Source organism: Oncorhynchus gorbuscha, linkage group LG23 (genome assembly GCF_021184085.1).
Source record: "Oncorhynchus gorbuscha isolate QuinsamMale2020 ecotype Even-year linkage group LG23, OgorEven_v1.0, whole genome shotgun sequence".
Lineage (NCBI taxonomy): Eukaryota > Metazoa > Chordata > Actinopteri > Salmoniformes > Salmonidae > Oncorhynchus > Oncorhynchus gorbuscha.
The window spans coordinates 37,287,138-37,350,753 of NC_060195.1; the positions used below are offsets into that span (position 1 = coordinate 37,287,138).

The following is a 63,616-nucleotide window of genomic DNA, read 5'->3' on the forward strand; positions in this document are numbered from 1 at the left end:
GACACATCACACGTTAAGACTGCCCTGACTTTAGCAGGGCCTGGACACAGCACACGTTAAGACTGCCCTGACTTTAGCAGGGCCTGGACACATCACACGTTAAGACTGCCCTGGCTTTAGCAGGGCCTGGGCACATCACACGTTAAGACTGCCCTGACTTTAGCAGGGCCTGGGCACATCACACGTTAAGACTGCCCTGGCTTTAGCAGGGCCTGGACACATCACACATTAAGACTGCCCTGGCTTTAGCAGGGCCTGGACACATCACACATTAAGACTGCCCTGACTTTAGCAGGGCATGGGTACATCACACGTTAAGACTGCCCTGGTTTTAGCAGGGCCTGGGCACATCACACGTTAAGACTGCCCTGACTTTAGCAGGGCCTGGACACATCACTCATAACCTAATGTTGTGATGGAATGGGGTCAGGTGAGTTTTGATGTTTGTGTCTGAGGCTTATGAGGTGTCTGGGAAAGGTTGGACCTCTCGCAAACACTTCGGAGTCAGAGAGAAAAAGTCAAGAGATACACAGGGAGGAGAGGAAGAAAGGAGGGGAAGAACAAAGAGCTCAATGTGATATTGTATACAATGTCAGTATAGCATTAGACCTGGGAGGAAACGGTTCCACACACTTTGGTAGCTGAATTGAAGGGAGTACAGTACAGCTTCTCAAAGACACATATACAGTTCCTAAAAAGAAGCATCCTTCAGAAATCATTTTTTCCCCCCTTTATGTCATTGTGTTTGTCTCGCATGCACTCTGGCAAGGTGTCTACTTTTCGATATGGTGGCTGTGCATGTGCGTGTCTGCATGTGTGGCGACGTGCGTTTGTGTGCATGAGAACACGTGCAAGAGTGTGTGTCAGTGTGTGAGAGATCACATGTAAATCTACATATAGTGAAGAATCAGGACCAAAGGATTGTTATAAATAATCACCTCCAATAGGCCTACAGACTGCTGACGTGTAGGAGAGAGACCGCTGACAATAGTCTTACCAAGGTTGCCATCTAGTGGAATAAAATGCTACACGCACAACTCTCTTGCACAATTTGACTATGTAAACAGAGTTCCAAGCGAATCCAAATGAAGGGATATAGACATTCAAAACCACATGACAAAATACAAACTTGCCGTATTCAAAATCTCTTTATGATGATTTGATGTACATCAGGACATCAGAACGATGGTTTGTAGAGTCTGCTTCACTGTGTTACCCATCATACTCCATAACAGTAATCACAAAAGTGGCTGGACATCGACAGAGGATTTTTTTTGGACTATAGTCAATGTACCTGAACAATAATTTATTTAAATGAACTAGTTGATGGAGTGCCCAAACAAGTGTGAAATAAAAGTCAAAGGTCACAACAGCCAGAACAAAAAACAGAACTCAAACAATTCCTAGCTAATGAGGACACCTCCAAAATGTATTTTTATTTAATTAGGCAAGTCAATTATGAACAACTTCCTATTTCAATTATGGCCTAGGAACAGTGGGTTAACTGCCTTGTTCAGGGGCAGAACGACAGATTTTTACCTTGTCAGCTCGGGGATTTGCTCTAACCACTCGTCTACCTGCCGCCCCGAATCACCACAAATAGAACACTGATCGTCCAATCAGAGCGGCCTGGATGCCGCTACCATTCCACTCACAGACAAACTTACACTAACTAAGATCACAATATATGGGTCTGACAATAACGGTTTTGAGGAGTATAATGTGAAGAACTAAGTATGTTGTTGGTATCTACAGTAACCACAGAGAATATACTGCACATTTTACACTAATTCAAAATATTTCAGTCAATGTTTGTGCTTCAGAACGCTACATTACTGTACATACTATCGTGGCTTTGATACAAATTGGGGGTCAGACTGGGGGTCAGGGTTGAGTTGTTGGTCGGGTGTCCAGGCCTCAGTTTGGGGAATTCAGGAGGGGTAGAGGGCCTGGACTGGGTGCCGAGTTGGAGGGGGATGCTAGGTCTGGACTGGGGGGGTGGGGTGATGTGTTAATGGGGGTTGCTGGGTCCTGACTGGGGAGGGGTACTAAGGAATATCTGCAGGGCAGGGGTGAAGATCAGGATGGTCCCTAGGACCGACACAGTGAGGAAGGCCCACAGGAAGATCCTGTCCAGAACCTGAGCCACAAACTTCCAGTCCTGGACCACCTGAAAACAGGAAGAACAGGAAAAAAATCAAGGAAAGAGGAACAAATTCAGTATCTTAGTATTACATTATATAAATGTCATTACACTACATATCACGTTGATTAAAACATATAGCATGGTGACCCACCTCTCTGATAAAGTGTTCCTTGCGTATATGGCAGCTGATGTAACGCACGGAGTACGTAGCTCTCTCCAGCATGGTGACCCAGGCTTGACTCTCATCTTCCTTCCCCTCCCGAGGACTCTGTCCATGGGCCCCGCTGCTCCTCTGACCCCCGGACCGGGGATTCAGCTCAGGACTCTCCGGCGCCAGCTCGGGGTAGTGGTACCGGTCAGTGTGGCCCCGCATGCACAGCATCCGAGGTAGCCTCTGAAGGAAGAGGGAGCGAACCCAGGGGGACATGGGGTGGTAGGTGGCTGAGGACCGGTGGTGCACGTTGATGACAAACACCGTGACGATGATGGAGAGGGTGACGAAGATCATGATGAAGAGGAGGTACTCCCCCGATGAGAGGGATGACCTTGGAGGAAGACGGGATGATCTCTTCTATGACCAGGAGGAACACAGTGAGAGACACAAGGACGGAGGTGGAGAGTGAGAGCTTTTCCCCTTCGTCCGACGGCAGATAGAATACCAGCACGGTCAGGAACGACAGACCGAGGCACGGGATAATTAGAAACAGGGTATAGAACAGCGGGAGACGTTTCAGAATGAACGAGTACGCTATGAAGGGGAAGGAATACAGCCCGTCTCGCCGGTTTCCTCTGGCCCCCGTGGCGTTCAGGATCTCCCACTCGCCGTTGTCGAAGAAGTCCTTCCTGTCCACGTAGTCGTCTAACAGGATCATGTCCACCATGTTACCGTCGTAGGTCCAGGAGCCAAACTTCATGGAGCAGTTCTGTCTGTCGAAGGGGAAGTAGGTGACGTCCATGGTGCAGGCCGACTTGTAGCTGGCCGGAGGGGTCCACGTGATCCTACCGTTGGACTTAACGATGGCTTTGGTCATCAGGGAGCCCTCGAACCGCCCGTCAGCACTGGGAGAGGAGAGAGGGGCAGGGTGTAAGATTAGGGTTAATATTATGGTTAGGGTGTGTATAAGTCCAAAACTTATTTTTCTAGCACCTTGCACTTTCACTTTTTGTATTCTTTTGAGCATGGATTAATATAATTATATGATCTTTGCATCTCGGCCTCCTTGGGTTATTCGTCATGGTTTTGAGGACAAGTACTTTTTGAACTCATATATTTTTTTCCCCCCGACACACTGGCCGCCTTTCATTGTAGCCTGAGAGCTAACCTCCATACTGGCTTTCTAGGGTGTGTATAAAACATATATTTCTTAGGAATACATCAAACAAACAAAAAAGGATATGGAGTATCAATGTGGGCTATTAGTGTGAATATAGGTGGAAGTTACACTGTCTTTATGTAGACTTTATGCTAAATAAACCCTTCATAACACGTGACATCATCATTGAGCTTACTTCTCATAGAGCACAATGTCGGGCAACCAGATGGTCTCAGATGGAACTCTGATCGATGTGATCCCACCATAGTCCTCAGGGTTCCATCGCAGTTTATAATCTATCCACTCCTGTTGAGGGGAAAAAAAACAGATTGTTATCCATCTATCCTCTTCTGTGGACAACAGTTTCTATGCCTTTTACAAGCTACAGTTACACACACACACACACACACACACACACACACACACACACACACACACACACACACACACACACACACACACACACACACACACACACACACACACACACACACACACACACACACACACACACACACACACACACACAACCTCCTCACCTGCCACAGCCATACATTAGTGGTCATCAGCTGGTTCTTCTCATCCTGTGTGTGTATGTGAGAGCGAGAGAGAAAGAGAGGTCATGTCGAGTGGAGCAGAGGAGACATCCAGGTTAGAAATGTGTATCGGATGTCATTTCAAATGGAATCAAATTTTGCTGTCTGTTCCATTTCCTTTTTACACTATGTCATGATTACACCTGAAACCATTTCTAAATGTATCACTCTTGTGCAATTTATACTGATAGGCTACATGAAGGTTCTGCCTTTTTTATTTTAGTCTGGTATTAGAGTATAAGACTAAGCGTTTAGGGCCAAGCCGTACGGTCGTCAAATAGCCAACACGCCAATCGCCAAATGCTTTTGGGAACGGGCATAAAACGTTAACATCAATCCACAGATTCAAAAAGGACAAGAGTCAGAGTTGAAATCATTAGGAGAAAAATCTGCGTAATGGAGAGTTGAAAATAAAGGGCCTGAAAAGTAATGTTTTAGAAAGATCTGGTGACGTGGTAAAAGAGAGAGGATAGCAGTGCCTGTTATGTGACGATTGTGAGGCGCTACACAAAATGCCAGTCACAAGATGGGGACTTCACATACTGTAGGCCTATGGCACGTCAAGGGAACTGTAGCCTACTGTTCAGATGGGCTAAATTGGAACTGAAATCTGGACACTGACTGTATATCCATAACCTCTCCACCAAACTGGAATTCTTCTGACTAGCTTGGAAAGACAGTACCGTGCAATATTGAAGGGCCCTCACAGCTGCTCGATCAGCCTATTTTTCCAGCCTAATGAGAATAAGAAGCCGACATATTTTTGATACTGTCCCAAAGCTAACTAAAAAGCAGCATTCCAAGAGAGGATGGCTTTTTACTTCAGCAGTGATGAATTCATGAAATTCTTAGATGAAAAGATTATGATCATTAGAAAGCAAAATTACAGACTCCTCTTTGAATCTGAGAATTACGCTAAAACTCAGTTGTCCTGAAGCTGCACAGAACTGCCAGGGCCTAGAATCAATGGAGACACTCAAGTTTTTTAATCCTATGTCTCTTGATACAGTCACAAAAATAGTCAGCTGCATACTGGACCCGAATCCAACTAAACTACTGAAAGAGCTACTTCCTGTGCTTGGCCCTCCTATGTTGAACATAAATGGCTCCCTATCCTTCGGATGTGTACCAAACTCACTAAAAAAAGTGGCAGTATTAAAGCTTCTCTTGAAAAAGACAATATCTTGACCCGGAAAATATGTATTTTTTTAACTATTGGCCTATAACGAATCCCCCACTTCACGCAATTTCTTTAAAAAGTTGTTGCGCAGCTTACGGGCAGTTGCGACCTGTCGTTCAGGGCAGGAGAGGCAGAGCCCCACCGGTTTTGAGCCCCACATTTTTTGCAAATGTTTTTGTCGTTGCCTGTTATTTTGGCATTAACACGTCACATATCAGTTTGTAAAATAATTTTTTTTTTTTTACTATTAGCCTGTATCAAATCACCCATTCCATTTTGAAAAAGCTGTTGTGCAGCAACTCACTGCCTCCTGAAGACAAATAATGTATATGAACAGCTTCATTCTGGTTTGAGACCCCATCATAAAACTGAACTCATGAAGAGGGTAAATGACCTTAATGCATCTGTCCTCGTGCTCCTAGACCTTCGTACCATTTGACACCATCAATCACCACATTCTTTGGAGAGACAAATTATTGCCTGGTTTAGATCTTCTGTCGGAAAGATATGTTTGTCTCTGGATGTAAGTGTCGGGTGTTCCTCACGTTTCCGTTTCAGGACCGTTTTCACTATATATATTCAATTCACTTCAATTCAAGGGCTTTATTGGCATGGAAAACATGTGTTAACATTGCCAAAGCAAGTGAGGTAGACAACATACAAAGTGAATATATAAAGTGAAAAACAACAAAAAATAACAGTAAACATTACACATACAGAAGTTTAAAAAAACAGTAAAGACATTACAAATATCATATTTTATATATATATATATACAATGTACAAATAGTTAAATGACACAAGATAAAATGAATAAGCATAAATATGAGTTGTATTTACAATGGTGTTTGTTCTTCTCTGGTTGCCCTTTTCTCGTGGCAACAGGTCACAAATCTTGCTGCTGTGATGGCACACTGTGGAATTTCACCCAAAAGATATGGGAGTTTTTCAAAATTGGATTTGTTTTTGAATTCTTTGTGGATCTGTGTAATCTGGGGGAAATATGTCTCTCTAATATGGTCATACATTGGGCAGGAGGTTAGGAAGTGCAGCTCAGTTTCCACCTCATTTTGTGGGCAGTGAGCACATAGCCTGTCTTCTCTTGAGAGTCATGTCTGCCTACGGCGGCCTTTCTCAATAGCAAGACTATGCTCACTGAGTCTGTACATAGTCAAAGCTTTCCTTAATTTTGGGTCAGTCACAGTGGTCAGGTATTCTGCCGCTGTGTACTCTCTGTGTAGGGCCAAATAGCATTCTAGTTTGCTCTGTTTTTTTGTTAATTCTTTCCAATGTGTTAAGTAATTATCTTTTTGTTTTCTCATGATTTGGTTGGGTCTGATTGTGCTGTTGTCCTGGGGCTCTGTAGGGTGTGTTTGTGTTTGTGAACAGAGCCCCAGGACCAGCTTGCTTAGGGGACTCTTCTCCAGGTTCATCTCTCTGTAGGTGATGGCTTTGTTATGGAAGGTTTGTGAATCGCTTCCTTTTAGGTGGTTGTAGAATTTAACGGCTCTTTTCTGGATTTTGATAATTAGTGGGTATCGGCCTAATTCTGCTCTGCATGCATTATTTGGTGTTTTACGTTGTACACAGAGGATATTTTTGCAGAATTCTGCGTGCAGAGTCTCAATTTGGTGTTTGTCCCATTTTGTGAAGTCTTGGTTGGTGAGCGGACCCCAAACCTCACAACCATAAAGGGCAATGGGCTCTATGACTGATTCAAGTATTTTTAGCCAAATCCTAATTGGTATGTTGAAATTTATGTTTCTTTTGATGGCATAGAATGCCCTTCTTGCCTTGTCTCTCAGATCGTTCACAGCTTTGTGGAAGTTACCTGTGGCGCTGATGTTTAGGCCAAGGTATGTATAGTTTTTTGTGTGCTCTAGGGCAACAGTGTCTAGATGGAATTTGTATTTGTGGTCCTGGTGACTGGACCTTTTTGGAACACCATTATTTTGGTCTTACTGAGATTTACTGTCAGGGCCCAGGTCTGACAGAATCTGTGCATAAGATCTAGGTGCTGCTGTAGGCCCTCCTTGGTTGGTGACAGAAGCACCAGATCATCAGCAAACAGCAGACATTTGACTTCGGATTCTAGCAGGGGGAGGCCGGGTGCTGCAGACTTTTCTAGTGCCCGCGCCAATTCGTTGATATATATGTTGAAGAGGGTGGGGCTTAAGCTGCATCCCTGTCTAACCCCACGACCCTGTGTGAAGAAATGTGTGTGTTTTTTGCCAATTTTAACCGCACACTTGTTGTTTGTGTACATGGATTTTATAATGTCGTATGTTTTACCCCCAACACCACTTTCCATCAGTTTGTATAGCAGACCCTCATGCCAGATTGAGTCGAAGGCTTTTTTGAAATCAACAAAGCATGAGAAGACTTTGCCTTTGTTTTGGTATGTTTGGTTGTCAATTAGGGTGTGCAGGGTGAATACATGGTCTGTTGTACGGTAATTTGGTAAAAAGCCAATTTGACATTTGCTCAGTACATTGTTTTCATTGAGGAAATGTACGAGTCTGCTGTTAATAATAATGCAGAGGATTTTCCCAAGGTTACTGTTGACACATATTCCACGGTAGTTATTGGGGTCAAATTTGTCTCCACTTTTGTGGATTATATTCATATTCTACCTCTTGATGTCATTCGGGGAAAAAAAAGTCAACTTTCACTGCTTTGTGAATGACACACATGTACATTTTGATGAGACATGGTGAAGCCTCAAAATTGCTTGCCCTGGAAGCCTGTTTCAGATAAAGGAAGTGAATGGCAGAAACTTGTTTACTTTTAAACTCAGAGAAAACAAAGATGCTATGTCTAGGTCAAGAAGCAAAGAGATCTGTTTGATCTGTTTGATCTGACAATTAATCTTGATGGTTGTACAGTCGTCTCAAATTAAACTGTGAAAGACCTCGGTGGTACTCTGGACCTTGACTTCGCTTTTGACAAACATATCAAGAATATTTCAAAGGCAGCTTTCTTCCATCTTCGTAACAATGCAACAAAAAAAATCTGAAACATTGTCTAAAAATGATGCAGAAAAGCTAATCCATGCTTTTGTCACTTCTAGATTAGAATACTACAATTCTTTGCTTGCCGGCTGCCCGGATAAAGCACTAAATCAATTTCAGTTAGTGCTAAATACGGCTGCTAGGATGTTGCCTCGAAACCCAAAATTTGATCATATTACTCCAGTGCTAGCCACTCTACACTGGCTTCCTGTTAAGACTAGGGCTGATTAAGGTTTTACTGCCTAACCTACAAGGCATTACATTGACTTGCTCTTATCCATCTCTCTGATTTGATCCTGTCGTACACACTTACACGTACACTATGGTCCACCAAATGTTGGGCTTTATCCTATAGAGATACATTTTTATGGAGTGGTCTGCCTATACATGTGAGAGACGCAGACTCGGTATCGACTTTAAGTCTTTACTGAAGACTCATCTCTTCAGTAGGTTAAATGATTGAGTGCAGTCTGGTCCAGGGGTGCGAAGGTGAACGACAAGGCAGTGCTGCTTGCTGTCTCTTCCTGGCCGGCTCCACTTTCTCCACTGGGATTCTCTGCCTCTGGCCCTATTGCGGGCAGTGGCGACCCGTCGTTCAGGGCAGGAGGGGCAGAGTGACACCTATTTTGAGACCCAAATTTTTTTTTTGTTATTAAGATTTGTCACATATCAGTTTGCAAACAACTCAGTTTTTCACAATTCCTGACATTTAATCAGACTAAAAATTCAGTGTTTTAGGTCAGTTAGGATCACCACTTTATTTTAAGAATGTGAAATGTCAGAATAATAGAGAATTATTTATTTCAGCTTTTATTTCTTTCATCACATTCCCAGTGGGTCAAACGTTTACATACACTCAAGTAGTACTTGGTAGCATTGCCTTTCAAATTGTTTAACTTGGGTCAAACGTTTCAGGTAGCCTTCCACAAGCTTCCCACAATAAGTTGGGTGAATTTTGTCCCATTCCTCCTGACAGAGCTGGTGTAACTGAGTCAGGTTTTTAGGCCTCCTTGCTTGCACACGCTATTTCAGTTCTGCCCACACATTTTCTATAGGATTGAGGTCAGGGCTTTGTGATGGCCACTCCAATACCTTTACTTTGTTGTCCTCAAGCCATTTTGCCACAACTTTGGAAGTATGCTTGGGGTCATTGTCCATTTGGAATACCCATTTGCGACCAAGCTTTAACTTCCTGACTGATGTCTTGAGATGTTGCCTCCCCCTTTTTCCTCCAAACATAACGATGGTCATTATGGACAAACAGTTATATTTTTGTTTCATCAGACCAGAAGACATTTCTCCAAAAAGTACGATCTTTGTCCCCATGTGCAGTTGCAAACCGTAGTCTGGCTTTTTTAATGGCGGTTTTGGAGCAGTGTCTTCTTCCTTGCTGAGAGGCCTTTCAGGTTATGTCGATATAGGACTTGTTTTACTGTGAATATAAATACTATTGTACCAGTTTCCTCCAGCAACTTTTCACACCAAAGTATGTTCATCTTTTGGAGACAGAACGCGTCTCCTTCGTGAGCGGTATGACGGCTGCGTGGTCCCATGTTGTTTATACTTGCGTACTATTGTTTGTACAGATGAACGTGGTACAGTCAGGCGTTTGGAAATTGCTCCCAATGATGAACCAGACTTGTGGAGGTCTACAATTGTTTCTGAGGTCTTGGCTGATTTCTTTTGATTTTCCCATGATGTCAAGCAAAGAGGCACTGAGTTTGAAGGTAGGCCTTGAAATACATCTACAGGTACACCTCCAATTGACTCAAATTATGTAATTTAGCGTATCAGAAGCTTCTAAAGCCATGACATTATTTTCTGGAATTTTCCAAGCTGTTCAAAGGCACAGTCCACTTAGTGTATGTAAACTTCTGACCTACTGGAATTGTGATAATGAATTATAAGTGAAATAATCATTCTGTAAACAATTGTTGGAAAAATGACTTGTCATGCACAAAAGGGATGTCCTAACCGATTTGCCAAAACTATAGTTTGTTAACAAGAAATTTGTGGAGTGGTTGAAAAACTAGTTAATGACTCCAACCTAAGTGTATGGAAACTTCTGACTTCAACTGTATGTACTTATGGAAAACATAGGGACAACAATGGTAGGAAGTCCCTGAGACAAAAAACCCTCAACCTCCAGATGAGTATGAGGGGGGAGTTTAAGTTTAATTCTTACAAGGTTGGCTTATTCTTTAGATGTTTGAGGATGCTAGTGAACCATAATCAAAGTGACACTGGACTAACGCATTTGCGTGTCTATAGCTACAGTGGGGCAAAAAAGTATTTAGTCAGCCACCAATTGTGCAAGTTCTCCCACTTAAAAAGATGAGTGAGGCCTGTAATTTTCATCATAGGTACACTTCAACTATGACAGACAAAATGAGGTGGGAAAAAAAATCCAGAAAACCACAACGTTTTCTGTAAGTCTTCACAAGGTTTTCACACACTGTTGCTGGTACTTTTGGCCCATTCCTCCATGCAGATCTCCTCTAGAGCAGTGATGTTTTGGGGCTGTTGCTGGGCAACACAGACTTTCAACTCTCTCCAAAGATTTTCTGTGGGGTTGAGATCTGGAGACAGGCTGGGCCACTCCAGGACCTTGAAATGCTTCTTACGAAGCAACTCCTTCGTTGCCCGGGCGGTGTGTTTGGGATCATTGTCATGCTGAAAGACCCAGCCACATTTCATCTTCAATGCCCTTGCTGATGGAAGGAGGTTTTCACTCAAAATCTCACGATACATGGCCCCATTCATTATTTCCTTCATTCGTCCTGGTCCCTTTGCAGAAAAACAGCCCCAAGCATGATGTTTCCACCCCCATGCTTCACAGTAGGTATGGTGTTTTTGGATGCAACTACGCATCCTTTGTCCTCCAAACACGACGAGTTGAGTTTTTACCAAAAAGTTATATTTTGGTTTCATCTGACCACATGACATTCTCCCAATCTTCTTCTGGATCATCCAAATGCTCTCTAGCAAACTTCAGACGGGCCTGGACATGTACTGGCTTAAGCAGGGGGACACGTCTGGCACTGCAGGATTTGAGTCCCTGGCGGCGTAATGTGTTACTGATGGTAGGCTTTGTTACTTTGGTCCCAGCTCTCTGCAGGTCATTCACTAGGTCCCCCCGTGTGGTTCTGGGATTTTTGCTCACCGTTCTTGTGATCATTTTGACCCCACCGGGGGAGATCTTGCGTGGAGCCCAAGATCGAGGGAGATCATCAGTGGTCTTGTATGTCTTCCATTTCCTAATAATTGCTCCCACAGTTGATTTCTTCAAACCAAGCTGCTTACCTATTGCAGATTCAGTCTTCCCAGCCTGGTGCAGGTCTACAATTTTGTTTCTGTTGTCCTTTGAGAGCTCTTTGGTCTTGGCCATAGTGGAGTTTGGAATGTGACTGTTTGAGGTTGTGTCTTTTATACTGTTCAAACAGGTGCCATTAATACAGGTAACGAGTGGAGGACAGAGGAGCCTCTTAAAAGAAGAAGTTACAAGTCTGTGAGAGCTTGCTTTTTTGTAGTTGACCAAATACTTATTTTCCACCATAATTTGCAAATAAATTCATTAAAAATCCAACAATGTGATTTTATGGATTTTTTTTTCTCTCATTTTGTCTGTCATAGTTGAAGTGTACCTATGATGAAAAGAGGGCTAGCAACACTGGCACCACTTATCAGCCTGAAGCAGAGCACTTCTCTCTATTGCTTTCTCCTGTGATTCACCTCTCTCTTCCTATCCCTCCTACTCCCGTGCTTCAGCTCACCCCCCCCCCAATCTCTTTTCCTATATTCTTTCATTCTCATTATTTGGTATGATATCAGTTAGTATTTACAACCTCTCTTTTTGAGTTTAAACAATTACATACATGCCACAGGCATCTCCCCTCAGAGAGCAAGAGATATGTACCCTGCTGTTTGTTTAAGCAAGGTTCATATTTAAGACCATGAATGGGACTGTTCTATTGGCTGCTTGTGTTCTTTGACAGAAGAGCTAAACCAGCTCACCTTATCAAATCAGGCCCTGAAAAGTGTAAAGCTCTGTTGGAAAAGAGCGTGTTCCCGAGAGTTTCATAAAAGGAGAGAAAAAGCTAGATAGAAGTCCCACTGAGGCCACCAGCTTTATTTCAGGACCTTGGTCAGCTCAGGAGTGGAGTTGTTCCCCTGTGGTTTATAAGATTATTTTCTTTCACCATTACTTGTTTGAGCAACATGGACAGGGTCAGAATTACAAGAACTACGTGGCTCAAGCAATTCAGACAAGATATTTTGAGACGTCCATGTCTTTTACCGTTTCTTTATATGGCAAGGTCTTTTGCCGCGGTGCGCGTTTAGCGTGTGTGCGTTCGTGCCTGTGCATGCATACGGCATCCTCACCACGTCCACCAGCTGTGAGATCTTGAGTCCAAAGCGTACTGTGACCGTGTCGTTGGCGTGCTGGATGGGCCGGACCCAGCGCTGGTACCCCTGGAACAGGTTCCTTAACAGGAGGTCCTCCATCTCAGCCAGAGAGCCAAACTCACCTGGGGATGGGAGAGGAAGGGGGGGGGGAAAGAGAGAGTTTAAATGGGCTGAGAGAAGAGAGAAAGCTCAATGTCAATTAAACAGCTATTTTGAATATAAAATGTTTAAGCGTCACAGACCAAAAGTTGTCTCATTTTAGATGGTGTTTACTGGGGTTGCATGAGAAGGGGTTGAGTAATACGAATCAGAGTATGAACAATGACACAGGAGTTGGGGTGGAGCAGAGAGCCAGACAGAAGGCTAGTGGGACACAGACACTGCAACACGGCAGCCTGTGGCTGATTCCCAACGGACTTGAAACTCCTCTGAATCTCCCCCAGGAGAGATGAGTGTGTAGCTGAAAGGGTGTGTTTTTGTGGTCTCGGTTTATCCATCCCTGGCTTTCTGTATGCTTTGGACACTTGGACAGCCTTGGTGTAGGTGCAAGCTGGTGGCGCTGATATTCGGCAGTCTCAGCCACAGGCTTGACTGTGGCCTCCAGATTTCAGGGCCTGACAAAAACTAGGGCAAAGCAATTGGCTAGGTTCCGCTCTGTTTCAGCTGTCGTGGGCAGCCTAGCGGTTTGGAGAGGGAGGTGCTCGCTGTACCCTCGAGGGCAGTGCATACAGGGACCTTTGAAATGGTAGATCCTTTTTTTGAAAAATATGATTGGTGGATTAAAATAAAGTGTTTAAAATGTGTGGGTGTGTGTGTGCATGTGCCCAATAACCTGCAGCTAGAGCGAATCTACCCTCCGGCTCCCATTCTGTCAGGCTTAACATCATTTCCTTCCAGGAATCAAAACTGTATTACATTAGAAATAAAATGCAACCCTCTACTTAGATATTGCCAACTTCAACATAACCTTCAACCATATATACCAATCGTTTACGAATAGCCTTGGGGTGTTACTGACAAATGGAAATTACCCTTCAATAATTCAATAGATATTATGACCGTTAGTTTCAGAAAGAGAACAGAAGGGGAGACAGACACTGTCACCTGACACCGTGTCTGTCACTGCTTCCCGTCGACCGGTTCTGTCTGTCAGCAGAAACAGACCCGCGCGAGCGTCCTCCCGTGATTGATTCTGGTTGCTTGGAGAAACAGGCGCGCAGCTAATGCTTCCAGTTTGTCAGATGGAATATGAGTAATTGGAATCTCGAGGAAGGTCATATCGTAACTTGGATGTAAGGCCAGATGTGTTATCCCCCCCGTGACTTGGATAGAGGAACCTTTATTTCCATCCTAACCTAGTGCACTTTTCAGTTCCATATAGGCTATCCCTCGCAAGCACCACACATTTATAACTCACCCTACTTATCGTACAAGACATGCAATTGTTCCAGTTCCTGTACTTACCGGGGATGGTGCCGAGACAAAACGCACACATCGCCGAAAGGACAAGCACAGATACCGGCAAATTCATGATGATTCTCATCCGCTCTGTAGAGGCTTCTATAAACTAATATCATGCATTAAAGACATACAACTTCTCGAGAGCCCCCGTAGCAATGAACAAGTCTCATAATTCCGTTAGCAACGCTGACAATGGAAAAATAAACCCTATCTAATATTAAAAACGAGCCTTCCACTGAGCTCCCCGTGAACAAAACTCCAGTTGCGTGGAGGACTGGCACCGGCGGCTGTTCTGCACATCTCTCCAGCGTGTGGCGCGGTGACAAAGAGGAGGGAGCAGAGCAGAGGAACAGCTAAGGATCCACAGCACCTGGCAGATGACCGTGCGTGCATGCGCACCTGTGGGGAAACGGTAGCACGTAGACTAAATTCTTCAAGTTTAGCTGTTGTTGTAATGATCTTCTGAGACACTGGGAGATGGCTTGGTAGCCTAATATATCGCAGCAGTTTGAAAGAGGAAGAGGTTCATGTCTGTTGAAAGTCCACGTGCAGGGCACGGACTGTCCACGAGGGCGAGCTTAAAGCAGTGAAGTCTTGATGGATGTCAGCAGATGATTCCCGGTAGTTTCAGTTGATAAAATATATGATACAAAAAGTCTTACCAGTTCTTCATCCTAAGCGATGCCCATAAAAGGTTTAGCATCAGCCTGTCCTCAAAGAGGAAAGTGAGTGGTGCTAGACCCTCACCTCTATTGATATCCTACTTAGAGAAGGAGTCCTTTACTATGAGAAGGGGGGACGAGGGAAGGATGGCTGACTGTGCTTTATGAAACTAAACTAAATCTTCTGACCTAATGCTGACATGGCACATCACTAGAGATGGCACATCACTCTCTCTCACACACTCACTCCCTCTCTCATTCGTGTATCTCTTTCTCACTCTCTCACTCCCTCTCTCAAATATATATCTTCCTCTCTCTCTCTCTCCCAAACCTCTCTCTCTCTGTCTCTCTCCCTCTCTGTCTCCCTCTGTCTGTCTGTTTCTCTCTCTCTTTCTCCCAAACCTCTCTCTCTCTCTCTCTCTCTCTCTCTCTCTCTCTCAAACCTCTCTCTCTCTCCCAAACCTCTCTCTCTCCCACTCTCTGTCTGTCTGTTTCTCCCTCTCTCTCTCCCAAACCTCTCTCTCTGTCTCTCTCTCTCCCTCTGTCTGTCTGTTTCTCTCTCCCTCTGTCTGTCTGTTTCTCTCTCTCTCTCTCTCTCTCTGTCTGTTTCTCTCTCCCTCTGTCTGTCTGTTTCTCTCTCTCTCTGTCTCTCTCTCTCCCTCTGTCTGTCTGTCTGTCTCTCTCTCTCTCTCTCTCTCTCTCTCTCTCTCTCTCTCTCTCTCTCTCTCTCTCTCTCTCTCTCTCTCTCTCTCTCTCTCTCTCTCTCTCTCTCTCTCTCTCTCTCTCTCTCTCTCTCTCTCTCTCTCTCTCTCTCTCCAAACCTCTCTCTCTGTCTCTCTCTCTCCCTCTGTCTGTCTGTTTCTCTCTCTCTCTCTGTCTGTTTCTCTCTCTCTCTGTCTCTCTCTCTCTCTCTCTCTCTCTCTCTCTCTCTCTCTCTCTCTCTCTCTTCTCTCTCTCTCTCTCTCTCCCAAACCTCTCTCTCTCCCAAACCTCTCTCTCTCCCCAAACCTCTCTCTCTCTCTCCTCAAACTCTCTCTCTCTCTCTCTCTCTCTCTCTCTCTCTCTCTCTCTCTCTCTCTCTCTCTCTCTCTCTCTCTCTCTCTCTCTCTCTCTCTCTCTCTCTCTCTCTCTCTCTCTCTCTCTCTCTCTCTCTCTCTCTCTCTCTCTCTCTCTCTCTCTCTCTCTCTCTCTCTCTCTGATTTGGACGTCTCTAGATATTGGGTCTCTCTCTCTGGTTTTATTGCCATGATCAAGGTGATATATGGGACATTGAAAGTGTATGTTGATGTTCACCCTGTCATTTTCCATCAGTTAGTCAGCCTCAGAGTTCTGAGTTGGAGTCTCAGATACTGTCTCAGAGTTCTGACTCTATCATGTGTCACCACACACAGACTCTGATAGCCCCTGACAGGGCCTGCTTGACGTGGCCCAACCAAACACACTGCTGATCCAGCAGCCTCTCTGGGTCAGGAACCAAGCCCGTGAGCTCTAACCTTACACCACACCCTATCCTGCTGCTGTGGAATCTAATATATTATATCTTAGGAACTGGGACGTATACCACGGGTGCTCTAATTATGTTTATAATAGAAATAAGGTACCTCCGGGTTTTTTCTTATATGTTGCGCCGTGCATAAGAACAGCCCTTAGCCGTGGTATATTGGCCATATACCACACCCCCTCGGGCCTTATTGCTTAAATATAATATGCCATTTAATATGCCATCTACAGTATGTGTGTGCGTGTGTCTATCTCTCTAGCTGGGCTGTGTCGACATCCTTTGCTTTGTCCAGTAATATTCTCTTGTCTTTTTCTGTCTGGCTCTTATCCAGTTCCTCTGTTTTTCTTTGTCTTTCTGCCTCTCATTTGGTTCCACCCCCCTCTCTTTCTCTCACTCTCTCTGGGAGATTAATCAGTGTGTTCTCTCTCTCTCTCTCTCTCTCTCTCTCTCTCTCTCTCTCTCTCTCTCTCTCTCTCTCTCTCTCTCTCTCTCTCTCTCTCTCTCTCTCTCTCTCTCTCTCTCTCTCTCTCTCTCTCTCTCTCTCTCTCTCTCTCTCTCTCTCTCTCTCTCTCTCTCTCTCTCTCTCTCTCTCTCTCTCTCGTGGCTGAGTACAGACTATTCTATTTTAATTTAATTTTCTCTCTCCATCTCAGCCCAAGAATTCCAAGGTAACCTGACTAAATGACTATCGCCCTGTAACACTCACATCTGTAGCCCTTAAATACTTTGAAAGACTGGTCATGGCTCGCATCAACACCATCTTCCCAGAAAGCTGTACCCACTTTCAATTCACAAACCATCCCAACAGATCCACAGATGACGCAATCTCTATTGTACTCCACACGGCCCTTTCCCACCTGGACAAAAGGAACACCTATGCGAGAATGCTGTTCATTGACTACAGCTCAGTGTTCAACACCATTATGCCCTCTAAGCTCATCACTAAGGACCCTGGGATTAAACACCTCCTGCAACTGGATCCTGGACTTCCTGATGGGCCGCCCCCAGGTGGTAAGGGTAGGCAACAACACATCCACCACACTGACCCTCAACACGTGGGCCCCTCAGGGGTGCGTGCTTAGTCCCCTCCTGTACTCCCTGTTCACCCACGATTGCATGGCCACGCACGACTCCAACACCATCATTAAGTTTGTAGACAACACAACAGTGGTTGGCCTGATCACCGACAACGATGAGACAGCCTATAGGAAGGAGGTCAGAGACCTGGCATTGTGGTGCCAGGGCAACAACCTCTCCCTCAACGTCAGCAAGACAAAGGAGGTGATCGTGGACTACAGGAAACGGAGGGCCGAGCATGTCCCCATCCACATCGATGGAACTGTTCTGGAACAGGTCGAGAGCTTCAAGTTCCTCTGTGTCCACATTACTAAGGATCTATCATGGTCCACACACATCAACACAGTCGTGAAGAGGGCACAACAACGCCTCTTCCCCCTCAGGAGGTTGAAAATATTTGGCATGGGCCCTCAGATCTTCAAAAGGTTCTACAGCTGCACCATTGAGAGTATATTGACTGGCTGCATCACCACTTGGTATGGCAACTGTTTGGCATCCGACCGCAAGGCGCTACAAAGAGTATTGTGTACAGGCCCAGTACAGGAAGGCCCTAAAAATGGTCAAAGACCCCAGCCACCCAAGTAATAGACTGTTCTCTCTGCTACTGCATGGCAAGTGGTACCATGCACCAGGTGTGGAACCAACAGGACCCTGAACAGCTTCTACCCCCAAGCTATAAGACTGCTAAATAGTAAGTTACATCTGCATTGACCCTTTTTGCACGAATCTCTTTTGACTCATCACATACACTGCTGTTACTGTTTATTGTCTGTCCTGTTGCCTAGTCACTCTATGTGCCGGGGCCAGTGAGTGTGAGTCTGAGCAGCACATCACCATGACTGAATGTCAGCACAAGGTGTTTCACAGTGCCAGAGAACAACCAGTAGAGGCACAGAGTGACCACCAGGTGGGAGAGCTGGGGCGTGTGTGTGCATGCACTTGTGAGAGAACTGGGCAGAGCGTCGGGATTAGCGTGGCATAATTGGGTGAGCAAGAGCGCCTAGACGCAGCGCCAACCTCAGCTCCTACTGGTGGTACCCCGAGGGGCACGGCGAAGTGCCAACCTCCTCAGAGAGAGAGAGACAGATGGGGAGACGGAGAGATACACACAGAGAGAGCAATGAGACCCAACCAAATCATGAGAAAACAAAAAGATAATTACTTGACACGTTGGAAAGAATTTACAAAAAATACTGAGCAAACTAGAATGCTATTTGGGCCTTAACAAGAGAGTACACAGTGGCAGAATACCTGACCACTGTGACTGACCCAAAATGAAGGAAAGCTTTGACTATGTACAGACTCAGTGAGCATAGCCTTGCTATCGAGAAAGGTCGCCGTAGGCAGACCTGGCTCTCAAGAGAAGACAGGCCATGTGCTCACTGCCCACAAAATGAGGTGGAAACTGAGCTGCACTTCCGACCCACCTGAACATATTAGAGGCACATACTTCCCTCAGATTACACAGACCCACAAAGAATTCGAAAACAAATCCAATTTTAGTAAACTTCCATATCTATTGGGTGAAATACCACAGTGTGCCATCACAGTATCAATATTTGTGACTTGTTGCCACAAGAAAAGGGCAACCAGTGAAGAACAAAAACAATTGTAAATACAACCCATATTTATGTTTATTTATTTTCCCTTTTTTACTTCAACTATTTGCACATCGTTACAACACCGTATATAGACACACTATGACACTCCACACTGCCCTTTCCCACCTGGACAAAAGGGATGTGAGAATGCTGTTCATTGACTACAGCTCAGTGTTCAACACTATAGTACCCACAAAGCTCATCCCTAAGCTAAGGACCCTGGCACTTAACACCTCCCTCTGCAACTGGATCCTGGATTTCCTGACGGGCCGCCCCCAGGTGGTGAGGGTAGGCAACAACACATCTGCCACGCTGATCCTGAACATCCTGACCGGTTGCATCACCGCCTGGTATGGGAACTGCTCGGCATCCGACCGTAAGGCGCTACAGAGGGTAGTGCGTACGGCCCAGTACATCATTTGGGCCGAGTTTCCTGCCATCCAGGACCGATATACCAGGCGGTGTCAGAGGAAGGACCTAAAAATTGTCAACGACTCCAGTCACCCAAGTCATAGACTGTTGTCTCTGCTACCGCACGGGAAGCGGTACCGGAGCGCCAAGTCGGAGTCCAAAAGGCTCCTTAACAGCTTCTACCCCCATAAGACTGCAGAACAATTCATCAAATCACCACACATTGAACCCACTCCCCTTTTTATTGAACTTCTTACTTTAGTTTATTTAGTCAATATTGCTGCATTGCTGGTTAAGGGCTTGCAAGTAAGCAATTTGATTTGACATGAAATGTCTTTATTCTTTTGGCGCATTTGTGAGTGTAATGTTTACTGTTCATTTTTGATTGTTTATTTCACTTTTGTTTATTATCTATTTCACTTGCTTCGGCAATGTAAACGTATGCTTCCCATGCCAATAAAGCCCCTTGAATTTAATTTAATTGAGAGAGAGAGAAAGAGAGAGAGTGAGAGAGAGAGATAAAGACAGAGCGATACACACAGAGAGATAGAGAGAGATAGAGACAGAGTGAGACAGATAGAGAGACAGCGAGAGAGAGAAACATACCGATTCATCTCCCAGAGAAAAGAAACACGTGAAAAACACACAAATTAACTCCTCGCAGATCACAATGATGGAAAGTGTGTGTGTGTGTGTGTGTGTTGTGCTTTTTATGTATGAGGAGGTTAAACCATTGAAGGAAAGAGTTCAGCTGCCAACAGAAAGCATCTGATAATTAATTATGGCATTTACTCTTGTCTAGAGCAGCCACACATTTAAAGCTGACAGTCAGATTTACTGTTAAGAATAGCAGTATGCATTAAATTAGTCACATGAGAGAGAGAGAGAGAAAGAGGTACTGTGGGAAACCAGGCAGGAAGTGCACTTTCTCTCTTTTGTATTTCTATTCCTCTCTGCTCTTTGTTCCGTGGAAGTAGTCAGGAAATATGAGGCTAATTATCACAATGAAATGATCCTGATTTTCCGCTCCACTTGGAGCCGTGTTCCGGACAGCTGCTGCCTCTGAGAGGCTCCCGCTCACTCAGTGCCTGCCCGATTTCTAATCACTTGGAAAAGGGAATTCTCGCGGGCTAGAAACCTGCACGCCGGTTCCCTTCACAGGCGATGGGGGCCAGCTGCAGTGTGTGTGAGTACTTGTGCTTACCCTACTTGCCTCTCTCCCTCTGTCTCCCTCTCTCTGTCTGTCTGTCTCCCTCTGTCCCTCTGTCTGTCTGTCCGTCTCTCTCTCTCTCTCTCTCTCTCTCTCTCTCTCTCTCTCTGTCTCTCTCTGTCTCTCTCTCTCTCTCTCTCTCTCTCTCTCTCTCTCTCTCTCTCTCTCTCTCTCTCTCTCTCTCTCTCTCTCTCTCTCTCTCTCTCTCTCTCTCTCTCTCTCTCTCTCTCTCTCTCTCTCTCTCTCTCGTAGTTTGCTGCTACAGTTATTGTTGATGTTGCTCTTGTTTGGCCCATAGTTATTATCTGCGTAATTTGACTCAGTAAAGGAGTATAAATAAGAAAAACAGTATTCTTCTCCCCAGGGTTCATCTTAATCTGTTTTCTATTTGAAGGATTACACACGATGAATAAAACCAGGACAGGCAAGCGAGGGCCATCAACACTCAAATCACCTAGTTTCAAAGGAAATGTACAGACTATAGTCTCACTCACAGTAGCTATTATAGGCTATGCGTCCAGTAATGAATACGCTAATGCTATGCTAATGCTATGCTATGCTAATGCTACAGTGTTACTACAGGGCTGTGATATGTGTTTGTCTCACCTAGTTACCTTAAGATGAATACATTAAAGATGCAGTGTCAATGTTTTGTGTGATTTCAGTCATGTAGGTTTGAAAGTAGTGCTCATGAGCCAAAACGGATCGTCAAAAGTTGTGCACAACTGTATACAACGTCACCCACGTAGTATGTTACGTCCTGCAAAATATATATATATATGATATGTAACCAATTCCATTTCATACAATATGTTACGAATTTGAAAGTGCTTAAGATCCCGTTCAATCTCTTTAACGCTAAGTAGGTTGGGATAAGAGTTTCTGCTAAATGACTAATGACTGTAAAAAAAGAAAAACACCACTTCTGTTCTGTTGTTTGAAGATGTCTTTGTACGCTGTGAAGGATAGTGATCTCTCAACCAGCAACCAGGAAACACTATAGTCATCAGAGATGTTGTGGTTGAAAACCTTTAAAGCTGGGTTAGTGCATAGTTTTAATGGTTAACTGGGCTATAGATGCTACAGCACTAGCTAGAGGCCCAAATCCTGATAAGAGAAAACTGTCTCAGTGACTCAAAGCTGATCAAAGCAGGTGTTTTAGAGGGAGAAGGATGAAGGAGAGAAGCGAATTATGGGAAAATGGCCACTCGGCATCAGCAGAGTGCATTCTGGGATAGAGGGGTTATAGGTCAGCTGACTGAGTTGAGTAGAAAGTCGTGACAGTGAAAGAATAGAAATTCCTCCCCTGACATTAAACCCCACTATCAAACATGCACTCTTTCTCAGACAGACAAGACATGTCCAAATCAGTGGCCCTCTGTCAACGCGATCTAGAAGAGGATGGCATATTGCCCATAACGTGGTCATTGAATTGCATTTGCTTCACGCAGCCCATAGAATCCAGCCAAAGATTTTACACGTGACGTCACAGCCCATAAAATCCAGCCAACGATTGACACGTGACGTCACAGCCCATAGAATCCAGCCCATGATTGACACGTGACGTCACAGCCCATAGAATCCAGCCCATGATTGACACGTGACGTCACAGCCCATAGAATCCAGCCCATGATTGACACGTGACGTCACAGCCCATAGAATCCAGCCAATGATTGACACGTGACGTCACAGCCCATAGAATCCAGCCAAAGATTTTACACGTGACGTCACAGCCCATAGAATCCAGCCAACGATTGACACGTGACGTCACAGCCCATAGATTCCAGCCAACGATTGACACGTGACGTCACAGCCCATAGAATCCAGCCAACGATTGACAAGTGACGTCACACCCCATAAAATCCAGCCAACGATTGACACGTGACGTCACAGCCCATAGAATCCAGCCCATGATTGACACGTGACGTCACAGCCCATAGAATCCAGCCCATGATTGACACGTGACGTCACACCCCATAGAATCCAGCCCATGATTGACAAGTGACGTCACACCCCATAAAATCCAGCCCATGATTGACAAGTGACGTCACACCCCATAGAATCCAGCCCATGATTGACAAGTGACGTCACACCCCATAAAATCCAGCCCATGATTGACACGTGACGTCACAGCCCATAGAATCCAGCCCATGATTGACACGTGACGTCACACCCCATAGAATCCAGCCCATGATTGACAAGTGACGTCACACCCCATAAAATCCAGCCCATGATTGACAAGTGACGTCACACCCCATAGAATCCAGCCCATGATTGACAAGTGACGTCACACCCCATAAAATCCAGCCCATGATTGACACGTGACGTCACAGCCCATAGAATCCAGCCCATGATTGACACGTGACGTCACACCCCATAGAATCCAGCCCATGATTGACAAGTGACGTCACACCCCATAAAATCCAGCCAACGATTGACACGTGACGTCACAGCCCATAGAATCCAGCCCATGATTGACACGTGACGTCACAGCCCATAGAATCCAGCCAACGAATGACACGTGACGTCACAGCCCATAGAATCCAGCCCATGATTGACACGTGACGTCACAGCCCATAGAATCCAGCCCATGATTGACACGTGACGTCACAGCCCATAGAATCCAGCCCATGATTGACACGTGACGTCACAGCCCATAGAATCCAGCCCATGATTGACACGTGACGTCACAGCCCATAGAATCCAGCCAACGATTGACACGTGACGTCACAGCCCATAGAATCCAGCCCATGATTGACAGGTGACGTCACAGCCCATAGAATCCAGCCCATGATTGACACGTGACGTCACAGCCCATAGAATCCAGCCCATGATTGACACGTGACGTCACAGCCCATAGAATCCAGCCCATGATTGACACAATTGACAAGTAGTAAAAGGTTGACGTCCGACGGACTAAAACGCTTGCATGCAAACCCCCGCGACAACATTTCATATCGTCCTCCTTACCGGAGCAATGGGCTGTTCAAAAAGGTTGTGACTATGGCGTTTCTCCCCCCCCAAAATATTTGTTATTAGCTATTAATGGATCACGTCACCACCACACCCCACACCAGTACAGAGACTGTCAGAGACAGCTGCTGTAGTACTATGAACTCAGTAAAAACCCACACAACCCATATCCTGTGTTGAGATATCAACCATCTGTTCTGAATAGAATTAAGGGATGTATTGCAAGAGGAAATGGTAGAACGATGATTTACTGTTCCTAGTGAGCAGGACTCGAGCATGACTCCTGAGTATAGAGATGCTTCCCTGCCTGCCTGCCTGCTTCCCTGCCTGCCTGCCTGCTTCCCTGCCTGCGTCAGTTAAGAAGAACAACTCCGTGTGCTTAGTGTCACAAACAAAATGGTTCTTTCTACATCTAACTGATGCCATTCTCAGCTGCCTCCAACCAGGCCAGAAAGAAAGACACACACACACACACACACACACACACACACACACACACACACACACACACACACACACACACACACACACACACACACACACACACACACACACACACACACACACACACACACACACACACACACACACTTTGGGGCTGCCTTGTCCTCTCCCTCTCTCTCTCCTCCTTCACTGATTTCTCCCAGCAGCCGCTGCTGTGGATTCCTCTCCTCAAACCCCCACCCCTCCTCTCCCTCTAACTCCTCTTCCCACCCTCCTCCCCAGGCACCCACGAGTGCGATCTTGACGCTGACTCTGGAAAGGGGCTTCCCTGTCACACACACACACACGTTCCCACCAGTCCCTGTGTGGATAGAGGCCAACTTGCTGTGTAGAGTATAGAACTGTATCCTACTCCATCACATTCATCACCGTGACACATAGACATGTTGATTAGGCCACATACGTAACGCTGCAAAGTACTACTGCAACCCAAGGCTTCCAGCTATAATAGGCTCACTCAACAGGCCTTACTGTACGCGTTGAGTGAGAAACACTCTTGACACACACACATACTATTCCAACTTGGCCATGCAGACGTATCTCTAGTAATGTGTAGATTGTTATGGTGCATTGATATTACACTAACAGGAAAAGCCTGTGCTTTTAGCAGAGATGTTACAGGCAAGTAAGATGCTATTTGTGTCTTCGTGATTTATTTCAAGGAGTAGGTTACAATTGTACACCTTGTTTTGCTCTACCCCTCCCCCTCTCTCTCTCTATCTCTCTCTCTCTCTGTGTCTCTATCTCTCTCTCTATCTCTTTCTCTGTGTGTGTGTCTCTCTCTCTCTAGCTCTGTCTCTCTCTCTCTCTCTTTCTCTGTGTCTCTATCTCTCTCTGTGTGTGTGTCTCTCGCTCTATCTCTCTCTGCCTCTCTCTCTCTCTCTTTCTCTGTGTCTCTCTCTCTCTCTGTGTGTGTATCTCTCTCTCACTCTCTCTCTGTCTCTCTATCTCTTTCTCTGTGTGTGTCTCTCTCTCTCTGTCTCTCTCTCTCTTTCTCTGTGTCTCTATCTCTCTCTGTGTGTGTGTCTCTCTCTCTGCCTCTCTCTCTCTCTCTCTTTCTGTGTGTGTCTCTCTCTCTCTAGCTCTCTCTGTCTCTCTCTCTCTTTCTCTGTGTCTCTATCTCTCTCTCTGTGTGTCTCTCTCTCTGCCTCTCTCTCTCTTTCTCTGTGTCTCTATCTCTCTCTCTGTGTGTGTGTGTATCTCTCTCTCTCTGTCTCTCTCTCTCTCTCTCTCTCTGTCTCTATCTATCTCTCTCTGCCTCTCTCTCTCTCTCTCTCTCTCTCTCTCTCTCTCTCTCTCTCTCTCTCTCTCTCTCTCTCTCTCTCTCTCTCTCTATCTGTGTGTGTGTCTCTCTCTCTCTGTCTCTCTCTCTCTCTCTGTTTGTGTATTTCTCTCTCTTTCTCTGTGTCTCTATCTCTCTCGCGCTTTTTCTCCCTCGCTCCCTCACTCCCTCCCTCCCTCTCTCTGTGTCTGTTATCGTGTGTGTATATATGATGCAGGGAATTAAGTCTTCGCCTCCAAATCTGGTTTCAGGAAGAAATCTTCTGTCCCAGATGTCATTAAGGTACACACACACACAATTCTCCTTCCTCCAAAATACTGAATATATCTACATTAAAATATCATTCATACCTAAGCCATTCCTATAGCAACATTTATGCACTCAAGCCAGCTGAGGTATTTCTTCCTAAAATATATTTTTGTTGTTTAGCCAAAACTAACATGCTGTTATTTTTTATGTTGGTCCTAAACTATGTGCTCTCTGTAACCTGAGGCTGCATGGCCTAGCAAAACACAAAGGACAATGCCAAAACACTAGCCAGCCATTCCCCCTCTGAAGGGCCATGTATCTCTTTGTTAAAATATCCATAGGAATGACTATTGAATGTGATATAATAATACTATATTATCCATGTCGGTTATCTATCTGAAACTTGTGCTCTGAGTAGAACTCTGATGCTATCTATCTGGATGTATGATCTCTGTGGTAACTTGTCCTCTGAGGAGAACTCTGATGCTATCTATCTGGATGTATGATCTCTGTGGTAACTTGTCCTCTGAGGAGAACTCTGATGCTATCTATCTGGATGTATGATCTCTGTGGTAACTTGTCCTCTGAGGAGAACTCTGATGCTATCTATATGGATGTATGATCTCTGTGGTAACTTGTCCTCTGAGGAGAACTCTGATGCTATCTATATGGATGAACGATCTCTGTGGCAACTTGTCCTCTGAGGTAGAACTCTGATGCTATCTATATGGATATACGATCTCTGAGGTAACTTATTCTCTGAGGAGAACTCTGATGCTATCTATATGGATGAACGATCTCTGAGGTAACTTGAAATTCGGCATTCAACCACTCCCCAAATGTCTTGTTAACAAACTATAGTTTTGGCAAGTCGGTTAGGACATTTACTTTGTGCATGACACAAGTCATTTTTCCAACAATTGTTTACAGGTAGATTATTTCACTTATAATTCACTGTATCACAATTCCAGTGGGTCAGAAGTTTACGTACACTAAGTTGACTGTGCCTTTAAACAGCTTGGAAAATTCCAGAAAATGATGTCATGGCTGTAGAAGCTTCTGATAGGCTAATTGACATCATTTGAGTCAATTGGAGGTGTACCTGTGGTTGTATTTCAAGGCCTACCTTCAAACTCAGTGTCTCTTTGTTTGACATCATGGGAACATCCAAAGAAATAAGCCAAGACCTCAGAACAAAAATGGTAGACCTCCACAAGTCTGGGTCATCATTGGGAGCAATTTCCAAATGCCTGAAGGTACCATGTTCATCTGTACAAACAATTGTATGCAAGTATAAAGACCACAGGACCTCGCAGCCGTCATACCGCTCAGGAAGGAGACGCATTCTGTCTCCTAGAGATGAACGTACTTTTGTGCAAATCAATCCCAGAACAACAGCAAAGGACCTTTGTGAAGATGCTGGAGGAAACCGGTGCAAAAGTATCTATATCCACAGTAAAACGAGTCCTATATCGACATAACCTGAAAGGCCTCTCAGCAAGGGAGAAGACACTGCTCCAAAACTGCCATAAAAAAGCCAGACTGCGGGTTGGAACTGCACATGGGGACAAAGATTGTACTTTTTGGAGAAATGTCCTCTGGTCTGATGAAACAAAAATAGAACTGTTTGGCCATAATGACCATTGTTATGTTTGGAGTAAAAAGGGGGAGGCTTGCAAGCCGAAGAACACCATCCCAACCGTGAAGCACGGGGGTGGCAGCATCATGTTGTGGGGGTGCTTTGCTGCAGGAGGGACTGGTGCACTTCACAAAATAGATGGCATCATTAGGCAGGAAAATGTTGTGGATATAATGAAGCAACATCTCAAGACATCAGTCAGAAAGTTAAAGCTTGGTCGCAAATGGATCTTCCAAATGGACAATGACCACAAGCATACTTCCAAAGTTGTGGCAAATTGGCTTAAGGACAACAAGGTCAAGGTATTGAAGTAGCCATCACAAAGCCCTGACCTTAAACCTATAGAAAATGTGTGGTTAGGACTGAAAAAGTGTGTGCAAGCAAGGAGGCCTACAAACCTGACCCAGTTACACCAGCTCTTTCAGGAGGAATGCGCCAGAATTCACCCAACTTATTGTGGGAAGCTTGTGGAAGGCAACCTGAAACATTTGACCCAAGTTAAACAATTTAAAGGCAATGCTGCCAAATACTAATTGAGTGTATGTAAACTTCTGACCCACTGGGAATGTGATGAAAGAAATCAAATCTGAAATGAATCATTCTCTCTACTATTATTCTGACATTTCACACTCTTAAAATAAAGTGGTGATCCTAACTAACCTAAAAAAGATTGAATACATTTGAGAATAAGGCTGTAACGTAACAAAATGTGGAAAAAGTCAAGGGGTCTGAATATTTTCCGAAGGCACTGTATAATAATAACATAACAAAGATTACCCCACTACAATGTTTCCCTGTTCTGCCTAAATATTCAACATTAGGAAGTAAGATTAGAACTCTGCACTGTGTGGGGGTGTGTTTGTGAAAGTTGTGTCTACTAATGTGTGTGTGTGTGTTCACACAGCTTACCATAGGAATGAATTATTTAGCTCAGCGCCTCCTCCACTTAGTCACGGTTGTCTGGCCCCTGGCACATACCGTACCCTCAACACGGGAGAATACCCCGTCTTACCGCTAGTCTACCATGTTACCGGTTAGTCGACCATGCCCTAATAACACAGTCTGGCCCTAACACACATGTCCCCTCACCACAACCTATATGTTCTTATGGAAGCCCTGTCACCTGGAACAGCTGTCACCCCTCACCTACGAATGGAAGGTCCAGGAAGAGAGCTCGGGGGAAAGAGGGATGAGGTCAGAGCTGACGGAGTGGGAGACAGGGAAAGAGAGCTAGGGGAGACGTAAGGCTGAATGGAAGAATTGGAGCGAGAGAGGTAGAAGGAGGAGGAGGGTAGAAGGAGATGGAAGTAAGAAGGAGATGGAGGGAGAAGGAAAAGGAAGGGAGAAGGAGAGGGAGGGGAGAAAGAGAAGGAAATTGAGATGGAGAAGGAGATGGAGATGGAGATGGAGGGGAGAAGGAGATGGAGGGGAGAAGAAGCTGGAGGGGAGAAGTAGCTGGAGGGGGAGATGGAGGAGGGGAGAAGGAGATGGAGGGGAGAAGGAGATGGAGATGGAGGGGAGAAGGAGCTGGAGGGGGAGATGGAGGAGGGGAGAATGAGAGGGAGGGGAGAAAGAGAAGGACATTGAGATGGAGGGGAGAAGGAGATAGATGGGAGGGAGAAGGAGAAAGAGATGGAGAGAAGGAGAGGAGAAGGAGATGGAGGGGAAAGGAGATGGAGGGGAGAAGGAGATGGAGGGGAGAAGGAGATGGAGGGAGAATGGAGAAGGAGATGGAGGGGAGGGGGAGGGGAGGAGAAGGAGATGGAGGGGAGAAGGAGAGGAGAAGGAGATGGAGAAGGAGAGGAGAAGGAGGAGTGAAAAGGAGATGGAGATGGATGGGGAGAAGGAGAGGGAGTGGAGAATGAGATGGAGGGGAGAAGGATATGGAGAAGGAGATGGAGAGGGAGGGGATGAGATGGAGGGGAGGAGAGGGAGATGGAGGGGAGAAGAAGAAGGAGATGGAGAGGGAGGGGAGAAGAACATGGAAGGGAGAAGGAGCTGGATTTAGAGGGGAGAGAGAGGTGGAGGGGAGAAGGAGTTGGAGGGGAGAAGGAGATGGAGGGGAGAAGGAACTGGAGCTGGAGGGGAGAAGGAGCTGGAGGGGAGAAGGAGATGGAGGGGAGAAGAAGCTGGAGGGAAGAAGGAGCTGGAGGGGGGAGATGGAGGAGGGGAGAAGGAGATGGAGGGGAGAAGGAGATGGAGATGGAGGGGAGATGGAGGGGAGAAGGAGATGGAGGAGGGGAGAAGAAGATGGAGGGGAGAAGGAGATGGAGATGGAGGGGAGAAGGAGATGGAGGAGGGGAGAAGGAGGAGGGGAGAAGGAGATGGAGGGGAGAAGATGCTGGAGGGGAGAAGGAGCTGGAGGGGGAGATGGAGGAGGGAGAATGAGATGGAGGGGATGAGATGAGATAGAGAAGGAGAGGAGGGGAGAAGAAGCTGGAGGGGAGAAGGAGATGGAGGGGAGCTGAGGGGAGAAGAAGGAGGGAGGGGAGAAGAAGCTGGAGGGGAGAAGGAGATGGAGGGTAGAAGGAGCTGGAGGGGAGAATGAGATGGAGGAGAGAAGGAGATGGAGGGGAGATGGAAGGGAGAAGAAGCTGGAGGGGAGAAGGAGATGGAGGGGAGAAGGAGGAGGGGAGAAGAAGATGGAGGGGAGAAGGAGATGGAGGGGAGGGGAGAAGGAGCTGGAAGGGAGAAGGAGAAGGATAGATGAGAGCAGCCTGGTTGTGGAGCTTTGCAATGCATTTTCCACAGTAGTTAGGAAATTAGTACTGATCTGGAGAGATAGAAGAGGAAAGAGTCAGCAAAGTAGGAGGAGGAGAAATGGAAAGAGGAGGGGGATGCAAAGAACAAGAGAAGAAGAATAGGAAATAGAGACGAGGAGGAGAAGGGCACAGGAAGCTTCCTGTCTAAAAGAATGATGTGAGACTGCGGGTTTCTAAAAGTTTGATGACAAAATGACGGACAGAGCGTGAGAGACTATCCTACTGCGTTACACACATGCACACAAACAAACACTCAGACAATGCAAACACACACACACACTTTGCGTTGAGTCTGCAATGCTACGCAGGAGCTGGATGAGTGCCATCACACTGTGACCATGAAGGAAATCATGTAAAATATTCATCCTGCACCAGTCTTAATAATGCATTACCCCACCGCTTACGGACTGAGCAACTGCTACAAGCCAGCCACCCTATGAAAATACATCAGGGATTCTCATTACAGAAGATCTCTGCTCCTCTCAAAGATGTACGAACGTGTCGATGTCTTAGCTTTGGGGGCTGACTATGTGCTTTGAGCTTGGCCACATAATCTGGTCCAATTAGTTATTAGATGGCTAGTCTAGTGTGGATCATGATCATGTAAGGTCAAAGAGATGAGGGGAGGTGAAAAGAGGGATGAAGATGAAAGGAGGGAGGTGGTGACAGGGTTATGAGAAGTAGATAGAGAAGTAGCTCTACTAAAACATCCCTCCTCCTCTCACTCTCACTCAGAGAGAGAGAGAGAGTTCTCTCTCTCTCTCCTCTCTCTCTCTCTCTCTCTCTCTCTCTCTCTCTCTCCCTCTCTCTTTCCCTCTCTCTCTCTTTCCCTCTCCCCCCTCTCTCTCCCTTTCTCTCATTCTCATCCTTCTCTTTCATCTGTCACTCTGGCAGATCTTTAGGCCACATTATGGACAGCCCATGGCACTCTGCCAAGATAGTGTTTGGTATGGGTGGATGAGGGCAGGCAGACAGGCAGACAGGCAGCATCTCCATATTAATGACATCATGACTTCACCGTTACATAATCAAATAGATTAGACATGTATGCAGAGCTCCGGGGTCTGACAGGGATGAAATAACTCACACAGAAGGGTTGTCATGGACCAACCACAGTGTGGGCAGACCCAAAACCAGACTCAGGCTCTAGTCTAGCTTAGAGATGTGCTGTAGTAGAAGATGATTGTCTTAGAGACTCAGCATTCACTCTAGAGTGTCAGTCGAGGGAGAGGCCGATGCTGCTGACAGCATCCTTCAACTTCACCTTTGACCTCGGAGAGATGGAGAGCGAGGGATACATATCAAAGAAGAAGAAAATGTGTTTGAGAAAATGCTTCGCCATGCTTTTTGCGTGTGTGTGTGTGTGTGTGTGTGTGTGTGTGTGTGTGTGTGTGTGTGTGTGTGTGTGTGTGTGTGTGTGTGTGTGTGTGTGTGTGTGTGTGTGCACGCGTGTGTTTGCGTGACATTGAAGCACTATCAGGGGTCATATTGATGTAAATCCAGTGGCTGCTTGGCCCAGAGTCTCTCAGACAGGGACACAGAGATGACTCATTAAAGCCAGCATGACATTATTAACAAGCACCCTAGTAATTCCTATATAACTCCCCATGTCATGTAGCCTTCACTGTCTCCTCTCCCTCTATCCCTCTATCTGTCACACCCTGATCTGTTTCACCTGTCTTGTGCTTGTCTCCACCCCCCTCCAGGTGTCACCCATTTCTCCATCATCCCCTGTGCATTTATACCTGTGTTTTCTGTTTGTCTGTTGCCAGTTCGCCTTGTCTCGTCAAGCCTACCAGCGTGCTTTTCCGTACGCCTGTTTTCTAGTGCTTACGGTTTTGACCATTCTGCCTGCCCTAACCCTGACTGCCGCTCTGTACCTTTGTGACTCTGCCCTGGATTACTGACATCTGCCTGTCCTGACCCTGCCTGCAGTTCTGTACCGTACTGATTTTGCCCTGGATTACTGACCTCTGCCTGCCGTTTGCCTGTCGTTTGCCTGCCCCTTGTTTTGTCAATAAACATCTGTGATTTGACCTGTCCGCATCTGGGTCTTATTTTTTTATATATTTTTTACCTTTATTTAACTAGGCAAGTCAGTTAAGAACAAATTCTTATTTTCAATAATGGCCTAGGAACAGTGGGTTAACTGCCTCGTTCAGGGACAGAATGACAGATTTTTACCTTGTCAACTCGGGGATTCGATCTTGCAACCTTCCGGTTACCAGTCCCACACTCTAACCACTAGGCTACATGCCACCAAAATCCTGTTATCCTGAACCGTGATACTATCCCCTACATTCCACTGGATCCACATCTATAAAAGGGTTGTCTAAACCCTGGACCATGAATAGGTTTACAACGGCCCACAAAATTAGGGCTATGAGCTCAGGAATACTCTCTCCCTCCAACGTCGTCTTCCCTGCCTCCTCTGAGCCTCTCCCTTTATTTTCTGCCCTCCACTAAACTACCCTCCATTAAACTAACCTCCACTAAACTACCCTCCATTAAACTACCCTCCACTAAACAACCCTCCACTAAACTACCCTCCATTAAACTAACCTCCACTAAACAACCCTCCACTAAACTACCCTCCATCCATAAGTTCACTTTTCCTCTCTCCCCCCATCCTCCCCAAAGGAGGAAATATAATATAATAATTATAGCATGATTAACCCCTTTCATCACATCATTAACCCTGTTGGTCCCCAGAGCGGATCCTGCCTATGGGCAACAACACACACACACACACACACACACACACACACACACACACACACACACACACACACACACACACACACACACACACACACACCAGAGCCTGCTGGCAATACCCACACACATGAAAGGCCCACTTGATTTGTAAAAAGCAGAGGCTGATTTCCCACTTCTCCCCAGTAATATATATTGTAACAGCCATGTTAATAAATACACTTACCGTGCCTTCAGCAAGTTTTCACATCCCTTTATTTCTACAACATTTTATTGTATTACAGACTGAATTTAAACTGGATTAAATGTATATTTGTTGGTCACTGACCTACACACAATACCCTAGAACGGCAAAGTAGAAGAATGTTTTTCAACATTTTAATGTGTTACAGTCTGAATTTAAACTGGATTAAATGTATATTTGTTGGTCACTGACCTACACACAATACCCTAGAACGGCAAAGTAGAAGAATGTTTTTCAACATTTTAATTTAAACTGGATTAAATGTATATTTGTTGGTCACTGACCTACACACAATACCCTAGAACGGCAAAGTAGAAGAATGTTTTTCAACATTTTTACAAATTAATTCAATATGAAGAGCTGAAATGTTTTGAGTGACTAGGCAAGCCTAAATAAGTCAAAATGTGCTTAACAAGGCACATAATAAGTTTCATGGACTCACCCTGTGTGCAATAATAGTGTTTAACATGATATTTGAACGACTACCTCATCTCTGTACCCCACACATACAATTATCTGTAAGGTCCCTCAGTCGAGCAGAGAATTACAAACACAGATTCAACCACAAAGAGCAGGGACGTTTTCAATGGCTCACAAAGAAGGGCACCTATTGGTAGATGGGTAAAAAAAAATGCAAAAAGCATACATTGATTATCCCTTTGATCATGGTGAAGTTATTAATTACACTTTGGATGGTGTATCAATGCACCCAGTCGCTACAAAGTTGCAGGCGTCAGTTGCCGGAGAGGAAAGAAACCGCTCAGGGATTTCACCATGAAACGAATGGTGATTTAAAACAGTTACAGAGTTTAATGGCTGTGAAAGGAGAAAACTGAGGATGGATCAACAACATTGTAGTTACTCCACAATACTGACCTAATTGACAGAGTTTCAAAAAAGAAGGAAGCCTGTACAGAATAAAAATATTCCAAAAAATACATCCTGTTTGCAAACAAGGCACTAAAGTAATACTGCAAAAATGTGTCAAAGCAATTCACTTTTTGTCCTGAATAAAGTGTTATGTTTGGGGCAAATCCAATACAAGATGAGATGCACTATTGTAAAGTGACTGTTCCACTGGATGTCATAAGGTGAATGCACCAATTTGTAAGTCGCTCTGGATAAGAGAGTCTGCTAAATGACTTAAATGTAATGTAAATGTACAACACATTACTGAGTACCACTCTCCATATTTTCAAGCATAGTGGCGGATGCATCGTGTTTGGGTATGCTTGTAATCATTAAGGACTGGGGAGTTTTTCAGGATAAAAAATAAATAGAATGGAGCTAAGCACAAACCTGGTTCAGTCTGCTTTCCACCAGACACTGGGAGAATAATTCACCTTTAATTAGGACAATAACCAAAAACACAAGGTCAAATATACACTGGGGTTGCTCACCATGAAGACAGGGAATGTTCCTGAGTGGCCTCGTTAGAGTTTTGATTCAAATCTACTTGAAAATCTATGGCAAAAACTTGGAAATGGTTGTCTAGCAATGATCAACAACCAATTTTACAGAGCTTGAAGAATTTAGAAAATAATAATGGGAAAATGTTACACAATCCAGGTGTGGAGAGCTCTTAGAGACTTACCCAGTTGCACGCACAGCTGTAATCCCTTCCGAAGGTACTTCTTCTACTCATGATTGTCTCAGGGGTGTGAATACTTATGTAAATGAGATGTCTCTGTATTTCATTTTCAATAAACTTGCAAACATTTGTAAAAACATGTTTTCACTTTGTCATTATGGTGTATTATGTGTGGATGGGTGAGAGAAATACATGTAATCCATTTTAAATGTAGGTTCTAACACAACAAATAAATACATATACATACATATCAAATCTAAAACAAAATGTGGAATAAGTCAAGGGGTATGAATACTTTCTGAAGGCTCTGTCCCTTGTCAATGAAAGCAACCAGACAGGCTTGGCTTTTTAAACTCATTTTACTCAGAGGAATTTCACCCTTTACACTCGCACAACTATATGGATAGGGCTACATTTCAAATGTTTCTCGCGGAAGAAATATGAACATAATATGCATAACCATGGTAGCAATTGAAAGGGAAGAGTTTAGGGATTACGGGGAAATGAGTAGACCAAAGGTGAGGACCCGATCGACCGTTCACCTGACACAAGACTGAATCCAAACATCACACTGTTGATTGTATGAGCCTTTTACATTTACTGTACTTTTTGCATTTGTTGATAATGAAATCTGATAGATTCCGTAACACGATACGAATATTCCTAGAAAATGTGGGGTAGGTGCAAACATAAGACAAAACAATGACTTTTTTTGGTCTGAGTGAGGGGACTAACTGGTGTCTCCAAGTGGCCACACCCTCTCCAGAGTGTGCAGTTCCTGAGTCATTTCAATGCCATTTTATGACTCAAAGAAGAGTCTTCAACTATAAGGTTCTTTTTTTTTAAAGTTTTCCTCGATGTGCCGTTGAGGAACTAGAACAAGTGCACTTGTGGTTGTTTTGTTTGGACCACAACCCTGCATCCCCGCCATCCACAATTACCGTTGCCGTTTACGCAATCCAAACACGGTCCATAATAAATCACTATCTGAGTCAGCTGGGCATAACTTGGAAGCTCGTTCTATTGTCAACATGACTAGCGAAATTATAAAATGTGAGATATTACAGTGTTAGGCTTTCACAACGCAGTTCAGAGAAACAGGTCATCATTCGGTGTGCATAGAATGGAGTCATGAGTGCATTCAGGTGTGTGTGCCGCGGAAAATGTTCTTCACAACGGGCAAACATAGGCTCCTTCTGTCCAGAACAACCCAGGGTACGATAGCAGGTCATCTTGTAACTGTGCATCAAACATAGTGCTCACAAACGTTGACCCTGTATATGACATGAGTTTTATGATAAGGAAATGTGAATTGCACATTTGGACTTACGGGTGTTTGGCTAGCTTGTAATGACATCGACGTCTCATCTTTCAAAATACTCTTGAGTCCTGTTCATTTACAGGTATTTCCCTCACTCAGACAACAAAACAGTCGCTAAAGTTGCCCAATTAGCGGGAGGGATGTCGGCAACTTCTTGACGCACGAGGTGCTGAAGTTCAGAGCGGCTGTCAGTCAAAACCCATACATCGCTGTGAAGCACAGAGCCTGAGCTCTGACGTCATTTAGAGCACGTTACTGTACTGCCTCTGCGTTCCAGTTTAGCCGTGTATCAGCGCCCCAAATCTGCCATTTTCAAAACGTGTACTGGTACGAGTGTAAAGGGCTACTCTACAGCTGACATTAGTATCTCTTTACAAGTTGCTACATTTACACTGAGACGCGTGTCAACCCCAGTGTGAGATGCAAACATGTTATCATGATACATTTATGAGAATGATGTTAAAGTCACACGACCATGTCTGTACAGAAACCATATTCAAAATCAGCATCATAAATCATGCATAATGATATATATATATATATATATATATATATATATATATATATATATATATATATATATATATATATATATATATCGTATATACAGTATAACCTGGGCCAGGAGTATTTCCTATAGAGTTGTTCCTGGTAAGGAGATACTCCATCCGTAAGCATAGCACAGGATTGAAGGTATTACAGATTTATATCATCCAGAGATCAGTGGACTACAGTATCATAACATGTCGAGTAAGAAAGAGGCATCATCGAGTTACTCCTCCACTCAGCCACTGAACACATACAGCACAGAGCTACAGATTCTAGATCCGTTTGGCATCATGTCTAGAACGAGAACCAACTTCTCTATTGGCATAATAAATGGGTAGTAATTGCGATAGCAATGCAGTGGTCCCAACAACAGGACCTCACAGTACATCAATGGTTACAATGAGGTTTGTTTTATAAATTGGACTGCTGTCTTTTTCATAGTTTGCCTGCTTTCGGGACCTGGAAGACAGTAGATGCCAGTAGAATGGGCAATAAGTAACGGAAGCGAGAGGGAGAGAATGTTAAAAAAAAGGAAGATTGGTGAGAATGAGAGGACAACGGAGACAGAACGACAACAATGGAGAAAAAGTAGTGGTTCATGTGAAGAAGCTGATGAGAGGCTGAAGAAACAGTCCCAGAGTTCCAGTGATACACACAGTCACAAACACCCACAGGAAGATCCTGTCAATCACCATGGCTACGTACTTCCAGTCATCTTCCACCTGGAGAGAGAGAGAGAGAGAGAGAGAGAGAGAGAGAGAGAGAGAGAGAGAGAGAGAGAGAGAGAGAGAGAGAGAGAGAGAGAGAGAGAGAGAGAGAGAGAGAGAGAGAGAGAGAGAGAGAGAGAGAGAGAGAGAGAGAGAGAGAGAGAGAGAGAGAGAGAGAGAGAGAAAAAGACCAGTATTCCTTGAGCCCCTATAGCGTATATACTGGGTCAGGCCAGTTATGTGTGTTACTTGACATGCATGTGTGTTCCAGGCGCATGTTTTTTCCTGAAGCAACCTGCTGTGGTAATGCCATTGGGTGTACGGCTATTCTGTGTGCATCATTTCAATACTGAACTCAGGCCTTACTAAGAAAATGTATGACCATATTAGAGACACATATTTCCCTCAGATTACACAGACCCACAAATAATATGAAAACAAACCCAATTTGGATAAACTCCCATATCTACTGGGTGAATAACCACAGTTTCTCAACACAGCAGCAAGATTTGTGACCTGTTACCATAAGAAAAGAGTAACCAGTGAAGAACGAACACCATTGTAAATACAACCTATATTTGTGTTTATTTATTTTCCCTTTTGTACTTTAACCATTTGCACATCGTTACAACACTGTATATATACATAATACAACCTTTGTAATGTCTTTACTCTTTTGGAACTTCTGTGAGTGTAATATTTACTGTTCATTTCTATTGTTTATTTCACTTTTGTTTATTATATATTTCACTTGCCATGCCAATGTAAACATGTGTTTCCCATGCCAATGTAAACATGTGTTCCCATGCCAATGTAAACATGTGTTTCCCATGCCAATGTAAACATGTGTTTCCCATGCCAATGTAAACATGTGTTTCCCATGCCAATGTAAACATGTGTTTCCCATGCCAATGTAAACATGTGTTTCCCATGCCAATGTAAACATGTGTTTCCCATGCCAATGTAAACATGTGTTTCCCATGCCAATGTAAACATGTGTTTCCCATGCCAATGTAAACATGTGTTTCCCATGCCAATGTAAACATGTGTTTCCCATGCCAATGTAAACATGTGTTTCCCATGCCAATGTAAACATGTGTTTCCCATGCCAATGTAAACATGTGTTTCCCATGCCAATGTAAACATGTGTTTCCCATGCCAATGTAAACATGTGTTTCCCATGCCAATGTAAACATGTGTTTCCCATGCCAATGTAAACATGTGTTTCCCATGCCAATGTAAACATGTGTTTCCCATGCCAATGTAAACATGTGTTTCCCATGCCAATGTAAACATGTGTTTCCCATGCCAATGTAAACATGTGTTTCCCATGCCAATGTAAACATGTGTTTCCCATGCCAATGTAAACATGTGTTTCCCATGCCAATGTAAACATGTGTTTCCCATGCCAATGTAAACATGTGTTTCCCATGCCAATGTAAACATGTGTTTCCCATGCCAATGTAAACATGTGTTTCCCATGCCAATGTAAACATGTGTTTCCCATGCCAATGTAAACATGTGTTTCCCATGCCAATGTAAACATGTGTTTCCCATGCCAATGTAAACATGTGTTTCCCATGCCAATGTAAACATGTGTTTCCCATGCCAATGTAAACATGTGTTTCCCATGCCAATGTAAACATGTGTTTCCCATGCCAATGTAAACATGTGTTTCCCATGCCAATGTAAACATGTGTTTCCCATGCCAATGTAAACATGTGTTTCCCATGCCAATGAACCCCTTAAATTGAATTGAATTGAGAGAAGAGTACTAAAGCTTTTCTCACAAACAGCTTTACACTCCATGTACAAAGGGTTTAACAGTTTAGATGAAACCAGAACTAACTCCCATGGAGGCTCTCTATCAGAGAATACACTGCCTCAGTTGGGTCTCTTTGTGTCACGCCTGCTCCCGCTCTCTCTCCCTGGCGCTCGAGGGCGCCAGGCTGCCCAGCACTACGCACACCTGCTTCCCTCGTCACGCTCATCAGCGCTTCATTGCACTCACCTGTGAGTCACTCACTGTCGTGCAGCATGCGCCAGGTGATCTAGTTACAGTATGGAAGTCACAACTAAATGTTTGCCAGCTAGATATCTTACAACTATTAAGTTAACTGTCTAAAATGTGTTAAACGCTCTGTAGTTCTGCATTTGGTTAGCTATCTAGCTAAGTGGTTAGCTTCTTCCAAAATCAACCATTCACTTGGTCACAGCAGAGAATTCCCTCCTGAAGATCCTTGCTGGGTAATTTTACACTGCATAGCGTTTCTCTGTAGTTACTGTGTAATAACTTGGTAATAACCAATAACTGAAGAACAGATAACTCTGTAATAACTATGTAATAGCAATAATTGAAGAAAAGATAACTCTGTAATAACTATGTAATAACCAATAGCTGAAGAACAGATAAATCTAATAACGAGGTAATAACCAATAACTTTAATTGCTGTTTGATCTGGCTATGGAATTTAGTGTTTTTACCAGCATCTTGGTTTTGTTTTCGCCCAATGGTTTTTGTTCAGCTTTTTACGTTGGACATTTTTACCTGCTTCACCATGCACCTCTCTGGTAAGGTTGAATACCACCTCTCCTACTCAGCTTCCCAACAAAAGCTTCTCCCATTGGGTGCTGCACTGCTCCTTGGTTCCCACCTGGTGATCTGCTCCCTGTCTGCTCTGGCTTGTCTCCTGCTGTCTGGTACAGGTACCCCTGCCTCAGAGTGTTCTGAACACTGATGTTAAACCTTCTGGTTATAAGCTTTTTCGGCAAGACAGATCTTCCAAAGGTGGTGGAGTAGCAATCTTTACCAAGGAACACCTTCAGTGCTCGGTTGTCTCCACCAAATCTATTAGATGTTCTGGCTTTAAGCATTAAGCTTTTAAATAGCTCTTTGTTGACTGTTGCTGGGTGCTATCGTCCACCATCAGCACCGGCCTGTACTCTACCTGTCCTGAACTCTCTCCTGGCCCCTTACACCAAGTCTGAATTTGTCCTGCTAGGTGACCTAAACTGGAAAATGCTTAAAACCACCTAACCAATTCTAAAAACAATGGGACTCCCTAAATCTATCCCAGATTATTAATAATCCCACAAAGTAAAACTCCAAACACCCAGAAAAAGATACTCTCCTTGATGTTATCCTCACAACTAATCCTGATAGGTATCAGTTTGTTGTTTTCTATAATGACCTTTCTGTTCGACCGTGATCTGGCAGAGTTAGTCCACCTCAAGGACACCATTAGGTCAATGACTCGGCACACAAATATTCAGGTTTACTAGCTATCGTCCAGGGAAATGAGAAATACGTGCACTCAGGCTATCTGGAAGGGAAAAGTTAGTTAGTTTAAGAAGCAGTTCTCTCTCTGTGGGTCTAACCCCAAGAAGTTCTGGAAAACATTTTAAAGACCTGGAGAATAAACACTCCTCCTCACAGCTGCCCATGTCCCTTAATGTTGATGATGTGGTTGTTATTGACAAGGAACATATGGCTGAGTTCTTTAATTACCACTCCCTTAAGTCAGGATGTATATTTGGCTCAGCCATGCCTCCTTGCCCATCCAACACTTCCTTATCACCCACCCCTTCTAATGCGACTAGTCCTGATGCTCCTCCCTCTTTCCCCCCTGCCCGCTACACAGCTTCTCCCTACAGGTGGTCACTGAGTCTGAGGCCCTAAAGGAGCTCCTTAAACTTGACCCCAAAAAACATCTGGGTCAGATGCTTTATTTCCTTTCTTCTTTAAGGTTGCAGCCCCTATCTCTGGCCTTTTTAACTCTGCCTCTCCTCTCTGGGGAGGTTCCCAGTGCTTGGAAGGGAGCCATGGTGCATCAAGCTGTTATAGGTCCATTTCTATCTTGCCCTGTTTATCAAAAGTGTTGGAAAAACTTGACTGGCTTTCTTGATGTCTATAGTATTCTCTCTGGTATGCAATCTGGTTTCTGCTCAGGTTGTGGATGTGTCACTGCAACCGTAAAGGTCCTAAATGATGTCACTGCTGCCCATGATTCTAAGTAATGGTGTGCTAATATTTTGATAGACTTTGCCAAAGCTTTTGGGTGGCTAAAGACTATTGGTGTCTCTGACGGGTTTTTGGCCTGGTTTGCTAACTACTTCTCTCAAAGACTGCAGTGTATGAAGTCAGAACACCTGCTTTCTCAGCCACTGCCTGTCACCAAAGGAGCACCCCAAGGCTTGATCCTAGGTCCCACACTCTTCTCAAATTACATCAACAACATAGCTCAGGCAATAGGAGGCTCTCTCATCCATTTATATGCAGATGATACAGTCTTATGCTCAGCTGGCCCCTCCCTGGATTTTGTGTTAAATGCTCTACAACAAATCTTTCTTAGTGTCCAACAAGCTTTCTCTGCCCTTAACCTTGTTCTGAACACCTCCATGTGGTTTGGTAATAAGAATCCTGTTAAAGGTCGCCAAAGCACACACATCCCTAGGAATTTCCTCTTTTCAGTTTGCTGCAGCTAGTGAATGGAAAGAGCTGCAAAACACAGTCGAACTGGACAGTTTTATCTCCATCTCTGCATTCAAAGACAAATAAAAATGGACCAAATGTAAATAATAGGTAACTCTGTAATAACGATGTAATAACCACAAGGAAGATAATTTAACTCTGTAAAACAATGTAATAACCCAAAGCGTCCTACCTCTTTGGCCTTGTTGCGTGTTCTCATGTTCTCAGCGATGTACTTGACACTCTCGATGGCCTGTTTGATCTCTGGTGACACCACGGAGAAGGCCACCACTGCATTGACTTTGGGCGGGCTGCTGAGCGCTCGGGGCAGTTTGGATAGGTCCGGATCAGAGGGGGCAGGAGGGGGCACCACCGGGGGTATGGTGGGGATGGGCACCTCTTTCCCCTTACAGGCTAAATTCGGCTTGTTCTGCACTTCGCCGTACTCCACACAGTTCATCTCCCCCCGCCTGCCCTGTTTCAGCGGTGACCGCACCCCCGTCCACCTGCACACACCCGCCCCCTATTCCTCCCCCAATGCTGTTCTTCCTCTTCTTCCCCGTTCCACTCGCTCCTCCTCCTACACCCCCATCTCCAATACTCCCACCTCCTGTTCCATCTCCTCTCCCACTCCCCAAGAAGGAGGGGCAGCCCTGGTCTACAGGCCTCCTCATGAGCAGCACCTTGGGCAGCAACCCCAGGAACACAGACCGGACCCAGGCCGGCATGGTGTGGGTCATAGGCGTACGGTAGTGGACATTCAGCACAAACACGGTGATGACGATGGAGAGGGTGACGAAGATCATGGTGAAGAGGAGGTACTCCCCGATGAGGGGGATGACCAGAGATGTAGACGGGATGGTCTCAGTGATGACCAGGAGGAACACAGTGAGGGACAGGAGGACAGAGATACAGAGGGTCACCTTCTCTCCACAGTCAGAGGGGAGGTAGAAGACGAGGACGGTGAGGAAGGAGATGAGGAGACAGGGGATGATGAGGTTGATGGTGTAGAAGAGAGGCAGGCGTCTGATGTAGAAAGAGTAGGTGATGTCTGGGTAGATCTCCTCACAGCAGTTGTACTTGATGTCGTGCTTGTAGCCCGGCGCGTCGATGATCTCCCACTCGCCACTCTCCCAGAAGTCCTTGAGGTTCACCTATGGGGAGATAATAGTATGTCAACCATAAAGCAGAGCCAAATTAGTTCTATCCTAGAAGGAGATAAAGAGGGCTTCGACTGAGATTACGTCATAAAAAACACCAGGAAGAAATTACGGTTGAAAATGACTAAGAAAACCATAAAGCCACATTGAATTAGCCAACAAATATAACCCATTAATTTAATGTGGCTAACTAGCTAGCAAACGAGTTAGTAAACTAACTAACCAGTGGGATTACTGACCTTTGACCCTATGAGCACGAGGTCAATCTTGGCCTTGTCATAGGTCCAGGAGCCAAACTTCATGGAGCAGTTTTGGTAGTCGAAGGGGAAGTAGGTGATGTCCATGGGGCAGGAGGATTTAAAGATGGCGGGGGGGATCCAGGTGATGGTGCCGTCAAACTTCAGCAGAGCTTTGGTCTTGTCCTCAACCAGGAAATCTCCCACAGCACTGAAGAGAGGTGAGATATGATAGCGTAGCATTTAGCACTGATGGTAAAAAAAATAAACTGAAGAGGAGAAAATGGTTGATGGTTAGCATAGCATGTAGCAGCGAAGGCAACAAAAAAACCACCCCCACAACTGGAGAGGAGATAATGGGTGATGGTTAGCCTAGCATTTAGCACTGATGGCTAAAAAGCAACAAGAGAACATAATAACATGGGCTCAACTTTGATTTTAGAAGTGGGGGGGCATAATTAATATTATTCATATTTCTTTTAATCCAGTTAAATAAACACTCCAAACAGCCTACCCGACCACTTGGAGGCATCTGCATGGTCCTAAAGCACACCGTTGCCTCGTTTTGTATCACAATACAATTATAAAACTGGGGGGGGACAAAAATGTAAAAATGTCCCCGTCCGTCCATCCCCGACCCGTCCACAGTGACTGTTGTGCCCCTGCAAAATAATGTACAGAGTTAAGAGATTGAGCTCACTTGTTGTAGAGGACGATGTCTGGCCTCCATATCTTATTGGAGGGCACACGAATGAACTCAAGTCCGTCATACTCGATGGGAACCCATTTCAGTTTGTAGTCATTCCAGACCTGCAACAAAACATTTAACAGTGCTTCAACCCGGGTACTAAGGGGTATAGACTGAACTTCCTAGATCAGATAACTTGACTTACATGTCTCAGCCATAAATTGGTCTCCATAATCTGATTGACTTCATCCTGACAAGAGATTGAAAGAATATGTACGTGATGTCATAGCCTGTAAGTAATTAGGTCAAATAAATAGGCAAAGTGATGTCCTTATTTGCTCCAGTAATGATGCAATAATGAGTCGTGAGTCTCACCACTTTGACCAGCTGGGATATGGAGACCTCAAACTCCACGGTGACAGGGTCAGAGACATTCTCCACGGGTCTGATGAACTGGTTGTATCGCCTGAATAAATTCCTGAACAGCCTGTCTTCCCCCTTAGATGACAGACAGCCTGAGAGGAGAGGGGGAGGGAGAGGAGAGTGAGAGTGAGAGTGAGAGTGAGAGTGAGAGTGAGAGAGAGAGAGAGAGAGAGAGAGAGAGAGAGAGAGAGAGAGAGAGAGAGAGAGAGAGAGAGAGAGAGAGAGGGGGGGGGACACGACAAAGATAATCTTCACCGGAGCAGTCCTTCTACAAAATAGTAGGGTGGCTTTTAAAATCATTACCATAAAGAGATTCTCCCTTGTCAGGCTTTAACGAAGAGGACTTTGAGGTGAACTTGAGTTTTTCATCACTTTGTCCACATTAAGGTTTTAATCAATGGCTCTTTGCTGCGGATGGAGAGAAACTAGAAGGTTGTGGCTGATTGAACTATGGTGTGTGAAGAGTCTCACATTGGAGCTGTTTCTACATAGGAAGGCAAGTGGAAGCTTTTAGTAAATCCCGCCAGACTGGAACGCAGTGTGTGTGTGTGTGTGTGTGTGTGTGTGTGTGTGTGTGTGTGTGTGTGTGTGTGTGTGTGTGTGTGTGTGTGTGTGTGTGTGTGTGTGTGTGTGTGTGTGTGTGTGTGTGTGTGTGTGTGTGTGTGTGTGTGTGTGTGTGTGTGTGTGTGTGTGTGCGTGCTTGCGCGTGTTGTCTACCCGACTCTATTAAATTCTGAGTGTACCTGGCAAAATAGGACTGAAGGTCATTTAGTGACCTGCAAAAAAAAACTCCCCCGCTGGTGACTTGGCTGCCGGGACGATGCATGGAACCCACGCCTGTCCGAGCAGAAAATCATGCCTCACTTGGGACATCCCTCCGCCCCTCTCCACCCCCACCTCGGCCCCGGCTTCAAAGGACCACCAGTCTCTTAATCCCCCCCCCTCTCTCTCTCTCTCTCTCTGACCTTCACTCTACCTCTCTTGTTCTCAATGTCCTCTTCTTGCCCACCCACTCTCTTCCTTCATTCTTTTCCCTCTCTCTCTCCTTCCTTTCTGTCCATCTCTCTCATGGTTAATTGAACACAGCCTTTGAAAGATCACCAGTCTCTCTTCTCTCGCCCCAATCTGCACAGTCCAGAGTCAGCTGTCCGTCAGTCTGTCTTTCTGTTGCTGCACCAGTAGACAACTAACACCAGTAGAGCCTAGACACTGGGACCAGTGAAGGTGAGCATCAGTGCATCACCCCTCCATTCTGTGACCTGAGAGTAGAGTGAAAACCAAATGGCTGAAAGCATTTAGCGACTGAAAGTGAAAACAGGGCAAAAACAACACAAGACATTTCCTGGTGTTAAATAATAAAATATGGTCTTTTAGGGGACGCTTTTATCCAAGTCTTGCAGTAAACATGTATTTAGTGGGTTATATAATACAAAATCATTATAATAAAGACAGGTATTGAACCCACAATGCTGCTTGTAGTGTTCCAACCAAATGAGAGCCAGATGTCTCCTTTATCCAAACCAGTCGGATGTTCAGATCGCTCCTGAATGTCTACTATTTAACTTATAACCTTAACCTTTAACTTCGACCTTATCGAGTCAGTGTGAAATTCAGCTCAAAACAGTTGGTTTGAGAAGTGAGACCTAGAAGAGGACCGCCAGTTAAAATACACACACACAAACACTAACACACACACACACTCACGGTTCTGTACTCTACTGACTGAGCCAGTTACATACACTGCATGGCCAAAAGTATGTGGACACCTGCTCGTCGAACATCTCATTCCAAAATCATAGGCATTTATATGGAGCTTGTCCAGCCCTTTGCTGCTATAACAGCCTCCACTCTTCTGGGAAGGCTTTCCACTAGATGTTGGAACGTTGCTGCGGGAACTTGCTTCTATTCAGCCACAAGAGCATTGGTGTGGTCGGGCACTGATGTTGGGCGATAAGGCCTGGCTCGCAGTCGGTGTTCCAATTCATCCCAAAGGTGCTCAACAGGGTTGTGGTCAGGGCTCTGTGCAGGCCTTCACACCGATCTCAACAGACCATTTCTGTATGGACCTTGCTTTGTGCACACGGGGGCATTGTCATGCTGAAACAGGAAAGGGCCTTCCCCAAACTTTTGCCACAACGTTGGAAGCACAGATATGTCTAGAATGTCATTGTATGCTGTATCGTTAAGATTTTATTTCACTGGAACTAAGAGGCCTAGTCTGAACCATGAAAAACAGCCCCAGACCATCATTCCTCCTCCACCAAACTTTACAGTTGGCACTATGCATTGGAGTAGGTAGTGTTCTCCTGGCATCCGCCAAACCCAGATTTGTCCATCGGACAGCCAAATGGTGAAGCGTGATTCATCACTCCAGAGAACGCGTTTCCACTGATCCTGAGTCCAATGGTGGTGAGTTTTACACCACTCCAGTCGATGCTTGTGGCTGCTCGGTCATGGAAACCCATTTCATGAAGCTCCCGACAAACAGTTCTTGTGTTGACGTTGCTTCCAGTGGTAGTTCGGAACTCGGTGAGTGTTGCAACCGAGGACAGACAATGTCAGCACTTGGCTGTCCCGCTCTGTGAACTTGTGTGGCCTACCACTTTGCGGCTGAGCTGTTTTTGCTCCTAGACATTTCCACTTCACAACAACAGCACGTACAGTTGACCAGGGCAGCTCTAGCAGGGCAGAAGTTAGACGAACTGACTTGTTGGGTAAGGTGGCATCCTATGACGGTGCCACGTTGAAAGTCACTGAGCTCTTCAGTAAGGCCATCCTACTGCCAATGGTTGTCTATGGAGATTGCATGGCTGTGTACTCGATTTTATACACCTGTCAGCAACGGGTGTGGCTGAAATAGTCGAATCCACTCAATTGAAGGGGTGTCCACAAACATTTATATATATATATATAGTGTACCACTCAACATCTGCCGTACATTATCACACACACACGGGCCTGGAATTCGGATACACAACACACGATCCTTCAAACATGACCGAGCTCAAAACTGTCTCGTCATCTTGTACATCTTGAAAGGATGTTGAAGACGGTAGCAGATGACTTGGGGATTTCTCTTTGGCCAATGTGACTCTGGTGTGCTCAACGGTAACATGATGAGTCGAATTTCAACATGAGTCGTCTCACTGGTGTCATTTTTACTCAAGATCTATTCCGTCCTTTTAGGTCATACAGTCCTTGTGCCAATGTCCATTAACAGATGACTTAATGTTTTTTTTATACATTTTTATATATGCCAAACGTATATATTCTCTCCCACCATTGCCAACTCCTTATGGAGTTGTCTTACAAAACATGTTAGGCTTGACAATGGAGTTAGCAAAAGCTATGTGGCCGTTTTATCTAACTTAGTTGAATACACTGACTGCAAGTCACTCTAGATAAGAGCATCTGCTAAACGACCAAAATGAAAATAGGCTCAAATGTCAAATGTGTCCAAATGAGGCTCAAACGTCTCCTCAAAACATCTAACATTTTCCACAGCAGCCAGTCCCTAAAGCTCCATGTAAAAGTAATAAACTCTGAAGAAGTTTGTACGGTCACAAAGTTTCCTGAGGTCAGTTGAAGCGGCGCAGAGCGCTGCCGAGTCTTAGAGCTTAATGAAAAAGCCGCTCTCCAGAGAGAGCAAAGTGGACGACTGTAATTTCTGCTTTCGCTACCTGCCTGACGTTAAAACACAGCACTGGTCCCTGATTGGCTGCGCTCTGAGAACCTCGTTTAAGTCCCTAATTGGGTAGGGGAAATGAGGGCAATTATAATCTGTTCATTAATTGGACCTTTTGTTCGCACTGAAAATTAATATATTTCCTCCGCTTCTTCCCCCCCCCCCTTCATCCTTCTTCCTTAATCTCTGTGTGGATTGGAAGGTTTCTTACATCACGTAGACTTAACAATAGCCTCTCACTTGTTAACTTCTGGTAAAAATCACTGTGATAGAAGCGGGCAGCCTTCCTATTAAACGTGGCTCGGTCAAGACGCAAGGGTGTGTGTTTGTGTGTGTTTGTGTGCTGTATGGAAACAGAAACACTCAGAAACAGAAGTGTAGGTATGATTGAGGAAGAGCACGAGGACTTGGGTCCTCCTACTAATTCACCAACTCTTCATCCCGAATCCCAGTCCAGATAAACTAAGACTAACCCTCAGAGGCTGCTCTTAGAAAACACAAAGTGGACACGTAGAGGTCCGTTCAAACGGGGCACATTGATTTGCCGTTAAGAAGCCAAACAGTGTTCAACAATGTGTCAACAGAGCAGAGAGCTCCAGAGTCCTGAAGCCTCATTGGCTGAGAGCCCTTTGATCAAGAGAGCGCTTGACAATGATCGACCACGAGGCATGAGACTGCCTATTGCACGCTCCCAAGGAACTAATTACGTCCAATAATAAGCTGAAGGCTCTGACTGGTCTGAGAGAGAGAGTTTGTGTGTGTGTGTGTGTGTGTGTGTGTGTGTGTGTGTGTGTGTGTGTGTGTGTGTGTGTGTGTGTGTGTGTGTGTGTGTGTGTGTGTGTGTGTGTGTGTGTGTGTGTGTGTGTGTGTGTGTGTGTGTGTGTGTGTGTGTGTGTGTGTGTGTGAGAGAGAGAGAGAGGGAGGGGATGGGAGAAAGACAGAGGGAGAGAGAGAGAGAAAGAAGAGAGGAGATAGCGTTTGTTGTCTTCAGAGTGTTACATTGGGTCTGTCTGGGACATGCTTTATGATTCACTAGAGGAATGAGTGTGCGTGTGTGTCTCAGCAAACGTGTGTGCGCACATTCATGCGCGTGGCCTCTCCGTCCATCCACCCCCCTATATACCATACTCCCCATACTGATCTCTGTTGCATGCAGAATGTCACAGTGAGGAGCTGATGCTAATGTCTGCTAGCCAACTATTTAGCAACCCTGCAAACTGAGGTCACCGGGAGTTTATAGCGTATCTCTAACAACAACAAAAACGACATTTCCTGTCCCAAAATTTTTCACTGAACCTCTCACACTCCAACTGCCCCACACCAGGGACACACACGCTCAGAGACACGGGCACGGCAGTTTACTTGGATGGGATTCCACAGGAGACGTACACTCTTAGACAAAAAGGGTTCCAAAAGGGTTCGCTGTCCCCATAAGAGAACTCTTTTTGGTTCCAGGAAGAACCCTTTTGACTTCCATGTAGAACCCTCAGTGGGAAGGGTTCCACCTGTAACCAAAAAGGGTTCTTCAAAGGGTTCTCCTATGGGGACAGCCGAAGAATCCCTTTCAGGTTCTAGATAGCATATTGTTTGTCTAAGAGTGTAATCTGGATAGTCTGAACTGCCCACACACAACAGCATCTACAGATTCCTTAAATGTGTGTAACATGAACGCGCGCAGTGAGTATGGTGGAGTTGAATACACAGTGGCGTATGCATCATGATTCATAAATGTACGTATGCAGCCAAGCCGCGGTGATGCAATTAGGAGTGGAGGTCGAGGTTGAGTGTCTCCGAACGTACTAAACATTCTGAATACGGAGTGAACTGAACTAACATCCATAAAGGCATGCTGTGTCTATAAGCACCGAGGCCAGTATTGGCCACTTAGCTAAATGCATGGCTGCTAATGTTGGCCACAGTACAACTAGAAAGAACATTTGCACAATATGCATGAGATTTAACCGTTGGTCCACTTAACATTGCCCGTGCGTGTGTTTTGTTACATTACAGCCTTATTCTAAAATTGATTAAATACATTATTTCCTCATCAATCTGCACACAATACCCTGGAATGATAAAGCAAAAAGACATTTTTAGAAATGTTTGCAAATGTATTCAAAATAAAACAAAAACCTTATTTACATAAGTATTCAGACCCTCTACTATGAGACTTGAAATTGAGCTCAGGTTCATCCTGTTTACATTGATCATCCTTGAGACGTTTCTACAACTTGATTGGAGTCCACCTGTGGTAAATTCAATTGATTGGACATGATTTGGAAAGGAACACACATGACTATATGAGGTCCAACAGTTGACAGTGCATGTCAGAGCAAAAACCAAGCCATGAGGACAAAGGGATTGTCCCGAGAGCTCCGAGACAGGATTGTGTCGAGGCACAGATCTGGGAAGGGTACCAAAACATTTCTGCAGCATTGAGGTCCCCAAGAACAGGGCGGCAGCGTAGCCTAGTGGTTAGACTAGCCCAGAAGGTTGCGAGTTCAAACCCCTGAGCTGACAAGGTACAAATCTGTCATTCTGCCCCTGAACAGACAGTTAACCCACTGTTCCCAGGCCATCATTGAAAAGAAGAATGTGTTCTTAACTGACTAGCCTGGTTAAATAAAGGTACAATTTTTTTAAAGAACACAGTGGCCTCCATAATTCTTAAATGGAAGAAGTTTGGAACCACCAAGACTCTTCTTGGAGCTGGCCGCCCGGCCAAACTCAACAATTGGGGGAGAAAGGTCTTGGTCAGGGAGGTGACCATGAACCCGATGGTCACTCTGACAGCTTCAGAGTTCCTCTGTGGAGATGGAAGAACCTTCCAGAAGGACAACCATCTCTGCAGCACTCCACCAATCAGGCCTTTATGGTAGAGTGGCCAGACAGAAAAAAAAGCACATGAGAGCCAAAGGCACCTAAAGAACTGAAGAACTCTCAGACATGAGACACAAGATTCTCTGGTCTGATGAAACCAAGATTGAACTCTTTGGCCTGAATGCCAAGTGTCACGTCTGGAAGAAGCCTGGCACCATCCATACGGTGAAGCATGGTGGTGGCAGCATCATGCTGTAGGGATGTTTTTCAGTAGCAGAAACTGGGAGACTAGTCAGGATCAAGGGAAAGATGAACGGCGCAAAGTACAGAGATCCTTGATGAAAACCTGCTCCAGAGCGCTCAGGACCTCGGGCTGGGGCAAAGATTCACCTTCCAACAGGACAACGATTCTAAGCAGACAGCCAAGACAACACAGGAGTGGCTTCGGGACTAGTCTCTGAATGTCCTTGAGTGGCCCAGCCAGAGCCCGAACTTGAACCCGATCAAACATCTCTGGAGAGACCTGACAATAGCTGTGCAGCGACGCTCCCCATCCAATCTGGCAGAGCTTTAGAGGATCTGCAGAGAAAAATGGGAGAAACTCCCCAAATACAGGTGTGCCAAGCTTGAAGGGTCATACCCATGAGGACTTGAGGCTGCAATCACTGCCAAAGGTGCATCAACAAAGTACTGAGTAAATGGTCTGAATACTTATGTAAATGTGATATTTCTGTGTTTTATTATTAATACATTTGCAAACATTTATAGAAACCTGTTATTGCTTTGGCATTATGGGGTATTGTGTGTAGATTGATGAGGGGGGAAACGATGTAATACATTTTAGAATAAGGCTGTAACGTAACAACATTTGGAAAAAGTCAAGGGGTCTGAACACTGTATGTTGGTCTTAATATGCATAGCTTGCATTTAGATCAATGATAGTGTTATTTGGGTTGTTAATGGGATTCATTCTGACATTCTTGATTTCTTGTTTCTAGTTTTTGATTATTTATTATTTGTTTACCTGTTTGAAATGTTACTGCCCTGTTAGGAGCTAGAAACACAAGCATTTTGCTGCACATGTTATAACATCTGCTAAACTGTGTATGCGACCAATAAACTTTGGCTTTATTTAATATCGATCTATCAGGAACATTGAGAAACACAAGGCTGGTAATTCATCTAAAATAGTTCATACCTAATACTCTAAAATACCAAAAATGATTTAATTCCTGAGAAATAAGTTTATTTCCGTTGTACTGAATGACTAACAAATAGTTAAATCACTCCTTAGTCTGCTCGATTACTAAGTTTATTTCTTCCGAAGAAGATACTCTTTAGAGGGCGAACATGTCTTGGAAAATTTGGGGAGAAAGCAGGACCGACATCATACTTAGCTTGGCTTTTAGGGAGCCGAAACTTATGGAAGCAATTGAGATCATCTGTGCGGTGTGATTTTAGCGGGTATTGATAGTTGGATGAGAAATCACCTGGAGATAATATATCCAAGAATGGTTTCAATAGGCCCATAGGCTTTACTAGGCTTCGATTTCAGTCTAGGCACAGAGATAAGGCATAGACTGAGGTTTGAGTTTAGTAAGACCAGAAGTAGGACTGGGAGTAGACTCTTTATAAAACACACGTTGAATATTGTGAATACACATAACTCTGACTACCTCTTTCTACCTATCTGTCATTCCTTACTTCCAAATTCCCTCAGGCAGAGGGGGGAGGAAGAGCGAGAGGGGGAGAGGTATACAGAGGGGGAGGAAGAGAGAGAGGGGGAGAGGTAGGCAGAGGGGGAGGAAGAGAGAGAGGAGGGGAGAGGTAGGCAGAGGGGGAGGAAGAGAGAGAGGAGGGGAGAGGTAGACAGAAGGGGGAGGAAGAGAGAGAGGAGGGGAGAGGTAGACAGAAGGGGGAGGAAGAGAGAGAGGAGGGGAGAGGTAGGCAGAGGGGGAGGAAGAGAGAGAGGGGGAGAGGTAGGCAGAGGGGGAGGAAGAGAGAGAGAGGAGGGGAGAGGTAGACAGAAGGGGGAGGAAGAGAGAGAGGAGGGGAGAGGTAGGCAGAGGGGGGGAGAAAGAGAGAGAGAGGAGGGGAGAGGTAGGCAGAGGGGGAGAAAGAGAGATAGGGGGAGAGGTAGGCAGAGGGGGAGGAAGAGAGAGAGGAGGGGAGAGGTAGGCAGAGGGGAGTGGAAGAGAGAGAGAGAGGAGGGGAGAGGTAGGCAGAGGGGAGTGGAAGAGAGAGAGAGAGGAGGGGAGAGGTAGACAGAGGGGGAGGAAGAGAGAGAGAAGGGGAGAGGTAGGCAGAGGGGGGTGGAAGAGAGAGATAGAGGAGGGGAGAGGTAGACAGAGGGGGAGAAAGAGAGAGAAGGGGAGAGGTAGGCAGAGGGGGAGAAAGAGAGAGAAGGGGAGAGGTAGACAGCGGGGGAGAAAGAGAGAGAAGGGGAGAGGTAGGCAGAGGGGGAGAAAGAGAGAGAAGGGGAGAGGTAGACAGAGGGGGAGAAAGAGAGAGAAGGGGAGAGGTAGACAGAGGGGGAGAAAGAGAGAGAAGGGGAGAGGTAGGCAGAGGGGGAGAAAGAGAGAGAAGGGGAGAGGTAGGCAGAGGGGGAGAAAGAGAGAGAAGGGGAGAGGTAGACAGCGGGGGAGGAAGAGAGAGAAGGGGAGAGGTAGACAGCGGGGGAGAAAGAGAGAGAAGGGGAGAGGTAGGCAGAGGGGAGTGGAAGAGAGAGAGGAGGGGAGAGGTAGACAGAGGGGGAGAAAGAGAGAGAAGGGGAGAGGTAGGCAGAGGGGGAGAAAGAGAGAGAAGGGGAGAGGTAGGCAGAGGGGGAGAAAGAGAGAGAAGGGGAGAGGTAGGCAGTGGGGAGTGGAAGAGAGAGAGAGGAGGGGAGAGGTAGGCAGAGGGGAGTGGAAGAGAGAGAGAGGAGGGGAGAGGTAGACAGCGGGGGAGAAAGAGAGAGAGAGGAGGGGAGAGGTAGGCAGAGGGGAGTGGAAGAGAGAGAGAGGAGGGGAGAGGTAGGCAGAGGGGAGTGGAAGAGAGAGAGAGGAGGGGAGAGGTAGGCAGAGGGGAGTGGAAGAGAGAGACAGGAGGGGAGAGGTAGGCAGAGGGGAGTGGAAGAGAGAGAGAGGAGGGGAGAGGTAGACAGAGGGGGAGAAAGAGAGAGAGAGAGAGAGAGAGAGAGAGAGAGAGAGAGAGAGAGAGAGAGAGAGAGAGAGAGAGAGAGAGAGAGAGAGAGAGAGAGGAGGGAGGGGAGGGAGAGAAGAGAGAGAGGAGAGGAGAGGAGAGGAGAGGAGAGGAGAGGAGAGGAGAGGAGAGGAGAGGAGGGGAGAGGTAGGGAGAGGGGAGAAGAGAGGAAGAGAGAGAGGAGGGGAGAGGTAGACAGAGGGGAGTGGAAGAGAGAGAGAGGAGGGAAGAGGTAGGTAGAGGGGAGTGGAAGAGAGAGAGAGGAGGGGAGAGGTAGACAGCGGGGGAGAAAGAGAGAGAGAGAGAGAGAGAGAGAGAGAGAGAGAGAGAGAGAGAGAGAGAGAGAGAGAGAGAGAGAGAGAGAGGAGAGGGGGAGAGGAAGAGAGAGAGGAGAGGAGAGGTAGGGAGAGGGGAGAAGAGAGGAAGAGAGAGAGGAGGGGAGGGGAGGGGAGAGGTAGGCAGAGGGGGAGAAAGAGAGAGAGAGAGAGAGAGAGAGGAGAGGAGGGGAGAGGAAGAGAGAGAGGAGAGGAGGGGAGAGGTAGGGAGAGGGGAGAAGAGAGGAAGCGAGAGAGGAGGGGAGAGGTAGACAGAGGGGAGTGGAAGAGAGAGGAGGGGAGAGGTAGGCAGAGGGGAGTGGAAGAGAGAGAGAGGAGGGGAGAGGTAGGCAGAGGGGAGTGGAAGAGAGAGAGGAGGGGAGAGGTAGGCAGAGGGGAGTGGAAGAGAGAGAGAGGAGGGGAGAGGTAGACAGCGGGGGAGAAAGAGAGAGAGAGAGAGAGAGAGAGAGAGAGAGAGAGAGAGAGAGAGAGAGAGAGAGAGAGAGAGAGAGAGAGAGAGGAGAGGAGGGGAGAGGTAGGGAGAGGGGAGAAGAGAGGAAGAGAGCGAGGAGGGGAGGGGAGAGGTAGGCAGAGGGGGAGAAAGAGAGAGAGAGAGAGAGAGAGAGAGAGAGAGAGAGAGAGAGAGAGAGAGAGAGAGAGAGAGAGAGAGAGAGAGAGAGAGAGAGAGAGAGAGAGAGAGAGAGAGAGAGAGAGAGAGAGAGAGGAGGGGAGAGGAGGGGAGAGGTAGGGAGAGGGGAGAAGAGAGGAAGAGAGAGAGGAGGGGAGGGGAGAGGTAGGCAGAGGGGAGAGGAAGAGAGAGAGAGGAGGGGAGAGGTAGGCAGAGGGGAGAGGAAGAGAGAGAGGAGGGGAGAGGGAGGCAGAAGGGAGAGGAAGAGAGAGAGGAGGGGAGAGGTAGGTGTCCATGTTAATGTCAAACAGCACAAGTCACCCATACAGCACTCAAGATGAAAACCTACTCAAAAAGACTCATGAACATTTTCTCCTACTTTTACTTGTATTTACACTCTTCCAAAAGGGCTCCTCAGCTGTAGCCATAGGATAACCCTTTTGGGTTCCATGTAGCACCCTTTCAGGAACATTTTTCTAAGAGTGTATCTAAAAGTAAAAGCAGGGGACTTTTATTGTATTATTTTCAAAGGGTTCTCCTATAGGGACAGCCGAATAACCCTTTTAGTTTCCAGAACCTTCTTTGTAAGAGTGTAATCTGGATAATCTGATGCCAGGTGGATAGCCTAGAAACAGTATATTACCATAAACCACTTGGCAAAGTTTAGAATTACACCATATCTGGCTTGCGCCCGCCCGTCTCACTAGAGAGTTGTGAGTCCCAGTCTATCACAGGCTGCTACAGTGGGACCACAGACAGAAGGGGAAACCCAGACAAGCCACAGGGGCTATAAAGCTGAAGCATCCGTTTAGAACGTTTTCCCATCACCAAATATGGTAGTTAGAGGAAGTCCAGTCACTGTTAGTGGGAAAGGATGGAACTAGGTGAAACTGATCCGACATTCTACACATTCTTTCGATGAAACATCTGATCTCAATGCATTTTTATGTTCCCAAAACAAGAATCTATTACAAACACACTGAACTAAGTTTTATAGTCTTGACGCTTTGCCAAAATGTCAAAAATTTTGCGTTGTTTAGGAGTGCAAGGTCGAATGCACAAGCCCACTACGCAAATACATACTACAACGCGCCAATAGGGTCTCGCAAGCTTGAGCTTGGCTTTGTCCATCTCCTTGCTTGCTCTGCCCACTATACGTCATTTGCTCCCACTGTAAACGACACAGAATAACTACAGTATCTTGAGTTAATTATAAATATCCTTGGTGGTACTGTAAAGCACTTAGCCCCTGTCCCCTGGGAAGTCTGCAGGGAGCCGGTTCGGGAACAGACACACAGGATCAGAACGCCCTTAACCAACCCACGAGGATGAGGGCCTTACAGGATGGGTCTTACACACACACGGAGAGAGAAGGACACACAAACAACATATTGAGAGATGGATAGAACCAGAACCAGAACCAGCCCCGGGCACCGAGATGAGAACAAAGGGCAGAACGCCGTGGTACCGGACAGAAGAGAGCAGAGTGGAACAGCAGAATGACTCAACAGAACAGCAGAACACGATGGAACAACAAAGTTACAGTAGAAGAGAACAGAACAGACATAGACCGATGGAATGCAGAGAGATCAAATGAGGTGTAGGAGTACCTCACCCCAGACAGTCCAGATTACACGCACGTGTGAGTCCAACCACAGCTCTGACATGGACCGTTATATTTAACTCAGGTATGGACAAACCCGTGTGTATGATGCACAATGTTCACGGCTAGGGTCGACTACGTGCAACTTAGTTCGGTTTGGAAACATAACGCGTGAATGCGCGCGGTGCGGATGGGTTGTCTATGGTAGTTAGAGGGCTGACGTTGGCCTACTGTATAGTATATTAATGATGTGACGTGTCACCAGCACTGCTCATCCCCCGGGACGACGATCCGTAGCCTTCGCATACCGTTATATTATGTTTATCTGAATAGATCGCGTTGCGATTTTGCCCAACTTTTGTAGCCTATAACAAAATATATATTTATGAGGTTTCCGTTTATTCTCCAAGTTAGGCTACCACGGAATCGCACGCAAAGACAATTACTTCGTTTGAAAAGATAAAACATGACAACACAGCCATCTGTACAATGTATTCCGTTTAATTTCTGTCGGGAGATGTTTCCTGTGGGACATGCTGCGGATTGAAAGACGGGGTTTCTAGTGCGTCGCACAATCAGAAGGGACACCCCAGCAACAACTTCAACTGTTTACAACAAGACAGAACACGCATAAATAGGATAAACAATCGATGTATCTGTGTAATGAATTGCCTATATGATACTATGCGAAGTCTGCAGTAGCGCTCAGCTCTCTTCTGTTGCGAGTTGGTTCCGCTCTCCCCAAACTCTCCGACATCCCCACGTCTTCATAAAGCGTCTCTTACCTTGCGCTGTCAGGACCACCAGCAGAAGCACCACGGGGACTATTCCGGAAGGATTCATCGACACCTCGGTGCTCTGGGAATGTCTTGTGTATAAAAAAGTAGGACAATTTGGTAAACAGACTGCAGGAGTCGATTGGTAAAATATCGAGCGATGTTTTTCTGGGCGCTGCGCGTGGGGAGGTTGATGTCAGCGCGCGCTCTCCGACATTGAGAACTTCGGTTGTCCCGCCCCCACCTCCGGCGCAACCTCACGCGCCCGTGTGTTTTATTCACGGGGTAGTAAGTATATATATAAACAGGTTATACAAACATGAAAAATAAAACCTACTATTGTTATTACAGGAGAGCCCTAAGAAAAGTTACAACGCATCCAAACCCATTGTAGGCTACGGTATAGGCTACTTGTCGTGCGGTGCGTTACGACCGGATGGTTTTTCATCACTCAGTTAGGATGAACTGTTTCACTTATTCATGTTGTCTCTTGCTCGTTACCATGTCTCGACAGGCACTCACTGCTCGACCTGGTTGATTCCCTCTATCTGAATCCAGGCTTCATCAGGACACCTGGTCCGTGGAAACCAGGACACAGCCAAGGTAGGTCATGTCAGGTGACCTCCCTCTCTCTCGCTCTCTTTCTCTTTCTTGCCCTCTCATTGGTATAACACGGAGTGAGTAACCCAGAGGTATGGTCTCTGTGTTTGTCATGACTTGTGCCTCCTAATTCTCCTGTTCCTCCTGCCAGCTAAATCAGATGACCTGGCCACAGAAAACACACCATAGAGTAAAGGGCACCATCATGTCCCCCACTCTATGGTTTTTGTCTTAATCAGAGAGTAGATCTTTATACGGGTCTATGGATTAGATACAAACCCACTCATAGTAGGCTACATATTCACTCACATTACACACACACGCACACACACACACGCACACACACACGAACACACACACACGCACACACACACACAACACACACACACAACACACACACACACACACACACACACACACACACACACACACACACACGCACGCACGCACACACAACTGACTGCTGGGGCTGTAAATGACCTATTTAGACACGTAATTGATTTTGCACACATAACAATGATCAGACAGCTAAATATATTACTTTGTAACTACTGACAAGTAGAGTACTGGAGGCTAACGCGGCTACGCGTATCTATCTCACTACTTACAGAGGCAAGGTGCAGTATATGCTGAATATGAGCTCCACTTTATACAGTCATACATATAAGCTTCAGTATGTCATACCACCTAATACACTACATGGCCAAAAGTATGTGGACACGCATTCAGCTATTTCAGCCACAACCGTTCCTGACAGGTGTATAAAATTGAGCGCACAGCCATGCAATCTCCATAGACAAACTTTGGCAGTAGAATGGTCCGTACTGAAGAGCTCAGTGACTTTCAGCGTGGCACCTTCATAGGATGGCAACTTTCCAGCAAGTCAGTTTGCCAAATGTCTGCCCTGCTAGAGCTGCCCTGGTCAACTGTAAGTGCTGTTATTGTGAAGTGGAAACGTCTAAGAGCAACAACGACTCAGCCGCGAAGTGGTAGGCCACACAAGCTTGCAGAATGGGACCTCCAAGTGCTGAAGCGCATCGTGCGTAAAAACCATGTGTCCTCAGTTGCAACACCCGCTACCAAATTCCAAACTGTCTCTGGAGGCAACGTCAGCAAAATAACTGTTCGTCGGGAGCTTCATGAAGCTCCATGGGTTTCCATGGCTGAGCAGCCACATACAAGCCTAAGATCACCAGGCGCAATCCCAAGCATCGACTGGAGTGGTGTAAAGCTCGCCGCCATTGGACTCTGGAGCAGTGGAAACACGTTCTCTGGAGTGATGAATCACACTTCACCATCTGGCAGGCCGATGGACAAATCTGGGTTTGGCGGATGCCAGGAGAACATTACCTGCCCGAATGCATAGTGCCAACTGTAAAGTTTGGTGGAGGAGGGATAATGGTCCGGGGCTGTTTTTCATGGTTCGGGCTTGCTCCCTTAGTTCCAGTGACGGGAAATCTTAACACAACATCATACAATGACATTCTAGATGATTCAGTTTGGGGAAGGCCCTTTCCTGTTTCAGCATGACAATGCCCCCATGCACAAAGCTAGGTCCATACAGAAATGGTTTGTTGAAATCGGTGTGGAAGAACTTGACTGGACTGCACTGACCTCAACCCCATCAAACACCTTTGGGATGAATTGGAATGTCGACTGCGAGCCAGGCCTAATTCTCGTGTGGCTGAATGGAAGTGAATCCCTGCAACACTTCCAACATTAGTGGAAAGCCTCCCAGAAGAGTGGATGGGGGCTGTTATAGCAGCAAAGGGGAGGGTTCAACTCCATATAAATGCCGATGATTTTGGAATGAGATTTTTGATGGTGTTCACATACTTTTGGCCATGTGGCGTCTTTAATACGTAATCCTTTCACTCGGATGTATTTAGCCAGACTTTTAGCCAGACATTTTGAATTGTTTAGTTTTGTAGATGGTGGAGTAGTGGGGTATGTGTGCCTGTGCTGACCTGCACTGTTGGAGGCAGCTAGCAGCAGGGTTGTTCCACAAAATTAGTTCCTTTTGCTTCCCTTTGATATTTTAAGTAGAAATTGTACAAAAATATTTAATTTTAAAAGCCTGTTTTATTAAATGAAGTGACATTTAATATAGATCACATGAAGAATTCAATAAATCCGATTTTTTTATATAAATAAAGACTTGCTAACGTGCCAAAATCCAGCATTTTGACAGGTCCCTCTGTGACTTCTACACTGAACAAAACTGTCAACGCAGCAAGTGTTGGTTCTATGTTTCATGGGATTAAATAAAAGATAAAGATAAAATAAATGTTCCATACACACAAAAAGCTTATTTCTCTCAAATGTTTTGCACAAATTTGTTTACATCCCTGTTAGTGAGCATTTCTCCTTTGCCAAGATAATTCATCCGCCTGACAGGTGGGGCATATCAAGAAGCTGATGAAACAGCATCATCATTACACAGGTGCACCTTTTGCTGGGGACAATAAAAGGCCACTCTAAAATGTGCAGTTTTGTCACACAACACAATGCCACAGATGTCTCAAGTTTTGAGGGAGTATGCAATTGGCATGCTGAGTGCAGGAATGTCCACCAGAGCTGTTGCCAGAGAATGTAATGCTAATTTCTCTATCATAAGCCACCTCCAGTGTCATTTTAGAGAATATGGTAGTACGTCCAACCGGCCTCACAACCACAGACCACGTGTAACCATTCCTGCCCAGGATCTTCACATCCGGCTTCTTCACCTGCGGGATCGTCTGAGACCAGCCACCCAGACAGCTGATGAAACTGTGGGTTAGCACAACCAAATAATTTCTGCACAAACTGTCAGAAACCATCTCTGGGAAGCTCATCTCCATGCTCGTCGTCCTCACCAGGGTCTGGACTAGACTGCAGTTTGGCGTCATAACTCACATCAGTGGGCAAATGCTTACCTTCGTTGGCCACTGGCACGCTGGAGAAGTGTGCTCTTCACGGATGGATCCTGGATTCATCTGTACCGGGCAGATGGTAGACGTATGGCATCGTGTGGGCGAGCAATTTTCTGAGTGTCCCATGGTGGCAGTGGGGTTATGGTATGGGCAGGCATAAGCTACGGACAAGGAACACAATTGCATTTTATCGATGGCAATTTGAATGCACAGAGATACCGTGATGAGATCCTGAGGCCCATTGTCGTGCCATTCATCTGCCGCCATCACCTCATGTTTTAGCATGATAATGCACGGCCCCATGTCCCCAAGGATCTGTACATAATTCCCGGAAGCGGAACATTTCCCAGCTCTTCTATGGCCTGTTGTCACGCCCTGACCATAGAGAGCCTTTTATTCTCTATGTGGGTCAGGACGGGGTGTGACTAGGGTGGGTTATCTAGGTTATTGTATGTTTATGTTGGCCTGGTATGGTTCCCAATCAGAGGCAGCTGTTTATCGTTGTCTCTGATTGGGGATCATATTTAGGCAGCCATTTCCGCCACTGTGTTTTGTGGGATCTTGTTTTTGGTTAGTTGCCTGTGAGCTCGCCATTTGCTGCACGTTTCGTTTGCTGTTTATTGTTTTTTTGTGAGTTTCATCTGAATAAACATGTGGAACTCTACGTATGCTGCGCCTTGGTCCGACATTCGTTATAACAATCGTGACACCTGTATCCAACTCCAACATGTCACCCATTGAGCATGTTTGGGATGCTCTGGATATACGTGTATGACAGTGTGTTCCAGTTCCCGACAATATCCAGCAACTTTGCACAGACATTGAAGAGGAGTAGGATAACTTTCCACAGGCCACAATCAACAGCCTGATCAACTCTATGAGAAGGAGACGTGTCGCGATGCATGAGACAAATGGGGTAAATACAAGATACTGACTGGTTTTCTGATCCACGCCCCTAGCCTTTTTTTAAAAGGTATCTGTGACCAACAGATGCATATCTGTATTCCCAGTCATGTGAAATCCATAGATTAAGGCCTAATGAATGTATTTAAATTGACTGATTTCCTTATATGACCTGTATCTTAGTGAAATATTAGAAATTGTTGCATATTGGGTTTATATTTTGGTTCAGTGAAGGAAGATTTTAACCCACACAACCCTAACATTTCTCCAAGTTTTCACTATAATCCAAAGTCACTATTTATTTTGTTACTTTGACAAAGTCATTTCTGAAGATTAAGATATATTTCATGTTATTAGTGATTCATTTAAAAAAGAGACCTGTCCCTCATTAAGGCCAACCCTGTTATGTGAACTGAACTCTCCTTTTAATATGGTGAAACTATCCCTTTTGAGATATATTTCTCAAGAGACATTGTACATCTAATAGTCAGTCAAATCAGGTTTGCTGCTTCTACTCTTTTTGTCAATTCTCTATATTCACCAAGTTACACCTGATTGGTGGAATGACCCAGTGTCACGCCTTGGTCTTAGTATTTTGTGTTTTCTTTAATTATTTGTTCAGGCCAGGGTGTGACATGGGGTTATTGTATTGTCGTATTGGGGTTTTTGTAGGCATTGGGATTGTGGTTTAGGAGTGTGTCTAGTATAGGCTTGGCTGCCTGAGGCGGTTCTCAATCAGAGTCAGGTGATTCTTGTTGTCTCTGATGGGGAACCGTATTTAGGTAGCCTGGGTTTCACTTTGTATTTCGTGGGTGATTGTTCCTGTCTCTGTGTAGTTTCACCAGATAGGCTGTAATTAGGTTTCACGTTCCGTGTTGTTGTTTTGTATTTGTTTCAGTTATTTCATGTACCGAGATTCATTCATTAAAGACATGAGTTAACCACCATGCTGCATTTCGGTCCGACTCTCTTTCAACAAACGAAGAACGCCGTTACACCCAGCAGCTGGGAGAGCAGAGGAAGTGTGTGCAAAGGAGGAGGTTTGTGTGAGTATATCTCCCCCACCATGCTGTCCTCTCCTCTCTAATCAGCTTACCTTTGCATAAATGGGTATGTACCCCCCCCCGCTATTACCCTGAGCTTGTAAATAAACGCAGTACACACACACACAACCACCATGCACACACACAAACACACACAGAATGTCTACTCACAATAATATGTTAGGCTTATAAGATATTTATATACAAACCCGGGTCTCCGGAGTGAGAAACAGTCACTAAACCAACTGAGCCACGAATAGTCAGCAGAACCCAGAAGATGAGGCAGACACAGCAGTACTTGAGACCGTGTATTTAATGAAGTAAAAAGTGAAGTTCTTCAGGAAAACATGTAACTCCACAACCTCAAAAGGAATTCCACGAGAACAAAGGTAATCCTCCAAGACAAAAAGGTAAATCCACAAGGTGGAAGGTAAAAGCACAAAAAAGCCTCAAAAGATACTTAAAAATAAACAAACAAGAACAAAAAAACAGAATTCCACAAGAGAGTCCACCGGGATCAACAAGAGTTCTCAGAGTACTAGGGCTGGGTGCTAACATACAAACACAGAGCAAAGAACAGAGGAAAACAAAGGGTTTAAATACAATCAGGGGAAACGAGTCACAGGTGCAAATAATAATGGGGATCAAGGGAAAAGAAAAGGTCAAAAGGCACAATGGGGGCATCTAGTGACCAAAAACCGGAACAACCCTGGCCAAATCCTGACATATACATGTATGTATTTGCTTATAAACATCAATGATGATATATCCTTGATTATTATAACAGTCAAGGATAATACTGAGGTTTATCTCTGACCTGTGCTGGAGTGGGTGTTCTGGCCCCATGTGATGTTTGAATTGGTCATGGTCATAAGGTTCTGTGGGTCGGGTGGATGTGGTGATAGACGCTGGGTACGGAGCAGGGCTTCCTTGTGAACAACTGTTCCCCAGTCAGTGAGGGGCTCCACAAAGAGGGGTTGAGACGCTGTTGGAATACAGCCCGTCAGTGTGCACTTCAAGACAACACACCCTGTTTTGAATTACAGTACAGCCAAGTCCTGA

General features: G+C 45.4%; 2 protein-coding genes across 2 annotated transcripts; both read right to left on the reverse strand.

Moving 5' to 3' along the window:
* Window positions 1-1,181: 1,181 nt before the first annotated feature.
* Window positions 1,182-14,417, reverse strand: LOC124011445 (neuronal acetylcholine receptor subunit non-alpha-3-like). Its single transcript, XM_046324841.1, is given in 7 exon segments — window positions 1,182-2,170; window positions 2,298-2,675; window positions 2,677-3,205; window positions 3,656-3,765; window positions 3,999-4,043; window positions 12,630-12,775; window positions 14,118-14,417. Coding segments are annotated over 7 exon segments (1,446 nt in total). The 5' UTR covers window positions 14,197-14,417; the 3' UTR covers window positions 1,182-2,011.
* Window positions 14,418-36,460: 22,043 nt separating this feature from the next.
* On the reverse strand, window positions 36,461-57,329 carry LOC124011143 (neuronal acetylcholine receptor subunit alpha-3-like). Its single transcript, XM_046324209.1, has 8 exons — window positions 57,106-57,329; window positions 44,043-44,182; window positions 43,873-43,917; window positions 43,680-43,789; window positions 42,983-43,190; window positions 42,075-42,737; window positions 41,777-42,043; window positions 36,461-37,127 (listed from the first exon to the last, which is right to left on the reverse strand). Exons 1-8 carry the CDS (start codon window positions 57,161-57,163, stop codon window positions 37,002-37,004), a joined length of 1,617 nt encoding a protein of 538 aa, XP_046180165.1. The 5' UTR covers window positions 57,164-57,329; the 3' UTR covers window positions 36,461-37,001.
* Window positions 57,330-63,616: the final 6,287 nt, after the last annotated feature.

Bases quoted from the DNA above. Each gene is read 5' to 3' on its own strand.
- LOC124011143 (XM_046324209.1), bottom strand. From the start codon at position 57,163: ATGAATCCTTCCGGAATAGTCCCCGTGGTGCTTCTGCTGGTGGTCCTG. The intron at 43,790-43,872 runs GTAAGTCAAGTT...GTTTTGTTGCAG, and splicing joins CCAATTTATGGCTGAGACAT to GTCTGGAATGACTACAAACT. The intron at 42,044-42,074 runs GTCACCGCTGAA...AGGCGGGGGGAG, and splicing joins TGCAGGTGGACGGGGGTGCG to ATGAACTGTGTGGAGTACGG.